This window comes from Nesoenas mayeri, assembly GCF_963082525.1.
Source record: "Nesoenas mayeri genome assembly, chromosome: 13".
NCBI classification, from domain to species: Eukaryota; Metazoa; Chordata; class Aves; order Columbiformes; family Columbidae; genus Nesoenas; species Nesoenas mayeri.
In genome coordinates, this window is record NC_137550.1 from 18,752,973 (window position 1) to 18,813,920 (window position 60,948).

The 60,948-nt window shown below is 46.4% G+C and overlaps 1 protein-coding gene across 2 annotated transcripts; it reads left to right on the forward strand.

The window, feature by feature from the left end:
• Positions 1–30,692: 30,692 nt before the first annotated feature.
• PAK3 (p21 (RAC1) activated kinase 3) lies at positions 30,693–60,605 on the forward strand (the record flags this gene model as incomplete). 2 transcript variants are annotated; one of them, XM_080352699.1, is made up of 15 exons in its annotated part: positions 30,693–30,867; positions 32,095–32,195; positions 35,646–35,690; positions 36,806–36,959; positions 38,638–38,675; positions 40,570–40,701; positions 41,542–41,704; positions 46,753–46,816; positions 50,495–50,543; positions 52,284–52,396; positions 53,203–53,320; positions 54,100–54,199; positions 54,476–54,672; positions 58,298–58,435; positions 60,516–60,605. In XM_080352699.1, 15 exons carry the CDS (start codon positions 30,693–30,695, stop codon positions 60,603–60,605), a joined length of 1,677 nt encoding a protein of 558 aa, XP_080208825.1. The 2 variants fall into 2 exon arrangements, with proteins under 2 accessions (XP_080208825.1, XP_080208826.1); XM_080352700.1 differs by lacking the exon at positions 35,646–35,690.
• Between the last annotated feature and the right edge of the window lie 343 nt (positions 60,606–60,948).

The window sequence follows — 60,948 nt, forward strand, 5'->3', positions numbered from 1 at the left end:
CCACTGCGATCTTCCTTTTCCATTGCCTGCCCTAGCTCCTGCAAATGGTGCTTGACTCTTTTCTCCCAGGAACCTAATGGGCAGGGGGAGCAGAGTGAGCGGATGGGAAGAGCAGTGAGAGAGAAACATGAATTAACTTTCACCCGCAGAAACAAACCTTTCTATTTGCCGATACCGTTTTGTGTTTAGCTGGCGTTTTCTCCCTGCAGCTCTGTTTTGCCTTTTACCTTTCAGACAAATGGTCTAGCTTAGGTGTGTTCTGTTTCTTCTATGATTACTTTGATTGCCTGATATTGAAGAACGGCGTTAGGCTGAGTGGCAGCTGCTGTGTCTCGTTGGGCCGGGGCCAGCACAGGTGGAGATGCTGATGTGAATGTGTTGTCTCAGACCTGCTGTTGCTGATGTCTCCTGCTCCTGGCAGTAATTCTGGAATGGAAAAATACAACAAAAGTATCTGTGGTTTGCCTTGGTGCTTTGAGTTTTGGAGAACTTTTCCAGGTGAACGTCGGCAGATGTGGGTTGTGTGCAGCTGACAGCAGATGTAGGGTGTGCTCTGTTGGGGATAGCAAAGGGATTTTTCATTTTGCATGTTTAATTGAACAGGTGCAGCTTATTAAAGCTCTGGCAGTGCCCTGTTGATGAGCTGGCCAGCTGGCTTCCCTGAGACTGGAGGGCTGCAAGGTGGCCCTCAGCTCCTCAGCCACGCGGTGTAGGACACAGACTCCTTGTTCTGGGCAAGCAGCATGGCATCCACACAGTCCATCCCACAGAAACCTGCGATCTTGTTGATGCGGTCTCGTGTCCAGTTACTGGAGCTCTTGACCCCAGGAAGCTCTGGTCAGGCCTACAGGTACTCCAGGTCTTCTGGCTCCTGGGTTGGGAGGATCTTGTCTGCATGTGTCACCAGCCCTGCCGGCAATCAGCCCTGGGCGAGGTGCACCGCGGGGGATTCCCGTGTCCAGTCCCGTATCTTCCCTTCCAGAGCCAGGTCTAGAAATCACATCTCTCAAAACAAGGGCACGTCCAGCTCAGTTGAGAGAGCTCAACCACGGGTGTCCCTTAGCGTGAGCAGATGTTGTCTGTTGGTTTGTCTTGCTCTAAAGACTTATCGTGACTATGTGTGTTAAGTGTTCAATGGTGAAATAGTGTTGTTATAGATTCAATAGGCTTATTTTTTTATTGTCAATTTGTTATCTGGTGGTGTGTTGACAGATGCAACTGGCTCTTGAGTGATGTCGGCAAAGCTCCTCTGCCCTGGAGGCTTTGCTGTCAGCTACACACTGAGCAGTTTGCGCTGCTTCCACGCGGCAGCGCTGGATTGGGGGCTCTGTTAGTGCAGGACACCCCAGTACAGCGCCGTGTAAGGCTTGCAAGGCTGGGAAATGGCCCAGTTAAGGTTGGATACACCTTTATTTCATCCGCTTTCATCGTGTGTGCTTTTTTATTGCCATCAGCAGCAGATAAAAGCAATTGGGATCCCAAAGCATGTGTGCAAGGAGTCTCTGGGGAAGTTTTACGTTCTTCTTCGTAATCCTAAGAGCACAGGTATGTCTTCTCAAAGATTTTGATGTGACCCGTTGACTTGTGGCAGTGATACCCTGCACAGGGAGCAGCGATAGCTGTGCTTTGATCCGCCTTGCTGCACACGCGTGTGCTTGGCTTTCCACAAGACAATGTACTGCTATGTCGTTTTTGTCCAGCCTTGGATCCCAAATAACCCCCAAACAAACTGCCGTTTCAGCACTGCCGTACAACGCAGACTCCGGAGTCATCCCGCTCTCATCTTCTTCCTAATCCTGAAGTGCTGAAAATGCTCTGGCCCCTGAGCAGACTCACCATTGCTGTGCAGGGTGTGCGCACGGCTGCTTGCAGGTGCTTATGGAAGCACTAAAGCGTTTTCTTGCCGTGTCACCTCAGCACACTCGCTCCTCCAGATGATGCTGTTGAAGGGGCAGCAGCTCTGTGGCCCCCCGGTCCCTGTCCCTTTGGCGGCACGGATAAATTGGTGTGTGCTTTCTTTGGGAAGGGCACTGGAAAGTACTTCTGTGTGTCTCTCAAGGGGAGCGAAAGGCCTAATGTTTTCCATTTTCTGTCTCCGCCTTCTCTGTTCCCTGTTGTGAAGGAGAAAATCCTCCAGATCGGAAATTTTCCAGGCTCTTCCCTGCAGAGGATTTTGATTCAACCTGCAGTGACCAGATGCCAGCTCGTATTTATCAGGTGCACGCAGCCTCTCCCCAGCTGAACCATGGGGCTGATGGTGCCTGGAAACCTGAGAGGGAAGGATGGAAGTCACGCAATTAAAATCCTGGGCATTTGCTAAAACTGTTTTTAATGTCTCCTGCCCTCACAGGCAGAAGATTGTGGACTTAAATTTGGAATGCTCTTGAAGTGTCACCAGAAAAGCTGTGAAATGTGTGCATGCAGAAACAGAGGCTTGGAATATGCCTTTAATTGTGATTCCGCTCTGCACGACACAGATTGTCATGCTTTGAGCTCAGGTTTGTTTGTATCAGGGACAGACATTGATACCGCAGCTCCTATCGGGGCATAAATATTTCAGCAACTGAAACGGTGCCTGCCTGCTCCAGAAAAGAGCTGCCTGCATCCTCGTTTGATGTTGTTAGTGAGCCTAGCCAGCTCAGGTTGGCATCCTGGTTAGTTATTTCCTACAGATATGGTCTGTTAGCTGTGCTGTGCCATGACTCTCCTCTCTTCATTCCAGAGGCTCTGGGAGCTCAAGTTGGGAAGAGGTCAGATTTATAGCAAGAAAAAAGACTCAAGCAGCCAGAAGTCGCTCTCTGTTTTGTTTCTTTTTGAGGAGGTGCCTTGCACTTCATAGGATGCATAGACCAGAAAGAGATGGGGTAATATAGTATTTGGAAGTATGGGGACAGTCTTCTCTGCCCCACATCCCACTCTGCACCTTCTCTCCATGCTCTTGTTCTCTCTCCATGCCTTACACTAGGGGAATGCAGAATCCTCCCCTCTACTGGCATTAATGAATAATATTAAGCACTTCAGAAGGAATAAGCTGAGTGAGAGTGGAGCTGCCTTCTTATCTGCAGTGTATTCACGGTTCACTCACAGAGATCTTGTCCTGGACCCTTCTTTTGGAAAGCTATAGTGATACGGAATTGCTGGAACTCCTGGTACCATTTTCTGAAGTAAAACGTCTCCAGAGCATCTAATGTGGGGGCTCTTCCTACAGCCACAATCCATAAGAGACAGTGAGAGCTTTTGAGCAGCTTGCTCTTCAGGGCGTGCTCTGTGGGGCTCTCAGGGTGACAGCTGGGCTGCTTCATGCTATAAGGACAGGTAACAGGAATCTGGGTATGAGGTAGTTTTCCAGGTCTAAGTCTTTGGTGAGGGAGGATCTCTCTCCTTTTACTTGGTGAGCAACAATGTGTGGATGCAGTTTCCAGGCCCACAGATGATGCAAGATGTCAGTTACCTGATTCTTGAGTATTTTCCTTTGAGCTGTGATTCTGTTGGAGGAATACATCTATTGGAGTGGTTATCCTGAGCGTAATTGCTCGTATACCAGAACGGAAATTATGCTTGGAGAGTTGTAACCGTGTAGGCAGCAGTCTGGTAACCGTAATCCCAAAATCAACCCACAGTAGGACTTACTTTTGGGCAAGAAGAGGTAGAAATTGTGCTCTTAAATATCTCAAACAGCTTCTAGAGTGTAAGTTCTCATTAGACTGGTGGCTTTTGTTGATGGGGTCATTAAACAGAAGGTGCCTGTCCTGGTGGTGGTGGGACGCTGCTCTGTGTTCTGTGGACCACTGGTCACTTCAGTTTTGAACGTTGGTGCCAAAGGGCAGCAAGCAGTAGGTGCTTCAAGCATCCTTCTACACCCTGAGGATCTCAAAGCATATTTTCCGTGAAAGCTGTCTGAAAGGGTTACAATAAATAGCTAAAAGTCAGGCCTGGAGAAGAAGCAGAGATGTGTTAGGGCAGGGGCTGAGTGCCAGGCTGGCTCGTGTCAGACACACGGGGGAACCACAGGTGGAGTTACGTGTCCAAGACCATCAGCCGGGTGCTGGCAGAGCCCAGAAGACACCGATCAGAAGCAAACACGACTGAGTCTTTGTGTCCCGACCTCCCTGTGGGGAATGGTGGTGGTGCTGTGGCCACGGACCTTGCAAACCCAGGTCAGTAGGTGGCTGAATGATAGAATTTGGGCCCATGGCAATTAGCGAGGACAATTGAGGGTGGAACATTACTTCACATGTCCTTCTTTAAAGGCAGACCTGTGGTGCATCCAGCCGGCAGCGGGGACTGGGGATTTAAAGGGTTTTTTAGACACTTTGCGTTGTATTTCGCTCGCACACGTTAGGGAGCGGTGTCCTTGTATGCGTATAGATCATATGCAGACATATTTTGAGTTGCTGTGTGTTTTGTCTGAATTTAGAAAAGGAGCGACTTGGAGAGAGAATCCTCCAGGAAATGTTGTTTTTGCAAGTACGGGCCTCTGGATGTGATTTGGGGGGAGAGAGGGGTGGGAATGAGGGGGAGGTTCGCTGAGGTTTTCTTCTTTTCTCGTAGCGTTTTGGGAAAGCTCCAGCCAAGGCCCACATACAGTCAAATGAATCAGCCTCCCTTTTTGCTCCCGGTAATTGGCAGCTCTAGCTGCAATGCAGTTTTGATGTGTGGCTAATACACTTTTTCTTGGTTAATTGAGAAGAAAAGCTGCGGTAGATGGATGATGTTGAGCTGGCCTTTGTACGGAGTCTTTGAGGTAATGGGGAGGTATCATAGGCTGCTTCTTGAGAGGCTGGAATTTGCTGCGGATGATGTTCCATACGCTAGTCTGAGGGCTGTTGTTGCTGTTCATCTGCTATAGAAAATACATTTCTTGTTGCATGTGAGTGCGGAGGGCACTGCAAGCTGGTGCACGGCACTGCCGCTCAGTGCAGGCTTTCCTTGGAAAAGCCTCATTTTATAACCACTGTAAAAGAATATTCATGTTCTTAGATGAGTGACTGTTGCTGTGCTGACAAATAAAGCATTTTGGCCTTCTCGTATTCCTGTGACAAAATGAAATTCACTTGTTTTCTAAAGCATCTGGTGCCAGTTCGGACTCTGGGCTTTCTGTGTCTGCTGTAGGATTTCCAGTGGGCTCGGAAAGCTCGCCAGACAGGCCCCACATTCACCGCTGGACGTGTCTGGGGTGACCGGAGGGCTTTCTTGTCCTGGGAACAGGACGTGGAGCCGTTGCCCTTGGCAGGCCAAGGCTTGCCAAACGCCTCTTCTTTCCTGTTGGAAGCCTGGTTGTACATGGAAGGGCTGTATTACTTACGCAGCTCTAGTACCTGTTGGTAAATATTGGCTTTAGTAGCATACGCTTCACCTGAGCAGAATAACAACAGTGAGAGATGAATGTGAAATAAGCGTGCTGTACTGGGGCGGTAACATCAGTGTTCTTTTACAATGTTTTAAATGGTAAATATCACGCCTGTTATTTTCATAGCATTTGAAAGTTCCTCAGGAACAAGTCCCTTTGAGGAACCTGTAAATAAATGTCATTAAGTCAGCCTCAGAGTTTTAGTCATGGCCAAGGCTTCAGTGAATGCTGTCTAAACAGAGAAACAAGCCTGGCCTGGAGTTATTCTTTCATGGCATTGCTTCACAGCCAGGCAGCACATCCCTCCCTCCCCACAGTTGTTCTGTGTGGGAAGAAGACATTCAAAGAAAGTGTAAATGCAAAATCTGCACCAAAAGAAAGGTTTGCTCTGTGGCATTTTGCACCTGAAATGAAACACAAAAGTGGCTGGTTTTGCCCTGTACCTTTGCACGCGGCGAAGGGGACTCCTGGCTGTTTGAAGATGCAGAACAGCGTCTCCTTTCCGTAGCTGAGCAGCACTCCTGCTTGTTTGGTTCAACGTGTTGTGTGTATCTGGAGAGAGATTATACCCGTGGCAGTTGGGCTGAAGTTTGCTCTTTCTCCCTCCAGTTCACTGGACAAGTGTTTTGCATTTTCTTCAGCATAACTTTAAATGGATGTTGTTTTACCCTGTTCTGGAAAGGAGCTGGTATTTCTGCAACTCACGCTGTCATGTAAGTAACCTTTTTCTTTTCTGAACAAGGTCATTACACCATGATGCTGTAATCCTCTGCCTGTGGGATAAGCCTCTGTCTGTATCTCTGTCTGCTGCTCTTATCTGTGTTTTTTCTTTAAGTGTGCGTGGGGAAGGAGAAATGAGGGGAGAGCAGAAGTTTTGATTCTGGCCTGTTGACCTGTGTTTAGAGAGAATGGTGCATGGGTTGGGAGATGCAAAGGGCTGTTGTCTCACAGAGCTATTGCTTTGATACTTTACCCACAAAGAGAAGCTCCAGAGGCTCAAGTCAGAAGAGCCTGGGGATGAAATTACACCTTTGCCAGGCTCTGACAGGTTAAACTTTACAGAGATGCAGGTAGCAAATTATCCACAGACTGAATTGCAAAGGAGGGCTTTAAAAACCTGCTGGGGAGATTGAGGGGATAAAAATAGCTTTTGTATCCCTCTTTTTGTCTGTAGAGCTAGGAGCAATCTACAAAGGAAGGACAATGTCATTATCTTGGTCTCGGCGCAGAGGAACCTGAGGGATGGAGCGATGCCACCGTGGGTGACACGGGTCAGCGTGGGGCCGGCAGCAGGACCAGCCGTCGCGCTGCCCGTCCCTTTGCTGGCCATTAGACTAAGCTGCCACTCTGCTTCTTGCAGTTTCTAATTAGTCTTGGATGCGCCTGTGTGCTTCTTCCCGAGTCAGTTTACATCACAATATATCATTCATGGCCAGCCTGGGGTGTGCCCAGTGAAGTATGGTTCATAGCTATTTTTGATTCATTTATAAAGGGATTAGGTGACGTGGTTGCCTGGACAGCCGGGACTGTGCTTGGTGACCCGGCGGGTCTCTCCCAGCCCTGTGCTCCTATGTAACCTGAGGTGATGCCATCTCGGCTGCAGCAAGATGCCCGTGATGTAATTTCAAACTGTCTGGCTTGAGCGCCAGTGAAGTCAGGGAGGCTGCGCATGTGGGAGGTAGGACTGCCTTTGATCCTGTCTGTTTTGCCCAAATTATAAGTGGAAAACAGGCAGGGTTTGATTCGAAACAAAACCAGGTAACTGAGCAGAGAAAGTAGAGCAGATACATTAGTGGCTGATTCCATCTTTCACCTGCTCCAAGAGGAAATAGCCTGTCGTATTTTCCTGTGCCGTTCCAAGGTCTGTTGCAAATTAAGACAAATAACTAAATTGAGTCATCAGGTTCTGGTGTCTCAACAAACTACTTAAAAAGATGTCAGACCCTGACTGTGGGTAGATGTCAGGGTGGCAGAGCTATCAAAGACACACATCTAGAATCCCATGAAGGCTTGTCTGTTACCGCCATGCCGTACTTGATAGCTGTTGGGAGCGCTGCAGTGAGAGCGCACGTGTCCTCCGCGCTGGAGGCGATCGGGTCCCGTGGCCGTCAGCAGGACAGGACGGTGATGGACTCTGTGCTCGCGTTCCTTCACAGCTCTTGGAACAGACACGAGTGTCCAGTTGCTTGAAGCACAAGCGGAGGAGCTCAGATTGGGCTGGGCCCCTCTGTGGAGACGTAGCCCTGCCCAAGCAGTCCCTCTTCCACCCAAAAGGGACACCAGTGACAGCCACTATGTCCTCGTGACAATCTGTGCTTTGTACTTGTCCCTAATGTATTATATGCCAAAATCCAAGAGCCTTCTCATAGAGATTGCGTTGCCAACAGCATCTTCATCTGTGTTTCGGCTTTGCTGCCTCTGCGGATGAGAGTCGGCTCTGTGTGGTTTGGTCCAATGTCAGAGTGTTTTAATGAGGGAGGGGAGATTTCTAAATTAGATTAACTCATTATGCCCTTTTATCATTGCCCGTTAATAGAAAAATTGTAGCAAATGAGTTTGTACTACTTAATTTGCATTACTGGTTTGCTTCAGTTTAATTCCAGCAGAATCTTTGGACCCAGATTCCAAGGGGATGATGATGTTGTGGGAAAAACATGGTCACAGCAGAACTTCGCAGCCAGTAGCTATGATAGCTTTGGCTGCTCTACCAGGCTGAATTTCAGAGCAGCATTGATTTTTATTTCTTCATGTAACTTGTGATTTGCTGAGTTACAGCTGACAGCAGCTTTTCCCCGTCCTTAAGAGGTCATTCTGCAAACATGCATGTTTGAAAACTGCAGAATCGCATCTCACAAAGAAAGTCCTCTAAACATGCTTAGCCGAGTGTAATACCTTCCCGTTGCACTTAGTTTTAAAGCCAAACGTCACGAAAACAACTTCCAGCGCTTTGACGTGGGCTCATAATTTTCTCATTGATGCTATTAATATTGCATGCCCACTTGCTCCGTGGTGGGTGTCAGCGCTTGCTAACAGCAGCCATCTGCAAGAAAGGAGCTGCTTCCTGGCATGGAGTAAAATTTAGGCCAGCTGTGGATGCTGGAACCACATGTTAGAGACGGTCCCTCTGCTTTGCCTGAGCCTGCACTGGGCAGAACTTCTGGTACCCGGATCCCACGGGCTGTGGAGCTGCGTTTGTGTTATTGTCTGTGCCTCATGCTCTGAAGGCACAAGGCGAGGCCGGAGTTATTATCTCTTTGAGCTCATTCCAGAAAGCCAATAGCCCTCAACACGAGGGACTCATCCATTTAACTGTGAAGTGGTCACTGATAAGTGATGCTCTTGTTCAGTTTGGACAACGCTTGAAATGTGATGTCTCCCCTTGCACCCATTCAGCACAGGTGGTGTCTTATGGATTTAGTGAAACAAATGAAAATGCAATTGCAACTCTGGCCTCATAGTTTGGGGGAAGGTAGTTTTCCTGTGTTTTGTCATGCGATGTTGGAAAATCTTACCACTCTTGCCCTTCAGCTTTAATTCCTGGAAATAAAAACAGGTTAGAATTCAGAGAGCAGGGGAAACCAACCAACTGAACTCCAAGCAGCATCCCAAGTTAGTCCTGCATATAGGGGATGTATGTTTTGCCACATGCTGAATTGTTTTGCAGTCAAGCTTCTGGCATCTGAATGGGTTTTGAGAGCTGTGTCAGAGCTCAGTGGTGAGATAACTTTCAGCAAAAAATAATCTGTCGGTACTGTTCTCTTAGTCAGCGTTAACTATGTCACCAGGGGTTTCGTGATAGGCTTGCTTTCCCAAAGGCCAGTCCTATGAAAAATAATGGCTTCGGCCAAATCCTGCTCCAGTTACGTGGGCTGACCTCAAGTTTCATTTAATTTACAGAATTGAGGTTTATGAAATAGCTCTGTTTAATAACTGCATCAGTTCTCATGTTGATGTGACACCTCAAAAGCATTTGCAATAGGAACATGGTCTCCAGATTCCTGCTGTTTCCCAGCACCCGTTCATCCTTTCTGTAGCTCCCTTTCCAAGTCCTTTCCCTCTCCCACACTTCCCTTTCTCAAACAGAGTTCTTGGGACAGGTGTTTTGGGGACGGTCACAGGCGTAGGCCAATCACTCAGAAAAGGGCTTCTGCCCTGGAGGTGCTTCCTTAGGGAGAAGAATGTGCGGTTCTGCTGTCCAGCCTTGAGAAGAATGGAAACTTGTTTCTTTGAGGGCAAACAGACCTTCTGAAAAGACTTAAAAGTGATTCATCTCCATTTAGCACAGTCTTCAGTATCAGCCTGTCAGACTGGGATCATGTGAGTCACCATCCCTGGAGATGTTTAAAGGACGGGTAGATGAGGCTCCTGGAGACATGCTTTAGTGCTAGAATTAGGTTATGGTTGGACTCGATGATCTTAAGGGTCTCTTGAAGTCTGAGTCCATGATTCTGTGTGTTGCACTTTATGATATAATGCCCCTGAATGTGAATCAGATCAGGGCACTCCTACAGTAGACAGCAACCAAAGTGATACTAGTGTTGATAATAATTGCTAAAAGAGTATAATCTACCCAGAGAATCATGATTGAGTGCTATCAGTAACACTGAATACTCACCTTCTGATAAAGGTCCCAGCTTGCAACTCCTGTGAAACTTTGCTGAGCTGGGAGTGGTATAAGCCCAGAAAACTGGTACAGAATCTGCCTTGGTGGCCACATGTAAGTGTGTGGGATCAGAACACAGGTTAGGTTAGAACTGGCTTTATGCTCCGCTCTGCTGAGACCCCCCTGCAGTGCTGGTCCGGCGTTGGGTCCTCGGCACAGGACACACATGGACCTGCTGGAGAGGGGCCAGAGGAGCCCCAGAAATGATCTGAGGCTGGAACAGCTCTGCTGGGAGCAGAGTTGGGTGTTCAGCTGGAGAACAGAAGCTCCGGGAAGACCTTATTGCGGCCTTTCTGTATTTCAAAGGGACCAAGAAGGAAGATGGGGGCAGACTTTTCAACAGGGCCTGTTGCAACAGGACAAGGGGTGATGGTTTTAAACTAAAGGAGGGGAGAATCAGGCTGGACATGAGGAAGGAATTGTTGCCCTGAGGGTGGTGAGAGCCTGGCCCAGGTTGGCCAGAGAGGTGGTGGATGAACCATCCCTGGAGACATCCCAGGCCAGGCTGGACGGGGCTCTGAGCACCCTGAGCTGGTGAAGATGTCCCTGCTCATGGCAGGGGGGGCACTGGGGAGCTGGGAAGGTCCCTGCAACCCAAACCATCCTGTGATTCTGTGATCTGAATGGGCCGTAGAAGCACCAGTGGGTATCTCAGATGCATAGATGAGTTCTTGATATTGAAGGTACTAACCTTGGCCAGGCCCTGAAGGTAATGTGCAAGGAGTATGTGCTCGATAAGCCTAAGTAACTTCTGCTTGTCAGATGAGTGGAATCGTTTGCTCTGCACATGGGTGGTGAGTCGCATGCAGCCAGAGCTGGGCTCTCCGGGGGGCTGAGCGCTGCCTCTGCGCAGCCCTGAACGGGCTGTGGTTGCTGTGCTGCATTACTGAGCCCCATCGTGTTCTCTGGAAGCAAGCGAGGGAAGTTTTGATCATGGTTGCAAAGAGGAATTTTGTTTCAGGGTAGTGCAGGGTGTAAATATAGGGGTGATCCAGATTCAGGTGGAGGCGTTGCACGAGGCGCAGGCGGGCTGTGCGGTGAGGTCTGCTGCTGTTTTCTGAGCAGGCTGGCTTTTCTTTCTGAATGAATATTGAGATGAGCTTTGTTTTGTTAAAGAGAACATGGAGGTTCTGTTTCGTTGGTAGGTGCTGTTGTCTCCTTCATAAAATCCTTAATGTAATAAAGAAATGTTTATGGCGAAAGGTGCTCATGCCAAGTAAAACAAGAGGTGCTGGCTTGAAATAGTGTTAAATATTTCTAGGAGAAGCACAAAATATATTTTCAATGCATGCCTTAATGCCATTTCTTAGATTTTCCTTGATAGCATTTCTAATCAGCAAGCCCTTATCCCTTCTTGGCCAGTATTGCAGCTTAATGACAAATAATTATGTTGGTTCTCTATCACTCAGCTTGCCAAGTCATTTACCTGTTGGAAGGATGGAGAGGAGAATTTATTGCCTCTGTGTCTCCTGATGTTCTGCAACGCAAATGCGTGCTTTCCCAAAGCCTTGGGGAAGGTGCATTATCAGAAATTGCAGGCGATGCGCACCCGCAGATGGAGGTGTTGCGTGCCGCCTGCACTGAGAATCTAGCCGAGTCCTTTTAATGCCGTGTTAGCCTGTATCCACAGGGTTTGGTAAACAGGAGATGGATGTTAAACAGTAATTTCTGATGTGCACATACAGCACTCACATGGACACAAGAAAGAAGAAAACTATCGGCTTGTCAAAAAAGTGGCAGCGGCTTAACTGATTTGGTTATAAATCACCCGCTTTGAGTGGTGTGGACACCAAGTGTGAACACGCTTGTGCAAATTCCAGCCTTTGCTTGGGTCCATTTTGCGCAGCTGGATTGTCAAATGAAGCAATAGTGGCTGCTGGGCGAGTTAGGCCCACTTTAAATGTGTTGATGTTCAAGTTCAGGTTGTAATCATCTCCTAAGTCTGGCCAGCGTGCTCCGTGTCGTCAGGCTGGGTGAAGAAGCCGAGGGGAAGGCTGATGGGTTGCAGTGGGTCCCAGTCCTGGTGGTTCTTGGAGCGTCTCAGCGTTTGTGGCTGTGCAGTTGAAGGTTAGCCTGGATCCCTTCAGTGGCACGTCAGGCTCAGTTACCAGATGCTACTTACAAATGGTTTAGTACAGACACATCTTCCCTCCCGCCAGCTTTTCTGGGTGAACAGTAGATCTTGGCAGAAGGACGTTTTCAAGCGGTCTGGTGGGGCAGAGCGGTGTCACACAGCCACATTTGCACGCTGAGACTGTCTGGCTCTGTGTCGTCCATCTCCAGAGCTCTCTCAAAAGGTTCTAGGCTAAGACGATCACTCATTTGTTATAACTCACATGCTGAGCTTGGAAGAACTGATTCATGTTGAGTCCAGCATCACAGATTCACAGGAAGGAGAGATCCAAGTTGCTTGTGGCATGTGTGTCAGAGAACCACAATAATAATGGGAAATGACAGCAATACCTGACATTCTACATTTTCCGAGCACTCTCCAGCCATTAACTAATGAATAATCTGCGCAGGATCGCTGGGAGGTGGCCAGCAGGCTGGATCTCTGTTGGAGGAAGGTCGAGCGGAGACTCCAACATCCTCAGACTCTTGGGAGCTCAGCTCACAGTGCCCTGGTCGCTGTGTATACACAGCATCACTGACGGGTACGTGCAACCTGAGCCCTTTCCCTGTGGTACAGCCAGGTACGTGGTTTCTATATCTCCCTAGCGCTAAGACCTTCTAAAACTGTTCAGAAAAGATTGGGACTGGAAGAAATGCTGTTTTCACAAAGGAATGGAAAAGCTATTCCTGGGGAATCTGGATCCCCTGCCGGGGGGTGCTGGTGTTGAACCTGGGTTTCCCACTCGTGTTAACAGCCCTGAGCCTGCACTTTCTTCGGCTGCTCTCCCAGGGAACAGAAGTGCTGTTCCCTCCCTGTTTCCTCCTTGTGATGAGGCCTTCCAGAACAGTGCCATATTCCTACGAAAAGATTCTCTTTCAGGCCACTGACATGCAACTTGCTGAAAAATCCATGACCGACTGCATTCAGAGACCCCGGCTCTCCCAGGAGCTCGGGCTGTGCCCATGGGGTCGCAACGCGCCTGCAGGGAGGCAGAATCCTCAATACCGGATCAGTCCCAAATGTCCGGGGATTTGTTACAGCATCATTGTAGACACTGAGAAATGAGGGAATTGAGGCACGTTGTAATTATGCGATTGTCCGGAGTCCTCCTGATACGTCAGTTACAGAGCAGAAGGGAAAATCGGGCTCCTGTCGCTTCCTCCTGTGCTCCCGCACAAGGAGACAGGACGGGAAAAGCCCTTCTGATTTTTGGATTTGATTCAGATATTGAAGCCTGTATTTTCGAAAGACCTTCGCTCCCCTTGAGAACAGCAGAAGTTATGGGGATGTCAATAGCAGAACGAATCAGTTTTTTGAAATAAATTGGCCACTAAGTGGTGTAGCTGAAGGGGATCGGAGGCTGCAAACATGGGGAGAGAATGTGGTCCGTGTGTGGAGCAGAAGAGCATTCAGTAAGTTATGTGACCAGCTACACTCACCCCTGTGGCTATTAGGCAAGTGTCCGAATGTCAAAATATCACGGTAAATGTAGCAGAGGGTGTGCACCTTTACAGAGATAGAACAGCTGTGTGGCAGGTGAGACTTCGTGCTGCAAACCCCCTGATGGCTCAGGGCAGAGCGATGATAAAACCGCCTTTCTGGAGCTCCCTGTCTGGACTGTGCTGGGCCCTGGGTAGCTAGCAAGTGCACCATACACTGGGGCAAAAGATGATTTTGCTGTTATTGTCTTCCACAGGCAGTGATTGCTGTTCTCTGAAGTGCCGGGGATGCTTTGTACAATTTAATTCAGTATACAGATTTTATCTAATAGATGCTGTGTGCACAACCTGGGAGCTCCTGTTGAGTTTCTTGGCTGGAGCGCTTGCAACTGCTAGTGGTGAATGCTGGATGGGAAGAGGAGGGGTTTGGGCTCCTGGCATGTATGTCAGAGACCATTGGTGGCGTGTTTGTTAATTTATCTCATTTTTACATCCATAGATTTATTAGGGCAATTTTGAGTGGCAATTTAATCTCTGTGCATTGATTTCCTAATCTGTAGCTCTTTGCAGACAGTGCCGGTGTTCTGGCTGGCTCAGGTGAGCTCTGTTCGGCTCCCGATGCCGAGCTTGGCCTGGCACAGGCCATGTTGTACAGTCTGCAGTGTCTGGCTTTAGTGCTTTTTCTCATTTAGACTGAAAGGCTGAGACTTTTGGCAGTGGGAAGCCCAGGACTCTGGCCCTGGCTCTGCAGACTAGTGTGTGATTTGTCTAATAAGTATTCGCTAATCACTCCAGACATGCTTTGAGATTATCAGAGTTAGGGATGGGTGTTACTCAAGTTTTACCTACATGGTGCCAAGGGGTTTAATGAGTTGTAGCTGGTGAACAGCTTTGTAAGCCTGAGATAAATGACTCTTCAGATGCACAAAATGTTTTCATTCTGTATAAATATTTTTCTAGATAGTGGAAGAAAAATATTTTAAACCACAAAGTAATACAGGAACAAGGTCTGTGAAGTGTTGCATTTATTTAGGAGCTGTTGCTTCTATGAAGACTGGCTGAGAGGGTTGGGCTTGTTCAGCCTGGAGAAGAGAAGGCTCCAGGGAGACCTTACAGAGCCTTCCTGTACCTAAAGGGGATCCACAGGGAAGCTGGAGAGGGACTTTTTACAAGGGTGTATAGTGATAGGACAAGGGGTAATGGCTTTAAACTGAGAGAGGGGAGATTTAGATGAGATATAAGGAGGAAACTCTTCCCCATGAGGGTGCTGAGGCCCTGGCACAGCCTGCCCGGAGCAGCTGTGGATGCCCCATCCCTGGAGGTGTTCACAGACAGGTTGGACGGGGCTTTGAGCAACCTGGTCTGGTGAGAGGTGTCCCTGCCCATGGCAGGGGGTTGGGACTAGGTGATCTTTTAGGTCCCTTCCAACCCAAACCATCCTATCATTCTATGAAGGTAATGAAATAGTAATAAACCACGACCTGATGGGCCACATTTTCCAGTGGAGGCTCATTGTGTGCACTATTCTGTGCAGAAAACGATACAGGGCTGTCTGTTCTGAGCCGTGGGCTTTGCCATCACACTTTTCTTCCCTGGGTTTGTGCTGTTTTCTAGCCGGCATCCTGGCGCTTGGCCCCCATGTGCAGGGAGCCTGGTTTGGGCCATGCTGAGCCTGGTTTGGGCCATGCTGAGCCTGGTTTGGGCCATGCTGAGCCTTACGGGTGCCGTTGACTTCAGCGAGAGCAGAGGGAACTTCATCCTTGGCAAGACGGGGCTGAGTGTGTCTGAGTCAGAGAAAGGGCGAGCGGCCAGGGCATCGTCCTCACAATGGCGAGGAAGCTGAATTCATTTGGTTCTTAAAGGAGCATTTAGCTCCTCAGATTGGAAGGGCCCATAGAAACCCGATACAGCATTACTGGAGTCTGTCCGGCGACTTCAGTGGGAATTGAGTAAGACTCTAAATGTGTTAGTCTTTGCACTTTTAGCTGTAATGATGATGCTGATAAGCAGAATTGAATTAAAGATAATAAAGAGTGTCGTCCCTGTACTGTTATCTAGTTTCTCTGGGTAGAAATGTTTGCATCTAGATTATTTTAGGTTTTGTTTTGTTTCCCCATGGTATCATACTCTCTTTAATAAATAATTTGTGATTCTTTGTGACAATTTTCTTTACTCCTGAAGACGGGAGATCCAGTTTCGTATCTCTTCTGGCTTTGAGGTGCATAGTTGCAAACAGCTTCTACCATCCCTTTTCTTGATAATATTTCCTCCTCTTTACAGTTGCGTCTGCACCTTGGGAAAAGTTTCCGTAATGCAAGGTAAATATTTTATCTGCTAAACAAAGTTTTTATTGTCTTTTTTTTTCTGATGGCAAGTAAGAGCCATTTGAGCTGCGAGAAATGATTAATTTTGCAAAAGAACCTTCATTACTTAGAAGTGGGAGGATGCTTTCATTCAGATATAGGGTGGTCACTGCCTTTTCGTAGAGGCTGCTTTTAGGTTTCCCTCTGATATTTAGCACAAAGAGTGAAAAAATACTTGAACATTTACACTAGTAGATCTTCTGGTTTTCCCTTGTGGCTTTCCCCTGGCCCAGGTCTGTGTGTGGCACTTGGTGGGGCCAAGCAGTGCTAGTGAAGATGAAGGTATAAGCAGATACTTCTTATTGCTGTGACTCTAATGAGCGCGGCTGGCAATGGTGCATGTTATCAGAAGTTCTGCGGATATTGCTGGCTGGTATATCATGATGTGTAGTCTTGCAAAGAGAAGGTAGTATTTTTTTCTTGTGATCTGACCCCTCAAGGAGCCAGTATTGCATTACTGTCTGGAGCACTGGACTCGCTTGGAGTCTCCCCTTAGGGTCAGGTAATAATTTGGTGTGTTAATCTGCTGTCTGCATGTCACTGAGACATGCTCATTGCATTCTGTAGAGTTTGCCTTTCTGTGTGTGTTTGTTGCCAGAAGTGACCAAGAGGGAAGTGCAGTATGTGGATGCTCTCTGAAGGACATGTGCCATCATCCCTCGGGTGTGCTCCTCGGGGTTGTTTTCATGGTCCTTTCTCCTGGCTTGTGACCCAGACAGTGCTGGAGACGAGAAAGGTGTGGATGGAAATGTCACATTCCAGGGAGCGGAGCTGGTGGCTGCTTTTCTGTCTGAGCCAGTGTACTTTGTGACCTGTTAGGCATCAGCGGCTAAGTAGGACGGGTCACTGGCTTTCCACTGTTCCCAGCTTTACTTCTGAGGCAGCTTGGTGTTGCTCCCAGCTGGTGTGTAGGACTTCAGCACCTCAGGACCGGGCAGGGAGAGGCAGCTGCCTGCCTGAGGCTGTACATTGGGGAGGAGCTGACAAAACCACGCTAGCAGCATGGCAGCTTCTTGAATCCCAGGTTGTTTGAGTGTCTCAAGAGGTGAGGACGGATGTAGGTGTCTGGCTCAGCTGGGGCTGTGCTACCTGTGTTCCCGGCTTGCTGGAGCAGCCCCTGGTGCAGAGGTGGGACCCGTCTGGCCGCGCTCCCCGAGGTCACCCTGAGCTCAGCCTCTGCTGCCGGGCTCTTCAGCCCTAGGGTGGAAGTTCTTGGTCCCATAGCTGCCTGTGGTGTGCGCTGGTGGCCTCGGGCGTTCCCGGACTCCGGAGCGGTGTGCAGGGTCTGCAGAGCGGCTCCATGTGCTGCGAGGTGCTCGTCGTGTCGTTTGCTCTTAAGAATTTCTTGAAAGGCTTCAAGGGTAAATGCAGGGCCAGGAATTAACCTCACTAGGAACAGGCTAAGCGACGATTCTTACGTCGTGGTTCATCTTTGTGACCAGTTAGTTAGTGTCGCTTTTAATTGGTTTCGTTTATTTTATGTCTTTTTTTCTTCCTGTTCTACTTTCTCAATCAAAGCTTCTTGTCTTCTAAGGCCTTCTAGGGACATAAATTTCTACAAAAGTGCTAATATTTCTTTATGAAATATGTTTATCTTTTCACGTTTGCATGGCCCTGCTGCCAAGCGGTGGATAGTTCTGTCTGTCACCTTCTGTCAAGCTAAAGTGATAACGCTTCTGGTTTTGTGAGAAGAGCTTTTGTTTTTAATCAACAGCTTGTATTTGCCAGCAGTCCAGGATCACCTCTTACCACTGCAGCTGGCTCTGCGGTCCAGCTGGAACCAAAATGTTCCTTGATGTAACGCACAGCAGCAAACATATCTGTAGACTGGCCGGCATCTTCTGCAGCGCCTGGCTGTGGAGAGTCTGCTTGTGTGCTGGGGGTGTATGCAGAGCATCCTCAGTCACTGCATTCGCTCTTGTTATTTACTTTTTGAAGAAACTGCATCAGGAAGGTATATTCTGTTTCCTCTATGTGTTTAGCCCATTGCTCTGACCTGAGCGTTTTTCTTCTTGCGTATCTTTCTGTCCTGTGCTCTGGACCGCAAGGCGTGTGTTTTCAGGCAGTCTGTCTGTCCGTGCTCCCTGGGTTGCTTTATCTGCGTTCTCACTCGGTGCAGATGCTCTGAGTCTCTGGCCTGTGACTCTTCCTGGCTGATTCCGATGGCCATGCAGTGTGGGGACATTTCTCTGGATCCCGGAGCTTTGCTGGCTCCCCTGTCACCAGAGCTCTGCGTGTCTCAGGATGTCACCTGTGTCACCAGGGGACCTCTAGTGTCTCTAGAGTTACACATCGACACGGTGACGCGCAGCTCTGTAACCAGAGCACTTATTCTGTTCTCTGCTTCGTGATTCTGCCTAGACAACAGTGCCTTTAGACAGGTTCATTTTGTCTGAGATAAGACAATAAATCAGCTGTTCTAGTTCTGGGTTTTTTTAGACTCTGTCCCTGGCAACAGTGTCTTGCTCATTTCTCGTAGTTTTCTGCCACTAGCAAAATAATTTCACCTCCATTTTTCTTTCCTTTCCTCTCCAAACCCTTCACCAACTTTGTGGTCCTTCTCTGGACACCCTTCAGTACCTTTATATCCCTTTTCTGCTCTGTTCCTCCTGGGATGGGGCCTGGGAAGGAACATGCTCACTGCGAATGTGGGCATCTTGGGGCCAGGGTCTGAGCTGAGGAGCAGCAGTGTGCTGCTGTCTGTGCACACCTGGAAACGCTCCTGTAGTTTGAGAAGTCACCTGTCATCCTGCGCCTCATAACATTCTCAGCTAATGTGCTTCAGTTTTCTTTTAAGGCCTGAAGTTGTTGGAAATAGAAAGTAGAGGGTGTCAAACAGTAGTAGGCTTCAGCCAGCAGTGGGGTAAATGTTGATGAGCTGTTTTAAGAACAAGTCTCTTTGCGAAGCTTTTATGCCATAAATCTGATGTGTGCCTGGCACAAGGAGTCTATTTTGGATCCTGTTGTCGTCCTCTTTCCTCTTCCCTTGCTTTTTGTTTATTTGTTTCTGTGCTTTTTGATGGTGCCTTATTTTTGGTGCTTTCTTTGACCTGATACAAGACTGCGTTAGTGTCACCTGCTGCTCTGGGAGTTTGTACTTTTGTACGGATTTGCATCAGGAGCTCAGGTTGCTCTAGAAACACCTACTAAGCAATGGAGGTGGTTCCCTTTTAAAGGAGCAAGTGCAGACAGCTCCGCTCATTCTGGACAGGCCTTCAGAGATGGGTGTACCCTGATATGTTTGGAACACATGTGGCTTGGCTCTTTTCTGCTTATATCGAAATACTTGTGTCCTTTTGCACCAGTGACTTGCAAATGTGCTCCCAGGGTCTTCAGAAAAGTGATCTATGGTTGTACAAAGAAGCTGAGTGGTTTGGTTTGTCCTAGTAACAAGTTGCAGGAAAGAGGAATGAAACCTTGAAGTGTGAGATACCTACTAGTTGCTCTAACTAGGATTTGTAGCATGGACACAGTGCCATTTCCCAAACTGGAATGGTTCTGCTGGCTCAAGCACTCCTCCTCACCGTGGCTTAGGCTGGGATGTCCTTACTTCTGATTCTACCACCTTTTTGGGGGGTTGTATCATCCTCCACTGGGCTCAGTGTTCCTGGTTGCAGGCTCTATGGAGGACACAATGGACAACTGCAGACAAATGGTCAGTAGTTCCCCAAATCCTTTATTTTTTAGGTGGTAAGAGGATGGTGAATTGTTTTCCTTTTGTAATGTGGAGTCGGGCAAGAAGCAGTAGTAGAGCACTACTCTGGAGGAGATGATCATCCTTATTTTTTTGAGCAGTGAGGTGTTAATTGCTCAATCAATGCCAGACCATTGTGGTAGCTGAGAAAACAGCAGATTTAGCGTGTGGATCTTGTTTTGCTTTCTGCATAGAGGTGCCATTTGTCCCCTGACCTGTTTAAGAATAGCGTGTGGATATTTGCTCTCCTGCTCTGCCCATCGTGCTGCTCTAAAGCCAGGGTCTAGCTGGCAACTGGAAATAAGTGCACACAGCAAGTGCTCCATTTCCCCCTCCGACTGCTCCAGATCCATAATACCCCCAAGGTAGATATGCCATTACGCACGATAAGATCACTAACGTAGCAGGTGAATATTAGATATATGAAGCTAGCCAACTGTAAATAAAAGGCCTGGCAAAGAATAAAAGGCAAAACGTTGTCCCTGAGGAAGTAAATGGGGATATGAATGCCTTCCTGCCCTAGTGCCCTCCAGAGATTATGCAGAATCTGGAACGCATCCAGCCCTGGGATGGAGGGTGTGTGGCAGCCCGGGCTTCGCTCTCTCCTTACCTGGGGGCAGGAGCTGTGTCCTTCCAAACGTACCGTGATGTCTCGGGAAGATCAGCACAGCAAGTCTTGTGTGGTGTTGGTCTCTGCTTGTGGCATTTGGAGGCCTGAGAGTCCATCCCACGCTGTGCTGATTAGAGGTTCTTGTCTTCGGCCCCAGTAGCAGAGCTGGAGGCATCAGGAGCACTCCCTGTCCTTTAGACTGGGATTCACCTCCCAGCTCTGCCTGGCAATCCTGGGGAGTCCTGAAGTCTTTTCAATGTCAGATTCATCCTCCTCCTCTGTCACAGGCCTTTAGTGTTGTTCACTACAGGAAGTTTCTCACAGACTAAAGATTGCAAAGGCAAAATGAGCTAAAAGGTGACCGGAATGTGCTAGAAAATGGTGAAAGTCTATAGTTTTCAATTACTGGCATTGTATTGCTGCATGTTCATCTGTTCCACGGCAGTGTGGTGGTTGTTGGCTTGGCCCGCGTGTGTCTGGTGCTTTAGCAGAGGGGGTGTCAGCAGTGGGTGCACGTGTGTTTTGGGGTAAAACCAGCGCTTGGGCTGCCCATGGCAACAGGGGAAAGGGCTGTGGCCATTTCTTTGGTGAACGTTGTTAGTTGGAGTGGTGCTGGGCTGGGGCTTCAGCTGGTGGTGTTTATCGTGGCACGTCTTCTGGATGTCAAGCAGAGAATAAACTCTGGAAGAGCCAAGAAAGCACCAACACCTGCAGAGAGTGTGAGGAGCAGAGACACTAGGCATCTTTTCTTTGTCCCCTCTCTACTTCCAAGTTTTGTTTGATCCTTTTTTTCTATGTAAACAAAATGAAAACCGTAACAGGCAAGATGCCGAGTAGTTTATTAAAAGCAGTCTTCATGCACCAGCTGGAGTTCAGTAGGAGTTTAGGGTGCACAAAACATATGAACTCAAGGACTTTTTTATATATAGAATTTTTATTACCGAAGAGCCTGCCTTGATATTGTTTTAAGAGAGAGAGCAGTGCGAGCAAGCTTGTATCTGCCAAACCCAGTGACTGGGTTTTAGCCTGGGCGTAGCTGGGGATCAAAACTCCGCTTGAGAGTGACCAAATTCAACAAGAGGATAAAAGGCAGGAGAGCACGGTAAAGAGTCTCACAAGCTGTCCAAGGCCAGTGGAAGAACTGGCAGTTCAACCTGCATGTTCTGAAGCTGTGTCAACAGGAGAAAGCAGCGTCCTCCTGCCAATGGTGACATGGCCCATGTGTTCTTCCAGATATATTGGTGTAAGGGAGCTTTGTATCTCCTTCTGCAGAAAGGGATATGCATGATGTGTAAAACAAGAGACATTTGCATTGATGCGGTACCACAGCATGATGTTTCCAGGGGTGTTTCTCAGCTATAGGTGGAGTATGTGTGACAACCTGTTACTGGGCCAGAGCATCTTCACCAGAGAAGATGAGAGGAGTGGAATTCTTGTGCTGAGTTGCAGCAGTTCTGGTCTTTGAACACGAGGATAGTGTGTTCCCCACCATATAAATGTGGGTATTGCTCAAACCCTGTCAGATTAATGTTTCGAGTGTCCAGGTACAGTCGCACTTCAACTATTGCTGTAAGGAGCGAGCCCAGGTTTGGCTTCTCCAGGTTGCTTTGGGGCCTTGCCTTTCTCCAGCTGGCATAGATAATCAGCCCTTTGGTTATTCCACTGCAGAGACGCTGCTATAAGGCATGAATGCTCTTTTGTACCAGAAAAGGATGATGTCTGAAGAGCATAGATCCTTTTACTCTGTACTTGAGTTGACTGACGAACTAAGTGAACCTCAAAGTGTTCAGCTTGAACCAGCAACATATCCAGCAAGGTGAGTTACAGATCCTCAGTGTGGCTGAAGGATTGCTGTCCGTCAGGTGGGCTGGGGTCAGTCACCGGTCCATTTTAGTTGTCAGGAAGCATTTAAATCACTTGTAGGGTGCAAAAAGGGAAGAGCATGGGCAGGCGTTGTGGGGACACTCAAAGGATTCATTAAGTCACGGCAGATGGGTCGTGTGTGACCATCTCCCCGTATGTAGCTTGTGGTAGGGGCTGGCTTCTCATTCCTGATCTTGGATACTGCTTCAGGATTGATTTCAGATTGCTAACTCAAATTAGAACTCAATTTGTCTTGGCTATTTTAATCCAAATTAAGGTCATAAAATGTTTTATTGCTACAGTTGTGATAATGGTGTCTCAAATAAGTAGCTTTCCTTGGTTTACATTTGACTCCTCCTAGAGAAGAAAAATGAACCTGAGGCTTAAGCTCTGAACTAGGACTAATGAAGTCCATATGGAGAACTACTTCAGTCTATCTACAACGGTTTAAATCCACACTTCATTTCACACGGACAGTTTTCATGTGTAGACAAGGCCAATGGATGCAATCCTGTGGAATGCAGGATATTTAATAGACATAGTTAACTTTAAGATGTCCTTTTCTGCTTTTTGGAGCCCTTCAGCTGTGTAAATAAAAAGCAAAAGAGGGAGCGGTAAGATTTTGGGCTTTTCCTCTTGCATACGAATGCCTTTTCTAAGTACTTTTTCATTATTTATCGATCCCAGAGAAGTGTTTCCCAGTACCTTAAAAGGAGCGGGGGGAAGAAAAGACAAGACCACTGTAGCCCCATGGAGATAGTTTTGTGAGCTTCCACCTCATTTTGGTGCCCTTTTTCCTCTTTTAGCCCCTTCCCGCCTTTTGCGTGGTTGTTTCACTCCCCCTTTGCAGGCCAGCTTGTGACGCCGCGAGGTGCTCGCTGAATGCGACCCGCAGGAATACGCTTCCTTCCCGTGCTGTGCTGTTGTGAGGTTTAATTACCGAATGCCTGGACGAGGTTTCATGTGGAAAGCTGTTTTTCTGCCCAGCACCCTGTACACAGGTTCCTTCCCCTCCCAGGTCGTATAACCATCCCAGAGCTCGAGTGGGTTTGCGAGCGGCCGGGATCCCGGCGTGAGCACAGTTTGAACAGATCGCCTGTGTTTTGATGTGGTTCAAAAACACCCACAAGGACAATATGTTGGGCTGGGGGTGTTCTGTGGGGCTCGGCCCCGTCCCGGCGGGTGGAAAGGGCCTTGTACTCTCTGTGGTTTTTCTTTCACGGTGTCTCGCAGCTACGTTGAAGCCTCAGAGTCCTTCTTCATGTTATCTCGTACACTAAGCACTGGTTAAGCACAGCCCTTAAATAATACACCCAGCTTTAAACTCTGCTGGCTTTAGTGATGAAAAACAATCCAATCTTTGCTCTTGGGGACCGCAGCCATGGCTTTGTACACAGAGGGAAGGTGAGAGTGCTCTGTAAAACCTGCGCAAGCCCCAATACTTGTTGCACTTGGAGAAGTGAAGCTGCATGAGGAGCCGTGAACCTTTGCAGTGGGAGCAGGTGCCGGGTGCTGGAGTCGGCACCGTTTCCACTGTGTGGGAACAGGTGCTTAAATTGGGTGGACAGGTGCTTAAATTGAGTGGGCCAAAGGTGTCGGGAGGGGGAAGATGCGTTTTGTTGTGTGTTGTCTGTGGTTACATTGACGGTTTGTAGAGAACCAGCTTAAAGAAGGAAATACAATTAGGTAGAGTGAGTGTTGGGAGAGATCCTTGAAGGCCGTTTACTGAAAAACACCATCAAATATGAATTAAGAAAGCAGAACGGGGTGGGGGAAGTATTTGCAGGTTACCTTCATCAGTCCTGACAAGCTCCACTGCTTCAGTCCCTTCCCAGCTCTTGGGTGACTTTTGAGATCCAGACAAAGGACAAAATAATTTAAATTTGAAGAATTATTTAGTCAAAACCATTAAATTCACAGCCACTGCATTCACATCCCTTCTGTATTCCTGTTTTTTTTGACACTATGGCTGCAAGTGTGCTGTCAAGAGTGAATTTTAAACCGGTATTGGTAAGTCACTTAGTAAAACTCTTAATGCTGCAATTCCTGACAGAAATGTGTTTATCTCATTTCAGGAAACAGTTTCAAGTCCTTGTACCCTGTCTGGTTTTGCTTGGATCCAACCTGAATTCACAGTATCCCCTCCACACAGGGAGCTGTTTACGAGCCGCTGGTGCAGGGGCCAGAAGTTACGTGTAGCCAGTTTCAGGGCTAACTTCGGAATACATGAATATAGGGGAGGAAGTCACAAGCTGCTTACGAGGTGTTTGCAAACAGAAAGTACATTCATCGAAGAAGTTACTCAGTTTGAATAATTTCTTCAGCTCAGAGCGTGTTTACCTGCCTGTGAGAGGAATACGGAGGCCTAATTGGTGACTGTTTGCGTTCCGCTTTGAGGCGGTTGTGTGGAAGCGGAGCGTTATTGTTATGGTTTCCAGGGTTGTAACTCCTGCTGTAGTTTGTGTGAGCGCTGCCTTTTTCAGGGCTGTGTGGTGGACGAGCACGGTGGTTGTTTTGTGACACGTGCATGTGAGGAGGTCCCAGAAAAGCCATCTTTACCCCCAAAGGCACTCAGGGCTGCCCGGGGTCATTACAGGCCCTGAGGGCCTGGGCAGCGTTGTGTCTGCTTTAGCTGATGCTGAATATGGCCTATTTTAGTCAAAAAGTCATCAATATTGTAGTTTAGCGTAACCAAGTTTTGCAGAGAGGACGGTAAACATCTTCCATGTAAGCAGTGAAACCGTGACTTGAGCCCCTTCCGTGCAACGAACCAGCTGCTCTTTAAATGGGCTTTAACGCAACTGCAGGTTAACACGTGTAGGAAAGGTGTAGGAAAGCAGAGGTGTAGTTGGAAACCCAAAAGGTGGGTTCCCAAAGGGGATAGTTTCCAACGTGACCAAAAGGTGTAGGAAAGCAGAGACAGTTCTTCTGCAATTGGGCTGGGAAGTACTATATAAATACCTTCAGACAGTGCTTGAGCTGAGTGTCTCAGTACTCAATATTTAGAGAGAATCCTTCTCAGTTACATCACCATTGATTTCTGGGCAAAGGATGAGTATCACTGCGAGCAGAATTTGGCCCGTATAAGTAAGTAATGAAATATCTTGTTGCAGGAAGTATATTTATAAACAAAGAGCGAGCGTTGCATGTTCAAGTTACATTTGCAAAGCTACTGCCTGAAAATTGGCGTGGCTCCTTCCAGCCGAGGGATCTTAGAAACAGCTTTTTCTGCATCACAAGCTGCAATAGTATCTCTGAGGCTTTGAAAATGAACACCAGTGTCTCTGCAAACAGGATACTCTTTGTGAGTTTTAATTGGAACCAGTCATGTCTGAATGCTGCAGACTTTGAAATAACGTGACTAACCTAAGGAAGCTATTCAAGATCTATCTATGGACAGTGTTCCCCAGATACACAGGGGTGAAGAGCTTACTGGGATAAAGGCCCAGCGTGAGATTTTGCTCTGAACTTGAACTGAATTGAACTAATTTTTTGTGTGTGTGTCTTGTTTTGAAGACATTTGGGTGCATCAAATATCTTCCTTCCTCTCCTCTCCCTAGCTTGGCAAGAGCTAGAGGCAAAAATATTATAAGACAGGCTTTTGCAAAAGGAGAACTGAGTCACAGAGAAGCTGAATGCCACTTATTTAAAGGCAATGTTTGTCTTTACACTGAAGAGAACTGATGACTGGAAGAGGCGGGGGGGAAGGGACATTGGATCGTCTTCTCTAACCCTGTAGTAGTTGTGTAGAAGCAAATGGCCTGGCTGATAACTGAATTGCAGCTTTTGCCACTTGGCTGTGAAGCCCTAGCTGATGTACTCAAATATACTTTAGTGTTTTGGTACCACAGTCTGTTTCTTTAAATGCTTCCTTAAACCCAATAGGCATTGAAAGGAATTTTCCCTGGCAGTGATTTGGTATCTGCCCTCTTTGTGTCTTTGTCCTTTTGTCTTCAGTGGGTTATATGCTGCTTGAAATACCCCATAGAAACAGTCAGCGTGAAGCCAGAGGCTTGGGAATTCATCCTGCGCCTAAGAAATGATGGTTCTGTGACCATTTCTCTCCAGGGAAGAATGCAGCCATCAGCATCTTGATGTCAAGTTGAGAGCGCGTTGCAGGGAGTGAGGTTGTGTTGTGTGGGTCCCGCCAGGAGACGGAGAAAAACTGGTGAAACCACCAGGAACTGGTGCTGCTGCCACATTCAAGGGTTGTTAGTGAGGCGGTAGTTATCGTTTCTGGGGGCCAGAAGAGAGGTGTGAGCCCCACCTCAGAATCAGGAGGCTGAATGCAGTTTTGCTAGGAGGTTCTAGGAGTGCTCCATTGCATGCCTGCTGCTGTGTTAGGTGATGTGTTTTGTTTTGAAAGGTAATCTGCAAAGAATGAAATTCTCAGTGAGCCTCACATTTGTGAGAAATCAAGGTAATTATAGGAATAGGAATGGAATAGGAATAGGAATGGAATAGAAATAGAATAGGATTAGGAATAGGAATAGGAATGGAATAGGGATAGGATGGGGATAGGAATAGAATAGGATAGGAATAGGAATAGAATAGGAATAGGATATTTCAGTTGGAAGGGGCCTGTGGGGATCATCCAGTCCGGCTGCCTGAGCAGTTCAGGGCTGACCCACAGCATGTTACCGAGGGCATTGTCCACATGCCCCTTAAACACTGACACACATGGGGCATCAAGCACCTCTCTGGGAAACATGTTCTGGTGTTTGACCACCCTTGGTAAAGAAATGCTTCCTAATGTCCAGTCTTTTGACCTAGAAAAAAAAAAGAGAACACCAGAATTTGGCTGTTTGACTGAATATGCGGTTATGGCACGGTCGTTTCCAAAGACAGAAGGTGGTTTTGGATGGGGTCGTCCTGTGCAGAACAAGACTAGCAGGACCAGGGGCTTGTTATTACAACAGGAAAAACTGGCGCAGGATGGAGTTTACCTTGAGCTGTCATGCTGTTGACACTTCCTGCAAGGTAAACCTGACAAGTTCCTGAGCTGACTACGTCTTGTTGGCCATCCATTCTCTACAGGTTTTCTCTAAGTTAGCCTGGGAGTGAATCAGTAAAAAAAAAAGACTTCAGATTTGAAGTATATGTGATAGTTAATGTTCTTTTGTCGTGATGCAGCGATACGTGGAAATTCTCAAAATTAGAATGAATGGAAGAGCAGGAAAACCATAAACTGTAAGTCTCTCGGTGCGTATTGCCTTGTGGTTTGCTTTAGTTTTCATTTAGACCAGCTTTAGAAAGTTAATATCAACCGTTAAACCTTTTAGGCTATCTTCTCTCCCCCCCCTTTTTTTTTTCTGGTTTAGAAGTGAATAAAAGAGCTTTGTACAGTTCTTGAAACTGAGCCTGAAACAGCTCTGAACAAAATATAGTGTTCCTTTCAAAATCTTGGAAACAATTACATCATAGGCAAATTGGGCCAGAAACCGTTAATAGTATTCTTTGTGGCATGAAATCCCATGGGAGGACCTATTTCAGCCAACCGGCATTGTTTACAAATAGACACAGGGACAGATACAGTTGTCCCGTTCTGAGGGACAGCAGAGACTTTGTGCCCTATAATGGACTTCACAGAATAACCGTCTTGCTTTGGATAGGAAGCTGAAAATGTGCCGCAGTGCTCCTGTGGGCAGCCGCACGCCAGCCATCTCGGGGAGCGAACGCTGTCTTTGGCGCTGCAAAATTATTTGTAGGTGGGTTAAAGAGAAACTAAAAGCTTCTGTTGGCACAAGTTTCTAGTCTGAGAATTGCTGGAGGGACAGGGAGCCCTGGCTGGGTGTCTCTGGGCTTCCTAAGCTGGGAGCTCCCTTGTGCAGAGATACCTGGGCGTGCTGCGCTTTCCCTTCACCAGCATCACACACGGCACGGGTGCTTCTCTCTCTTACCTTACACGAGGCTTTTGTGCTGGAAAACCTTCTGCGTTTCGGGATAGAAATCACAAAGATTAGTAACATTAACTGTTTGACCTAAATCTACAAAAGCATTTAGTTCTCTAGGTAAATAGGCTAGTCTGTACTCGAGAGTTAGGTCAGCACAGACCCAAGCCTGGGCACAAGTTTAGTGGTTCCTGGGTGATACGAAGCACATTATTGCCTACGTATGTGCTCCTGTTGGAGGGTGGGCCGTGTTGCTCCATCACGGAGCGGGTGTTCCAGCAGATCTCAGCCTGGACAGCTGGGCCCTCTGCTGGGGACCGGGCACTTGCTGGGGACACGGTTTTCTGCTGTCCCAAGCATTGGTTCCAGGTGACAAAACCATCATTCTGTCTGACAGCTGCCTGCCATACATTACTTCATTCCTTAAGGGTGTGGGATCTTTTCCACGCTTCCGGGCCTGCAGGCAAAGCTACAGGGAACAGGAGCTGGTGCAGCGTTACCCATGCGGTGTGCAGGTGGAGAGCGACGCCGTGGTGTAGGGAAGCTCTCCCGCTTCTCCCAGGGCTTTAACCCATGAGCAGAGCATCCTCTTTGGCTGCTGAGCACCAGTGGAGCTATTGTTTGAGCTCTCCCTAATTTGCTATAGGCAAAATATGCCAGAAGAGCTCAGATGGCTAATGTAGCACAAGTCAGCTGGGAAGGATGCTCGGACAGCCTGCTCCCCTGATGGAGCTGAGCACCTGGGGTCAGCAACATGTGTGTTTGTGAATGAAGATCTCCAGGACCCCAGCGTCATGCTGTATGTACCAGGGAGAGGGCTGGGACCAGCCCTGGGCACGATTTCCAACTGTGTGACCCCAGGATGCATCCCTGGGATCCCTTGGGGATCCAGGCGTTCAGGAACCCCATGTGGATCCAGGGACTAGTGCAGAACAGTGATGTGATGGTATATTTAATTTATCATTCTTGTCACTAGGCAGAGGCTTTGAATCTCAGATCTGTCATTTTGGGTTCTCGTTTAGATGAAATTAAAAATGTAAGTAATAAAAAAGTGGTGGTTTTATGTGTGCTAATTTGAAAATTGTACCAAAGGCTAAAATGCCCATGTAATGACAAACGGTCCAGAGTGAACTTCTCTAAACGTTTCAGTTGATCATTTAGTTTTTATGTGGAAGGTATTGTCAGTTAAGACAATATGGATTTGGTTATGTCCTATTAATATATCAGCTGGAAATCCTGGCAGAATCCCAGCTCTATCAAAATAAATGCAGTTGTTGAAAATACTAACTTTGGTTCTTGAAAAAAAACACAAACCAACCAACCAAAACCCAAACAAACACAAAAAAAACCCAAACCCCCACACACATAAAAGCCAAAACAAACACAGAAATCCCCACCACACAACCCTGGAAACCCTCAACCGTGGCAGCTTTACCTGCCCACAGTGAGAGCAGCGGTGCTGGGACCAGTTGAGCTTCAAGAGCTCTTTGTGTGACAGTCACCACGTTTGGCTGATTTGTCTGGATAAAAACCACTACTCCATAGCTGCAAAACGTAAGTTGCTTCGTTTCACATTTAAGAGAGTAGCTGATGAGTGCAGTAACTTGTGTTACCTGTGGATTGGCACAAGGAGAGCTCCATCACCCATCCGCAGTGTCTGCATGAGCCTTCTGTCAGAGGAGACACGTTGATGTTAGAGGAGTCGGAAGGCAAGGTACCTGTGGAATCGTAACCTTTAAAAACATGTAGTGTAGCCCACGTCACATATGATCTGTCTGAAATCATACTCTATTTTCATTTTCTCAAGCATTGCTTGTTTGTTAAACCAGCCACTTACTCCAGATTTGAATTTAGTATTTAAGATACACTGGAAAGGTCAGGAATTTGAAGAGTCCTCCCTGCTCTGTCTTTTCCCAACTTACCAAAGTTTTGTAACGGTTTCTGGGTGTTTGTTTTCCTCTTGTTAGCAGTCACCAAAAGACTGTCCGTGTCCATTCCTTGCTGCTGTACTGTACTTAGGGCTTTATGGTGCTGTTAGTTAAAGCTGTGCCACAAACATCCCTGTGCTAACAGTCCTGCGTGGTAGCGGAACAGAAAGAGGAAGATTTGAATTGTTTGCAGGTTACGATAGTTTTCCTCCTTAGGTTTTGGCACATTTTAAAGCAAATATATTTCTCATTTTTATGTGCAGGAAAGTTTTTAATTGATACTTCTGAATGAATGTCCTTTGGAAAGATCATTCCCGCAGTCCCTGCACTAAACCCTCTCCAAACACAGAGCGGGGAACGAGCAGAGATCTTAGTGCTTGTTCTCCGTATCCCAACAACACACACCCTGCTCCTTGCATCGTTTGCTACCTTACCAGGTAGCTTCGGTAAATCGTTTAAATTTTGCTTTGGAAGTCTCGTTATAGAGGGAAATTTGAGTTGCAAGCTACTACAGTGAAAATAAAAAGTTGTCAGTAACGATTTTAAAAGCCTTTAACAGGAGTACGAAAGATTTAAATGGTAAAACGGTAAGGCCATTGCATTTATTTATAGCAAGCAGCAGTAACCTTATTCAGTGCAAACGTCTAAAAGAGAAGCTTCCTTATTCCAGCAGAAGCTTTTCTTGCCCGTTTTCCTCGCCGGGCCACCGGCCTTGTCCCCCTTACCTGACCCACGCTTTCCGTTGTGCCGCTGCAGGAGGCTGTGAGGGCTGCTGAAGATGTCCGATAGTCTGGATATTGAAGAGAAACCTCCAGCCCCACCATTGAGAATGAACAGCAACAATCGCGATTCTTCAGCGCTCAACCACAGTTCCAAACCGCTCCCCATGGCCCCCGAGGAGAAGAACAAGAAAGCCAGGCTGCGCTCCATCTTCCCGGGAGGAGGGGATAAAAGTAAAGTATCAGCAGCGCCGCGGGGCGCCTGCATCTCTGCTTGCGTTCTGGTCGTTGTTGGTTGCTGCGTTTACTTTCTGCCACTGTTTTCTTCTCTGTTTCACTTGCAGAACATGGTAAAGTCCCTCCAAAGCCTTCTGTTCCCATTACTCTAGTAACATGTTTCAGAAGAGAGGAGGAGGTGTTCAGTCAGTTACTCTCTTGTCTTTGAAAAGGCAGCAAGATGTGCACACATTGTGCGACTTGCCTTTTAAAAATAACTTCAGAGTTAAGCTGGGGAATCCTTTCCTTTGGATTTTGCTTTGCATTTGCAGTAAAAACAAGGCTGGGGTTGTGTACTTTGGAAAATACGTTTGCAGAAGTGAGATGGCAATATGCCTGACGCTTTTTTTTCACTGCACTTACATTCCAGGAACAGGAGCAAGGCTCTTGTTGCTTTTGCAGTGAGAGTGAAGGCGGAATGGCTTGGTTTGAAACCTGCTAGATGTGCTTACAGCAAGAGAGGAAACAGCGTTTCAGTTGCATTCTTTGCAGAAAGTAGAGTGTTTGAGTTAGTGTACTTACAGAACTAAGGGAAGGAACCTTCTTGTTCTGCAGTGCTATGGGAACTGAAGGGCTGCCCCCACGAGTGCTGAGGGAGCTCTTGATAATCTTTGAAAGCTTATGGCGACTTGGGGGTGTTCCTGACGAATGGGAAAAAGCAAATGTCACTTCTGTCTTTAAGAAGGAGGATCTGGGGATCTCCAAGCCGGTCAACCTCACCTGAGTTTGACAACAAGTTCAAAGCATGTGGGAGGACAGACACAGGGGCAGACAGGCACACACAAGCGTGTCCTGGGTACTGCACTTCTGCAGGAACCCACAGAGCAAAGGCAAATGGGAGTTAGTTGCTAGATATGAAAACTTTGTGGAAAAAAAGAATAATTAATAATAATAATAGCAATTTTAATGGTTAGAGGTAGCCTGAGAGGGCTGCTTCATGAACAGCTTGCTTTGGCAGCTGAGACTCTGCCTGGAAGAAAACCAAAATGAAATAAGACCTCGACCTTCCCAAACAGTTTGAGAGTTAGGCTGGTGTTGTATTAGCTTGGGTCTATTTGTCAAGTAAAATGGACGTTAATTGATTTGTTTTTTACTTTTAAAACACTAGTTTGAGCACACTTGATTGTGAAAGTTTTTGAATGAAAAGCAGTGTAGAAAGTAAGCGTGTTAACGTTTTGCCTCTAGCCAACAAGAAGAAAGAGAAAGAACGTCCCGAGATCTCTCTTCCTTCAGACTTCGAACACACCATTCATGTGGGATTTGATGCCGTCACTGGAGAATTCACAGTAAGTAACTGCTACTGTATTGCGTGCTTACCGGAGCCTCTTGTTTCTTGATGGTGAAATAACCTCCTGTTGCCAGAAACGTCAGATGACAGCAGCCAGGCTGCGAAGAAAGAGACTTTTATCTGTTGGGCTCACAATTTGAAGTGGTTTGCGTCTGATCCAGGCTGCTGTTTTTTTCTCCGAGGATTGTCAGCAGAGCACCTGTGGAAGGTGGAAACTAGGAGGGTTTATCAGTCCCACAAGCTCTTACAGGGGTTGGTTATTCAGTGTCTTTGGAAAAGCGTGAAGAACCCACACTCATGATAATCAGCCCCAAAGTCCGGCTGCTCTGCAGACAACCCCTGGAGACATCCAGAAAGCAGCAGCATTGTGGCAGTCCGTTCATTTTAATTGAATATGTCCGTAGGCCAGGTGATCAGACACAGACAACCTTCACATATTAATAAAAGACAGTCAACTTTTCCTACTTCTATCACAAAGCGTTGGGAAAATGAGTCTGATGGCAGCCCCTTGGGGTGTGCAGAGGGCTTCAAAGCATTTTCTCTCAGGCTCCTCGTTAGGTGCTGAAACCATTAATGCGTAGGTGGCAGCAAGTTCAGCTGGTGGAGCTGTGGAGAGGAGACAGGAGCGACTCTCCGCTCCACGAGCGGTGCCGTGTGAGCTGGGCGCTCGGGCTGCGTCACCACCTGCGTCACATCCTGAGCTGTGCTGGTGCTGCATACGCCAAACGGGATGGGACGAGTCATTTGCCTGGACAAGGGGTGGTTGCTTTGCAGTATCTGAGCCCTAAAGGTGATTTCTTCATGCTTTTTTTCCCCCCTTTGATTGCTACTTTTGTTTCTCAAAAACATTTCAGAAAACTGGGAGCTTTCTGTGTGCTACGGTAGCAATAGTAATAATAACAATAGGAGAAAAACCCACACATTTGATGACAGCATGTCTTCAAAGAAATATTGAAATTGAATTATCCTTAGTAATTGGGAAATACAGCTGCATTTAAAACATGTAGACTAGTTAATTATCCTTTCAAAAATAGATGCCACTTATAAAATCTTACTTCAAAATTGCCAAACTCTAGGGCTTGATTAAATGCTCATTTTAAAAGCCCAGATTTGGTCATTTTTTTAAATCAGAAACTTAGCATAAAGCTTTTAAAGTTGTATTTTCCCTGCTGTCTATCCTGGTTTTCCTCCTTTTTTCCCTTTCTGTCTCTCCCTCTAGGCACTTTTTTGTTCAGGTTACTCTTCAGTTCCATTCTCTGTATCTTCTTACCATATTCTGTTACTTTTTGGTTTTGTTTCTCCTTTTTCTGCTTGCATCTCTCCTTCCTGTCTGTCTTTTCTTCCCTTCCTTTCTTGTTCATTCACTGCTCTCCCCGCTGAATGTCCAGCTGTTTTTACTCTATATTTGTTGATCCTTTCAGCCCTCTGCCTTTATTTCTGCTTTGTGCTTCAGTCTTTTTCCTTCTGGCTCTGTGCAAACACGATGGGTCACAAACATGTTCTCTCACAGACTTACCTGGGGGTGAGGACCCACGGAACACAAAGTGGGGACACGGAGGCTCACACACTTCAGTGCTAAGCACAAACACTCTATCAGTACTTCAGGGCTCGTGATTTGGATCAGTTTGATTGTTGTTATGATCATCCAGTGTGTCAAAACACTCTCTAGCATCAGAGATTTGTAGTGTTGTGGGTTTTTTTTACCAGATGCCACCAGCACAGGTCCTGGCCTTTCATAGAGTAAAGCAGTGACTAAACACATCCACCTTTATTGCCATAGCACAGTTTCTTCTTAATATCTTTTTCCCTTTCGAAACAGTGGACATTAGATGGTTGCTGCTTCACAATTACACGGTATTTCTACAATACACAAGTGCAGCACTGGGGTTTGCAGCGACTCTAACCAATTCCACATGAGCCAAAGGGAGAGGTGACGTCCCCTGTGCAGCTTCCCAGCACAGGACTTAGTGCTGCAGTCCTTACTGCAGTAAAATGTCAGTCCTTAACTGGAATAAAATGTCAGAGTAAGGGAATTTCTACACTATTAAAAACTACCTATCACCTCCTAACTAATCCCAGATGCAAGCCTTACTATAAACGTTACGTTAGGCATGTTTGATTTGTCCCAACCTGGGTACAACGCGTGTATCAGCTGGGTAGTCGTGTGGTAAGTACATCCTCTTGAAGGGACTGCCACCATGTAAGAATATTCCTCCTGTCTAGTGATCACACTGCCTGTCTCTTTCAAAAGTTTGGAAGTGCCACGGGAACATCCACTAAATGTGCCAGTATCTGGGGTTTTTGTTTGGAATCATCGCGGTTGTCATGCCCAGAGCGTCTGCTCTGCTGGTGATGTGCGATGCGTCGGGCTGTTTGCTGACACCCGCCAGCCATGTCACCTGGTTGCTGTTGCATCTCCAATCCGAGCTGCATGGGCTCCCGCCGAGTTTCGGCTTTCAGGCTCGAGCACCAAGCTGTGTTCTTGCTCGTGAATGTGTGTTATCTCTCCATTTCACTGTGCTTGGAGCAACCACATTGGTGAAGACATAGGGCTTTTGAAGCTCAGAATGAAGCAGTTTGGAAAGGGGTGGGCAGGAGCATGCTGCTAGAGCTTTATGGTGCTTCATTTTGAAGAAACAGTCGCATTTTCGAAATGGAACAAGAAGTGTGGTTTGCAGGGCTTTGGGGAGTGTGTTTTGTAAGGCGTGCATTTTTGAAACAGTTTCCCGATCCCCAATCTAGAGTAAAATGTGGTCACTCACCAAACTTTTAAAGTTCCAAGATTAAGACGTTAGCAAGTGGGAGAAAGTTGTGGCTGTAGAGCCAAAGAAGGTGCACGTTATTAATCTAATCAAGCATTGCTTTAAAATTGTCCCAGTTTTCAGTCTGACACGCATAGTGTGTTTGTGTTATAACAATACACAACCTCCCAACGTGAAATCTGATTTGACCAGCTGCTTTGTCCCCTGCACTTTGGTGACTCATGCACTGGCCAGTTGTGATTTTGGGACTGGAGAACCATTGGAAAAACCTTGTGGTAGAGCCATTCAAAACTGCTAACCTGGCTTTCAAAGCTGGACTAACAGCAAAAGCCTTAATCTTTCTTTATTGTTTTTATTTTTTAACTAAAAAAAGAAAGACCGTGGATAATTTTTTCCAGTTGACCTGCCATTAATCCTCAGTAATGCATTTTTACGAGGGAGAGAAAAACTGGTTTAAAAAACAGGAGGGGAAATGATGCTTCCAAACTTTGGAACAGGGGTGATTTTTCTACTTCCCTAAGCCTGCCTTCCCGTAGCCTGTCCACCGCCTCATCTATTTGGTACCTACCTCGTTAAACTCCCGTTTTAGACGGGCCTTCCCCGCTCTGGTTTCCTCCTCCCACCTTCTCAGTTGTCCCACATTCTGTTTTAACTTTGTTTTCTTTCTTTATTTGCGCCCACCACAGCCAGATCTCTATGGCTCACAGATGTGCCCAGGGAAGCTCCCAGAGGTGCGTCACAGGCCCAAAAGAATCTTGCATCCCAATGCTTCTTTGAGATGTCATAGCACTGCAGCAGCAGGTCCATGTGTGTGCAGTAGATTTGTTGCTTGGCTTATCCCACTTTTTCTTTATTTCTTTTTTTTTCATTAATCCTAAACTTCGGAGGCCCACGTCACACATTGTTTTACGGAGATCTTCTTAGGGAGAAGGTATATTAAAGCATTTACCTCGATTGGAGTGGCACCAAGGCTAAGTTTAAATGTACCTCAGGTGTAGTTTTTCATGCAGTTTGCTGGGAGATGTTGGCTGTGCAGTGAATGGGGAAAATTACAGGCTTTCAAATTTAGGAAATTATACTGGATATTTAAAGCATTTTTCTTCAGTATGGTTTCAATGCAGAGCTGTGGCTTTCAGCAATTGGATGACTTTTCAAACGCCACCCTGGCTCGTGAGATGTCCGAGGATTTGTGCAAGGCTTTGGCACTCTCAGCATGTTTTCTGAGCCCCTGGTTTCTGTGTATTTCCAGCAGAGGATGTACAGAGCCACAGGGGCTCGACAAAGAGCCATCCTTTGCAGCAGTGGTACAACTCAGTGGGACGCTTTTGAGAATTTCAATGCCGATTCTGAACCTCATACTGTTCCCTGATATGCTGAAAATTAATTGTACCAGGATGGGCTTTACCTTTTAATCAGACAGCAAAATGCATTTGTGTTATTCAGCATTAAAAATCCAGTGTAAAGCTCCTAAAATACACTGCGTTGTCCACAGATATAGCATAGTCATGTTACGTCTGCACTGAATCACCAGGAAAACGAGCTAAGCCTTAAATCATCATTCCATGGAATAGCAGAGTTGATTTAAAGATGAGTTTCATGCACTTTTTTTCCTATCACAGTCATAACGTTCTTTTCTTTTGAAAGTCGGATCCTGGTTTTAACTCTATATTGTGATAGGGAAGAGAATGACTGCATCTAACGTATACGCTGCTCATTTTAATTGTAAGGCGTCAAATCAAAATTTCTGAAAGTAATCTCCCAGGTAGCATGGGATCTTGGTAAAGATCCGTGAGGCTGTGGCTGTTGGGTGTTGTAAATGTGCGTTCTTTCCGCTTGGCATCCGCAGGGCATTCCAGAGCAGTGGGCCAGGCTACTACAGACCTCCAACATAACGAAACTGGAGCAGAAGAAGAACCCACAGGCTGTACTAGATGTTCTCAAATTCTATGATTCCAAAGAAACAGTTAACAACCAGAAATATATGAGCTTTACGTCAGGAGGTAAGTCAACAACTTGCTTTGAAAAAGGAAGCATCAGGCCCCAAAATGAGTCAGACCAGCGTTTCGACGTTCAAATGCTCAAGAAGCAGCCTTAAAAAATTCCACTTGGTGGAATACTCCTGAAATGAATCTTTCTCCTTTTGTCCCCTGAATGTCATTGAAACTGTGACTGTTCTTTGTCACTTGTTTTTATAACTAAGGAAGATACTCAATGGAACAGTCATTACTGGTTTTAGTCAGAAGCATTAGTGGCCAGTGATTTTGTTTCCTTGCCTCCCCATTCCTTAGCAGTGTTCAGGTTGGGGTACGGGCTATCACAGGAGTTACTCTTGGGTCCTTTGAGCAATAGCTTATGGACCATGAGGATTTTTTATGATAGAGGAGGATCGTTTTGCATTAACTGCGGAGAAGCCTAAGTTGTTATGCATAAATTCACAAATAAACCTGAAGCGGCTGTTATTGTGATGTCAAAGGAGCGTTGCTGCAGGATGAGGAGGAAGGTCTCTTATTCTGGGAAGATCCTCCTGAGTTCAGCATTACTATTGCAAAGCTCGCAAACGCAATGGGGGTGTCATTTTTTTCTCTTGGTTGCATACAGTCAGCAAAATCATAGTGTCGCGTCGCAAAAATGATAGAGCAAGCCTTGCTGCAGCTAGCAGCTCTCATTTTTTTGGCCCATTCTTTCTGTCTTACGCTAGAAAAACTCTGGCTGATGATACGTCGTGCAAGTAAGCGGAGGTTTTTACTGAGTGCTGCATAGCTGGCTTGTGTATCGATGTGTCCTTTTGCTAGTCCTTAATAACTGAATTGATTTTTAAACAAAAATACTGTTACAATACCATTAGTTTGGTAGAGCTCATGTCAACAGCTTCACCTAATAAGGGGGTGTCAGTATCCAACAGGGTGTGGACAACGTTTGTAATACAACCTGCAGTGATTCAGTTCCCTGCACGTGGTAGTTGGTGGCAGTGGAGTCTGTAATTTCCTCAATTTGCTGGTTCAACCAAGACAACTTCCAAAATGAAGACGGGGAGAGCTTCTCAGAAGTCCTCCTAAAAACTGCTGTTCTCTCCAGAATTTGCTAACATTTCTCTTCTTTTGAGGGAAAGCAATTTTCTTTTTCTAAATTCCGTAAATAACAGATTTGACTGTCTAACATGGCACTTGGTGTTTGCTAAAATAGCAGTTACTTTTGTGAGGAAATGCAAAATTGAAACCACTCTGTGTTCCTGACCTCGGGAGCTGCTGCTGTGCGGTGTCAGAACAGAACTGCCACGGCCGAGGGGCGTTCGGGAGGGTTTGATGGGGAAACATTTTTAGCAAGCTAAAGAGAATCAATGCATGCAAGATATATTTTAAAAAGAAAACAAATCAAAAAGCCGCTTTAGCTCTTGGGCAGAACAGCAGCGTTGGCTGTTGAAGAACAATCTTCATTTTTTTGACCAAGTTTCTATTTGCTTTATTTACTGGCGAAACAAAAAATGGGCACAAGAAACCATAGAAAAATAATAACTTGGTGTATTGTCCTGTTATCTTGCTTGCTGTGTAGAATAACTTGCTACTGGAGGGATGTTGTGAAAGAAAGATGCTATCTATTTATGTTTACTTGTTCTGCGGGATTCCCCACAACAGGCAGTTTTCTAACAGCCTCTGGTTGATTTTCCCTTGCACGTTGCAGATAAAAGCGCCCACGGATACATCGAGGCCCATCCTTCGGTGAGTGTCACGGCAACCTTGTGCTTTCAGTGTTTGAGAATGGTGGAGCTGTGAGCTTTGCCTTTCGAGACAGCGCCAGCCTTGTGGGCTGCGAGAAAGTACATTTTAGTGTCTCTGCAGCAGCAGCAAAGGGATCGCTGCCTGTTTTCTGATCTTCTGTTTAAGAACTTTTAAACAGATGTCAGCCCGGTTTTGCAGACAGAAGATGGATTGCTGTTCCTAGCCATAGTGGAATATATAATTCACAACAATATGCAATGCCGTCTAATTAGCCCATTCTAATTTAGTTTTAACAACTTAGAATCGAGTTCTATTAAATTGTATTATTTATCCTTAGTACAGCTGGATATGTGGCTGAATATAAATAAGGTTATAATTGATATGTAACTCACTGGAACCATTGGAAGAAAGTTCTAAATAATCATCCACTCTAACACTAGATTGCCATAGCAATCCCAGAGATACAGTCATGACATCCACATTAATATTGACCAGATTTACTAGTGTTAATGTTAGTGCATTAAATAGCAAATGACTGAATGGGGATTTGACCTTTATTTTCAAGAGTTAAGCAACTTAATTTTAGGTTTGTGATTGCACAGCAGAGAGCGTGTGTAATGAAATGGAAATGATGTTTGAATATTCAGTTCAGATTTTCAGTTGATGCTGCTTTATCTTTAATCAAACACACTTTTAAAAGGAGGTTTGGAGTTCACCAGAGCAGGGTGAGGCTTCCCAGGGGCTTCTCCACCGGGCACGGACACTTGGGCAGAAGCTGCGGTATTTTATCTGGTGGACACGGTGTTGAGACAGCCAAGGTGTCACTGTCCCAAGTTACCGACTCCCAGGATGCCGGTTCAATATTATAGTACAGGGAAAACAACTCTCTGGCAGGATCGAGCAGTCATTGGCATGACTTTAATTTCATTTCATTCCTTAATGGGAGCCTGGCATTAAATAATATGACATTGTATATGTTCTAGCTGCATGGTTTAGTGCTGTCAAGCCAAGCATGGAGCTCAGTGGGAAAAATAGTTATAAGAATCTGACGTAACAGAAATGTGATTATTCTCTTCTTTATTTTTCCCTTAATCATCTTCTGTCCCCATATAAGCAAAGTGCTAGTGATGTATCGAAAGCTATACGCTGATCTAATTAATGTATGACCGAGTAACATTCATCTGCCCATTAGGGCACCCCTGGCTTGACAGAGCTGGCTCTTACATGGGCCTTTAGAATGTCTGACGTATCGTTCCCTACTGTGTCCAGATCAGTGGCCTGTTTCACCATGTGCCTTTAAAAGCTGGATGATGGATGAAGTCTCCCAGAAAGTACAATATTCTGTGTGTGTGTATGGATGGTGCTGAAAAAGGAGGTACTGAACAGGGGAATTCAGAGCTGTGGAGGCAGGCAATGTGATTAACTCACAGGTAAAACAGTAAAGAAACAAACAGGCTTTCTCCCCAAACCCAAATTCTCAGCAAGACGACAAAGGAGGCCTTGCGCTTGGAAGTGTGTTAATTAACCTAGCCAGCAGACACCTGTTAGCTTAATTAACTGTTACCATTTCTGTAGACGCAATGCCAAAGCAATTAGCCAGCAACAAGATGTGATTTCTAGTGATATATTCAGGCATTACATTTTGTGACTTTGACTAAGCATGGGAATGATTTAGTTGTTTTTGGCAAAAATGAAGAAAACAGAGATGAATTAAGAAAACAGCACGGTAATTTGTAACCTTTAAATTGTATTGTGCCATGTGTAGCTTAGAAGTGAGGCATGTAGGACTGTGGGCATGGCTGGACTCGTGTCTGGAGTCTAAGCAGACGAAAGTTGTAATTATCAAACCTCCCATGTGCCAAATTGGTGACTGTCACTGTGCCACTGTCCACAGAGCACAAAAACGGCATCAGAACCCCCACTAGCTCCCTCTGTTTCTGAAGAAGAGGATGAAGAAGATGAAGAGGAGGAAGATGACAATGAACCTCCGCCTGTTATCGCACCACGGCCTGAACATACAAAATCAGTAAGTCCCAGCTGTGCTTAGCGCTGTGTGTTCCTGATCAGATGGCACTTTTCTTGGGTGAGGAGCCCAAGGGCTACAGTGCTACCGTGACATAGTGCTTCACCCAGGCTGCTAACACCAGCAAAACCTGCTCTGAATGTTCACATTTAGTCACGAGTTTCCTGTGATTCTGATAGGGACTGTGAATTTATCTTAATATCAGGTAAGAGATAGCATCGTGTCTTTTAATGCTACCAGTGTAGCAGGATAATGCTCCAGGATACACAGGGGAAACTATGCCCTGCAGGTACCTGTTCCTCTCCACAGGCTATCTGAGTAGCTAAATGAACAGCTTAGACAACACCCTTAACTTTTACATGACTGAAGTTTGGTGAGAAGAATCCTACATGGTTGTGTCCGCTCCTTAAACCCTGAAATACTGATGAGAAGCCAATTGAACAACTCTGATCAGAAAAGGGAAATGCTCCCTGCCCCTATTCAAGCAACTGCGTACCAACCAAAGAGTCATTTTGTTACCCATGAGAACACGCAGGCATCGGGGAACAAGCCTTGGGGGCCCTGGATGGATCTATTTTTGTATCCTTGCAACATAGTAAATTCATTGTTTCGGTCATCTTTCAGAAAATCAATGAAAATTGGAAATTAAACGGGCCGTGAACTTGTGTAAACCTAGCCTTTTATTTTTGCCTGTTCAGTTTTGAGAAGTGGATGGCAAACCCAAACATTTTAAGAGCCGTAGGTGTGGCAGACAGCATCTTCCTAAGGGTTTGCATTTGAAATATGATCTCAGGGACATCTCTGCAAGCCACCTTTCTCACACAAAACCATTTCTCGCCACAGATCTACACACGCTCCGTCATTGAACCCGCCGCTGCACCAGCACCAGCTAAAGAAGCCACCACTCCCCAGCCTGAAAACTCAAACACAAACACTTTGTACAGAAACACAGACCGGCAGCGAAAAAAGTCCAAGATGACAGATGAGGAGATCCTAGAGAAACTGCGTACGTATCCTGCGTTTGTTGTCTGATAAAGCCGTGTACTCTGTGCGCGTCTCGGGGTTATAGGTACCAAATGTTCATCCTCAGTTTGGTGTCACAGAGTCACTTACAACTCCCTACACAAACTGTTATTGTGCTTGGAGGACGCGTGAGCACTCTGGGTGTTCCTCCTGCCTCCGAGGCAGCCGGGACTGGCTGATTTGCCTGAGCTTCCTCCGGCGCCGCAGGCAAAGCAGAGCTTGTTTCTGCTTGAGCAGAAGACTGTGAGCTAGTGAATGACCTAGTGGCCAAATGGAACAGAATATTTGGGTTCCTAAATTCTCTTTGGACTCCTGATTGCTCAGCAGTCATCGGAGCCAAAATACTCTGCAGAAATCTGTTGACTTTTTGGTTTTATGTTTGGTGTTGGTTGGTTGTTTTTCACCAGCAGGTAACTAGAGCACTGAACAGGGCAACAGGGCAACAAAGATGCTGAAGGGAGTGGAGCATCTCCCTTATGAGGAAAGGCTGGGGGAGCTGGGGCTCTTTAGCTTGGAGGAGACTGAGGGGTGACCGCATTAATGTTTACAGATACATAAAGGGTGAGTGTCGTGAGGATGGAGCCAGGCTCTTCTCAGTGACAACCAATGGTATGACAAGGGGCAGTGGGTGCAAACTGGAATACAGGAGGTTCCACTTAAATATAAGAAGAAACATCTTCCCAGTGAGGGTGGCAGAGCCTGGCCCAGGCTGCCCAGGGGGTTGTGGAGTCTCCTTCTGTGCAGACGTTCCAACCCGCCTGGACACCTTCCTGTGTAACCTCATCTGGGTGTTCCTGCTCCATGGGGGGATTGCACTGGATGAGCTTTCCAGGTCCCTTCCAACCCCTGACAGTCTGGGATTCTGTAAACTCTCCTCCCTGAGATATTCTGCTGGTGTCATTTTAATGATGGTTGTTACTACATCTACCACTGTATCAGAGTTTGTTTTTATAAGAATTTTATATTTTTGTCAGAGAGAACTCCTTTGAAAAAAGCATCAGTTGAAACCTTGGATAGTGAAGGAGACATGTTTGCAATGTTCACTGAAAGAAAAACAAAACTTTAAAAACAATCCTTATTTTCTGCTGGTAAAAGTGTATCAAAGAGACACATTGTGTGGCCTGATCAGGTAAAACGGCACTGCAAGCATTTCTTGGGAGCCAGGCTCCAGCACACGCACTGTGCGTTCCTTTGATACACGGCACTTTGTCATAGCTAATTCCCAGCCAGTTAATACTATTAGAATCCAAACCCTTGTCCCCAAACCCCTGCGCAGATCATACTCTAGGAAAACGCATCAAGCCCTTCATGACTCTGCAGTACAACCAATTCAATCTGCCTCTTGCACGTAATAGCTGCCAGCGCTATGTTCTCAGATAATAAATTGTTGGGTTTGTAACATGGCCCAGTTTGTCTCTACTATTAACCCTGAGAACAAAAAATGGATTAGTCTACATCTCCTTGTGTTTGATCTCAAAGCCAATAAGGTTCTGCCGTTAATGGGGGCAACTGCTTGTAAAGGGACGTAGTCTGGTTGTGGCTTCTTCACAGTGGTCGATGCTCGTTCTCATTCTGGACCAGCGTTTTTGTCGTACCTGCCCCTCCACTGGTGGCTGCTGTGGCCGCAGAGGCTGGCGCCTTCCCCGGCTCTGAGATTCAGCTGCTCCTGGAGTTTCCTGCACCCTTAGCAAGCTGACAGCACTATGAATTGCTGAAGCTCGGTGCCGCTGGGGTGTATCCAAGGGATAACTTCGGTACATTTAGCTGAGGGCACAAGGAAGGAAATTCCAGAGCAGATAAGTTACCTGTAGGTATGTCGGCTTATAAAGGGAGGAATTACAGCTTCTTCAGCTGTGGCTGAGTGTTTGAGGCAGGCTGGGATCCATAGCTACCCTGCAAACACCAGCCTGAGTATGTGGATCGTTTAGTCAGCCCTCTGTGTGTGCCAGATTAGGAGCCCTTGATTTATTGTGGATTATATCTTTGAAATGTTACATGCTTCCGTGCTTTTCCTTTCTTAAGGATTTGGTACTAAGTGAGCAAGGTCTGAAGATCTGCCTTGGGCAAATTGTGGTGTGTGCAATGAAAATCTCTTTGTGCTTTCACAAAGCTATCTGAAAATGGGGGTGATGCTTTTTTGTTATAGTCCGGGGCTAATTATATTTAAGCATGTTGTGGTGGTCAGGTTGGTTTTGGTTTAGCTCATACGACTTCTCCACCTTGCCTAATTCCCCCACAATTGATTTTATACTTTTAGGAAGATGGCCTCTGCCATCTTTTATCTTAAATTGCTTTCATAATCCTTCTCTGCTTGAAATAACTTGGTCCTTTTAGAGCCACTTTCATTACAAGTTTTGCTGGGGAGTAAAGCCTTTAATACCGAGATAAGATCAAATCAATTCTGTCTGTAATGAAGTCATGAATATGTTCCACTGTAATTATAAAACAGAAGTGGCCCAATTCTGCTTCCTTATCCACTTAATTTAGGACTCGATAAAGGAAAGTGCGTAAAGACATCAAAATAGCTGCTCTGTTTATCTTCTGTCCAGAGAAGGCGGTGCTGCTCTGAACCGGAGCCATGTGCTCGTCACTTAGTTGATTTTAGTGCCGTCATATTTGATGTGCATTGGCTTAAGCACAAGAGACCAGCCACAAACAATTAACTTGTGAAAGCAGCTACTCAAGTTTTGAGGAAAAACTCCAGAAATCTGAACTGCAAAACCAGTGGCAAGTTTGGAAAATTCTTTTCCAAAACATTAGTTCTACAGCCTTTTTCTTTATTCTTTTCTAAATTGAAGTTCCGTGAACTTTAGGTCTCTGTCCTGATGGATACGCAGTTCCATCAGCTCCCTTCAGGTAGCAGCGGGCCAGACACCAGCACCACGGGCTTTGTCCCGTTGTCCAGCCTGCGTTTGGTTTTGTCTCGTGGGGATCCCTGTCCAGAGAAATGGCCTGGACGGAGTGGGGGGTGTTCGATACGGCTCACGGTGATGGCACATCAACTGGTTTTGTGAACAAATAAATATGTGCGTGTAGTTGTGATCCAGCAATATTGACAGATCATTCAAACAAAATATGCTGGGAAACATTTGAAGTCTTCCCTCCTGAACTAATCAAAGAATAACAATAATAAGACTTCTAATACTTTTTTCTCTGTTTTGGCTGCCCAGGGCAGTGCTGGAGTCACCATCCCTGGAGGGGTTTAAAGGCTTTTAGTTGAGGTTCTCAGGGACATGGTTTGGTGCTGGAGATGGTCAGGTTGTGGTTGGACTCGATGATCCTGAGGGTCTCTTCCAACTGAAATGATTCTGTCATTCTCTGATTCTGTTCTATGATTCTAAAGTATTTCAGTGATATATGTTCCAAGTTAAATCATTAGAAGTCATTTGCATTGAGACACCACTTTAGGCTTCATTGTTTGTATTTTATGTAGGAAACTACCAGACCAGAAAAAATAGATTTATTTTTTTTTATAATTAATTATTCCTTCAGATTTTTTAAGTATCTCAGATTTTAGCTCTTTGATTCAACACAAACACAGTATCCTAATTACTGCTTCCATTCCTTGCCGTTCAGACTGCCCACACCTCCGAGTGGGCGAGAAGCATTGAACAGCACGTGTTTTCATTTTAGATTTCAGTGGCACACAAACTGCCCGGTGCCGCAGGACCCGGCGTGTCCTGGTGCTGGTGCCGCAGGACCCAACATGTCCTGTGCCCGGTGCTGCAGGACCTGGCGTGTCCTGTGCCTGGTGCTGGTGCCACAGGACCCGGCGTGTCCCGGTCCCGGTGCCACAGGACCCAGCGTGTCCCGTGCCCAGTGCCGCAGGACCTGGCGTGTCCTGTGCCTGGTGCCGCAGGACCCAGCGTGTCCCATGCCCGGTGCTGCAGGACCTGGCATGTCCTGTGCCTGGTGCCGGTGCCGCAGGACCCAGCGTGTCCCGGTGCCGCAGGACCTGGAGTGTCCCAGTGCCGGTGCCGCAGTACCCAGTGTGTCCCGTGCACGGTGCTGCAGGACCTGGCGTGTCCTGTGCCTGGTGCCGGTGCCGCAGGACCCGGCGTGTCCCATTCCTGGTGCTGCAGGACCCATCATGTCCCGGTGCCAGTGCTGCAGGACCCAGCGTGTCCCGTTCCTGGTGCCGCAGGACCCCGCGTGTCCTGGTGCCGGTGCTGCCTCCCGCTGCCGCGGTGCGGAGCTGCCGGAAGGCGGCAGCACCCGGCTGGCCTGGATCCCGAATTGCCCACGGAATCATCAGCGTCTGGTTTGTGCCGCTGTCTGTGCAGCCAGTGGCTCAGGAACGTTGCTGTGCTGCTTGGCCGCCACGGCGACGCTTTATTGTGAAAACCAGCACGTGTTGAGAGCGCAAGGCAAATGGTCGTTGCTGTTCCAAGCCGGGTTAAAGACAAGCAGCGTGTTTCTTAAAAAGGGAATAAGCAAGGTCATCTTCAGAACTTAGCCTGGTAATAAATTATGTTCATGGTTCTCAAAGCACCTTAATTATTGATTATAACATGAGATGCTATTCTTTACAAACATACAGACATTCTTTTGTCAAACTGCTAAAAGGTCGAGAAGATCCCCTCCTGGGAACACTTTGCAATACTCTTCCTGTTCTGAAAATGGGACTTGCTCATAAAAATTAATTCCAGAACCCAAGGTGTACTTAATCTTCATAAGTATTAAAACATCTGTTGAATCACACGGAGTATTTAGTCCTAAGAAAATAAAGGCTCTGTTGTTCCAGCTCTCATTAATGTTTATAGACAACAGACTCTTGCACTGGTTCTTGTTCTTTTCTGATGTTGTCTCCTGTGCACGTTTCTCTGTGCTCTTCGTTTCCTCTCGAGGTAACTCTGCAAAGCACTGTGTAGAAAATCAAGTCTTCTGGAGGCCACCTGTGCTCTGGCGCTGCGCTGTAGTCGTTGTTGCCCTGACTGCACGCAGCTCACAGCCTCAGCGGGGCTGTTTCTGACCCGCTGGAACCTGGTGTCTCTGGTTTTAACTGAACAGCTTTAATCTTCTTGATTTCAGGGAGCATTGTGAGCGTGGGAGATCCAAAGAAGAAATACACTCGATTTGAAAAAATTGGCCAAGGGTAAGTCCAGTCACAATTGCTTATACAAAAACATGGGCCGGGTATTTTGCTGGTGTAATATCAAGTGTGAGATTGGGCAAGTTACAAACACGTTCAGACGCCGCAGTTAGATTCCCCTGTGTCTCAGTACTGATCAGAATTTGTCACTGAGGTCAGAAGCATCGTCAAAGACCCCTTGGTGCTGGCAATGGCTTGTCTGCCGCAGGGAGCGGGACCTGGGAGATCTGCCTGTTTGCTTATTTTCTTAGGAGAAATCATGTTTGCATGTTTCAAAATAACACGGCCACGCTAAAGAAAAGAGCAAAAACTTAATTGCCTAGAAGAGCAGCTTACCACCTGACAGTTGTCAGATAAACAACAGTTCTCAATAACAGTTTTTTCAAATATTTTCCTTAATAACTAATTCAGTGATCAGGATTATATCCACGTAGTTTAGAAACTGAATCCAGAATTTAAATAGTAAGCTCCCTTTTCTAGCAGAGGAAGTAAAAAACAAAAGAAAATTCTGTAATAAACACAGTGTCAATGCACAAACTACATGATGAGAAGATGCATCATCTCCCTGATGGCAGACGACCGCTTGTGGGTCCTGCAGGTTTTAGGAGTTTACTGAAAGTTACCAACCAAGCTATTATATTCTGAAACCCAATTTTGCTTGCTTAAATAGGATTGATTTCAAATACTTCCAATGTGAGAGGCAAGGACAAAAGAAATCACATCAAAATTACAAATCTGACTCCCATGTTAAGTACGGACAGGCTCCCTGCTTGGCGAAGGCTTCCTTGGCTGGGCGGTCACTCCAGTGCCATTTGTGCAACACCAGGATCACGCTGCTGTCAGTGTGTGACACAAGCTGCTTACTGACATCAGTTTTCTGCCTTAACTCGTTAGGAGGTTTGATTTCAGGGCAGCATGTTGGTGAGCTAGAACTGATCATCCCACAGAAAACCAGGCTCGCTCAGGCTCTTTCTCTGGCTGGCGCTATCACAGATATGTCTTGTTTGGTAGAGCATTTGTGGGAAAGTGTTTCTGCCCCGTTCGTTGTGTAAAAACTGCTTTCTCAGATTCCAGCTTGCTTTCTACCCCGAGGTTTGGTTCTTACGGCCATTTATAAAGTGCCAGTGGACACTTAGAGCTGTGCCAGTCTCTCAAGAGATGTCAGCTAAGAAGTGAATGTCAGAATAAACACGCTTGTGAAGCAGATTCTTGCTGTCACCTGGAGAATCTGACCATCACCCTCAGTCTTTTATTTTGACAGTCCTAGTAGCGAGCTTGTGCAAAGGTGCCTCAACAACTGGTGGAAAGACAAAGTGGCTAGTATCTGGACTATAAGGGTATCTAAATTGATTTTCTCCAGCTTTTAGCCCAGACTGCAGGCTCTTCTCACAGAGGAGTGCGTGTCCTGCCGTGACCATGACTGTTGTGCCACAGGTTAATTTATAGTGATGAGGAAACATCCTAAAGAAGAAAAATCATCAGAGAGGCTATTGAACAGGATGATCAGGAGGAAGCGGAGTGCTGCGTGTCTGTGTGCACACGTGCTTCGCTGCTGCTGGTCCCTGAGCTGCCCTTTTTGCAGCGAGCTGGGTACAGTTGTGCCAAAGCACTAGTAGTGTTGAAGTGAGTGGTTTTTCAGTAGCTGCTGCAATGACCAGGGTGATGGTTTTGCAGCCGCTTTGCAGGGAATGGTGGTCAGGAGACCTGTGCTGAGGAGCCTTCAGTGCTGAGTCTCTGCTTTGTCATCTGGTGCCAGTTGGGGACTGAAAATGCTGCTGGCACTGGAGGAAACTTAGTTAACTTGTGCTTAAAAGGGCGCTGTGTTTGCTCAAGCAGTGTTAGCTCTTGCTAGAAAGGTAAATTAATACAGAGCCATGAGCAGCCTGGGTTCAGGCTGGTTTTTACACTTGTCCTGCACTGCATCACAGTGACACAGATGTCATTGTGGGCCCTGGTACCTGCCTCGCTGCATTAAAACCGAGGTATTACAGAAGTGTGTAAAAGCTCGATACAGATCAGAAATTATAGTTGCTTAGAAGTAAAAGTTCATAATGCGGAGTCGCTGAGCCCTCGCAATTAATTCACAGCTTTACTTAAATTACTCACCTTTATCTAAACTCCTCACAGATGGCCTGGAGCATATCACAAGCATCTTAATTTAAATAGCTGCTTTTAAATAAACGCTGACAGGACTTTGCTCAGGAGGTGCAGCCCCGTATTAGTGAGTCTGAATAACTGGTGTTGGCTTTTTCTGAAAACAAATTGGATTAATCTCGACAATTAGTCATAGGAAAGTGCATTTGCATTTATATTAAAAGAATACATAGCGTGCCCAATGAGAACATTGTTCTCAACACAGACATACAGTCTCTGGTGCCTGTTGAATTAAAATGCTTCAGAAATATTTCAGCCTGCAGGTAAACAAACAAGCCGGGGAATCATGTAAAAATGGGCAAACTGATTTGGGGCATTTTCAGCCAGTGGGACACTTGCCTGATGTGTGTTCCTGCTTCTCAGCACCCCCGCCCTGCTCTCCTTGCCTCACTGCCCATGCAGACATCGATGGCAATATCAACCTGTGCCTTAGCTCTGAAACAAGCCCCAGTAGGGTTTACAAGCTCGCAGTTGCTTTTAACCCCAAAGGGATTTCCTCTGCTCGTGGCCTTTGCATCCCTTCACATCGTGATGAGAAGAACCTCTTGCAAGCAGAGGCAGATGGCAAACAGAGCCCCGCGCTGTCGCTCTGCGGGTGGCTCCACAACGCGACCCGTGTCTGCCACAGAAGCGAAACCTGGACGCCACGAGGAGTCCTTCACGTGTCCACTGCACCTGACAGCAGCACCTGCTGACAGCTCTTGACACACACAGAGCGGCTGTCTGAGGAGCTTCTGTTTGGAGTAGTTCTTCATTTTTGTGTGAAACTCGATATGCCGTAAGGTGCTCCAGCTGCGGCCCCGCAGGAGGGCTGGGTAACAGCTTCTGTGCCTGCTGGAGGAACCTGTGTCTGGATCTTGCCTCAAATGGCTGTTACGTGTGCTCAGGGTTCTCAGGATGACTGCGGAGTGTTGCCCAAATTTTGCAGATCGATTCAAATAAGACGTCTGAGAAGGCACAACTAGACCATGTGTTACATTCCCTGGGAAAAAAACACCGCAAACATGCCACCCACCAGCAAAGCAAGACTGGAGAAAATGGAAAAAGAATTAAATATCATGTTTTCTAGGTTTTGTAGATACCTCTCCCTCAAGTTTTGAATGACAATAATTAAGTATGTGCGTTTGAGACTTGCACCAGCCCTTTTTCTTCATGTTGGACATAAGTTATATCTGGGATACCCTACGTGGCGGAGGGCTGGTGGGTCCGCACTTTCGGTTATGCGGTCAAGTCAAGATGATGAGTCCCAGTTTATCTCAGTCATAGGTAATACTGTTTAGTGTTTTTTCCATCATGTGTTTCATCTTCAAAGTTTGATGCAAGAGCACATTAAGGAGAGATCATGTTTAGGCTGCAGGGGTTTTTCAGTCGCATTGAAGCTGTTTGCCGCACCGCGCTGTGCACTGCTGGCCATGGGTGAGCAGAGGTGTGCTACAAACACTGCAGGCAGCAGAGATCCATCCAGGCTTGCTTTCACTCACATAGACCAAACCCCTTCTCATTTCTTCACTGCTGTTTCATTTCTAGGGCATCGGGAACTGTTTATACAGCGATCGACATCGCCACGGGACAAGAGGTAAGTGTCAGCAGCCCAGGTGTTCAGTGCTGTCCCCTCCCGTGCACACTGGATGGGGCTTGTGGGGTCTTCACAGCAAAGGCTGCTCCTCCGAAGCACAGATGAGTGTGACCCTGTGAAATACATCTCCTAAGGCTGTTCCTCCTCAGCGCAGACTAGTGTCAGCTGGCAGAATACATCGTGTGCTGTGTTCAGCTTTGCAGTGCAGGCTCTGTGCTCTTTCCAGCACCCATTACACTGAGGTGCTGATTAATGTCTGAAAAGGTGCCTTTGAATTCCTGGGACCAGGTCCTGGTCCCCTCGGACTCAGTAAGAGCCTCGGTCTCTGTGCTTGGGCTGATGCTTCACCTGTAGCTTTTAAGGCCAATTTGAAGATAATTGCTTTTATACTTTGTCTTTGGAGCAGGTCAGCGCTTTCCACAGTATTGTTGGCCCCAGCCTGGTACTGTGTTACATTGTCCCTGAATGGGCATTTTAATGGACAGAAATCTGTAAAGAAATCCCAGAAAGCTTTTGGGCCTGATACAAACTGAACTTTTTATTGCCAGTGTAAATGTGTTACTTCAGAATCAGTTGTTTTATCTCTATTGCCCAGTGTGCATGAAGTTGTGCTATTACAGAGAATGTTGGTCTATATATACAATTTAACTCTGCACATTTACAGCATAAAATGTGCCTGTGGACCTGGCCATAGATCAATTAGTAATACCAATATAAATTGTAAAAACCAAAGATCTGTCCTCACGAAGGCCTTGGAAGAAGCCTGGGGTGGTCGCAGATTCCCCTACTGCTGTGAGAAGTAAATAGCTTCGTTAAGTTGCTTAATTTTGGGCAGGGTTTTCCTTATTAACTTCTAGAAAGAGCGCAAGGAGGAAGCGGTATCTTTCAGACAAGGGCACACTTAGCTCAGTCTTAATCACTCAATATATTGATGCATCCACTCACAGATGAGTCCCAGTTTATCTCGATCACAGGTAATACTGTTTAGTGTTTTTCCATCATGTGTTTCATCTTCAAAGTTTGATGCGAGAGCACATTAAGGAGAGACCATGTTTAGGATGCAGGGGTTTTTCACTCACATTGAAGCTGTTTGCCACACACGCTGCAAACGAGCAGACGTGGATCAGGAGCAATGTTTTTTTTAACCCAGAAAATACTTGCTAACCTATGTTAAAAATGCTATTTCAAATGGCAAATAAAAAATCAAGAATTTAGGAATTGCTAGGATTGTATTTTTTTGTTTAGCCTTAATGATCTTTTTAATACAGCATTTTATATGTAACATACGTATGTGTTTTCTTTCCATTATGCAGTCAAGAATAACAGCAGTTGCTGACATAATGATCAAAACTATAATTGCTTAAGCATTACCAGCTGTTTTTATATATTTTCACAGCAAAAAAATCACTTTCCGCTTTCAAAATATGCGTTAATAATAATAGTGGTGATAACCTGCGGCCTTTTGAGAAGAATGTGGGTCCAGAGAGTGGTGTTAGGAATTCGTGGCTGATAGTTTAAAACCATTGTCACAGATTTTACAAGGCAAAATATATATGGCCGTGTGTCCTGTAACTGGCACCTAAGCCAGCAGAGAATTGGGGTGTTGGAATGTCAGTTAATGAGCTCTTATGTCCAGTAACGATAAGTCTGGCACAGCTCTGCTGCATCAGCCCAGAAACACCCTCCGTGTCCATTTGTGCGACAGACCGCTCGAGCTGATGCTTTTCTGTGTCATTTTAGGTGGCCATAAAGCAAATGAATCTCCAACAACAGCCCAAAAAAGAACTAATTATTAATGAAATCCTGGTCATGAGGGAAAATAAGAACCCAAATATTGTGAACTACTTAGACAGGTAAGTAGTTCTGGTATTCTCACATGAGTGTTCATTTACGCACTGCATTTATGCTTTGGTCATTGGCAGAAAATTGACCTTTTTATTATTTATCTTCTCATATAATGGGAGGAGAATGCCTTTTGTCTGCACTAATCTCTTCTGGCATATCCAGTTTGAGGACTGTTCTCAAAAACCTCGATCCGCTGTATCTTACTAAAAAACCAGCCTGTAACTTCACTACCTTCATGTTGTTTTGTTGTGGTTTTTTAAGTTGATCGTATTTTCTGTGTCTTATGATAAATACTGATAAATCATCATAGAAACTATTTCCCTTTGGCTGTTCCTGTTATTTTCCATTGCTGTGGATGCCAGGAAGACTGGGCTCTTATAGCCAGAAACTTGTCATTTGCCAGTTTTAAGTTGTTTTTCCTGTTTCTGAGTGTATTTTGTGTAAGGTTTTCAGACTGTTGACCAGTGTGTGTCCCCGCTGGTGCACACCCTCCTACCACAGACAACCATGAAAACTCTGTTGCCTTATTCCTGGAGTTAATAATGGAATGTATGCGTTAAGATGATGAAGCAGATGACGTGATATGTTCTGCTTCAAGATTTATCCTTGCCATGACTAAACTGTATTTTTCACTTGCCTGACATGTAAGACATCTCATTTAGACCGCAGATTCCAAGTTCTATATGGCTTGGAAGGAATGTCTACTAATGTTATTCTGTCTGTTTAAAAACGGCTTGGAGACAAAAATCAGCTGCAGCGTTTTCCATAAGGCAGTTTGGCTCTGCAGGCTCATCTCAGTGCCGCTGTTTTCCAGCTACCTGGTCGGCGACGAGCTCTGGGTGGTCATGGAATACCTGGCTGGAGGCTCCTTGACCGACGTGGTTACTGAGACGTGTATGGACGAAGGGCAGATTGCAGCTGTGTGTCGGGAGGTGAGGAATCCCGCCCGGGCTGCCCTTTGCTCGGGCAGGTCGGGACTTCCCAACGAGTGGAAAGAATAGGAGTGATTTCATGTTGCTTTTATAACCTGGGAAAGAAAGAGCATCTGAAGTGAACAGCCTGCAAGTATCACTGCAATTAGTATACTCTGTTATGATATATTGTTATTGTACTATCTCTTTTTCTTTTTTAGTTTTACTATTCTAAACTTTGCCTCTTTAAACACTTGCCCAGAGCACAGCTGTACTGCATTCCTGCCTGTAAAAGCAAACACGCTGGTGGCAGAATTCTAAAATGATAGCAAGGAAAAATAGAGACTCATTTATCAGAGTCTGCAGCTTAAAAGGATGGCGTTCCACCCAAAATGGTGTTTGCTTCTGGAAAATGACTAACATGCTATTTCCAAAACCTTTGTCACGCAACCTCCCACGCGAGGGTGACCCACTCCATACCCAAGGAAGGCCCTGCTGAGTTTTTAGCCAACAGTGGTTTGCAGTGCAGTGTTCGGGGCAGCAGGAGCCGCTCTGCCTGTGCTTGCAGGGCATGGTCTGTACAATAATTGACATTTTCCTTTCAAAAGCTAATATGCCTTCGTTTAGAAAGTTATTACTCTCATAGTGTTGAAGCAGCAAGCTATTCCTCTTGACAGCACAATATTCTGCTATTACTCACAATTCATCTAGAAATTAAATCTTTTTAGAGCCATTTCCTTTCTTGTGTGATGAAATCGGGTCATTAATTTTTACCCTCGTGTTTCTCCTTTATCTGTCAGTGCCTGCAAGCACTGGATTTCCTTCATTCAAACCAAGTGATTCACAGAGACATTAAAAGCGACAACATTCTTCTCGGAATGGATGGATCTGTCAAATTGAGTAGGTATTCCTGGGCAGGGTGCGGCTTTGGTTTGTGTGTGTCCCTCCTAGACAGGGGGAGGCAAGTGAATAAAGTTAATAAAAGCCACTGCATGAAACTTGAGGGTTTTTTAAAGGTCCAATTCAGTGTTTTCTTGGCTACAGCACTGAGTAAACACAGCATGGATGCCTGTCCACATAGATTCAACAATGCATCCTCAGGCATATATAGTGGGGATTTCTTTTGCTTGGCTCCATAATCCAACTGGAATTAACGATACTTATTTTTCTCCTCAGCTGATTTTGGCTTCTGTGCTCAGATCACCCCCGAGCAGAGTAAACGCAGCACAATGGTCGGGACTCCTTACTGGATGGCACCAGAAGTGGTGACGAGAAAAGCATACGGCCCCAAAGTGGACATCTGGTCCCTTGGGATCATGGCAATAGAAATGGTGGAAGGAGAACCTCCGTACCTTAATGAAAATCCTCTCAGGGTAAGGGGCGAATGAAATCGGGTACTACTGTCTTTCTGCTCTGTCCTGTGTGTTCTCTCCTGTGAAACAAAATCCCGGTCACATCAGGTTGAATGAGTTCCACCAAGGCCCACTTCTAAAAATGCTACTGGTGCCAACTGGTGTATTCTGTAGCTTTGGTTCTATCAGTGAGAGAACTTCGAAAGAGAAGAGACACGGAGTCAGGTCAGAAATGTGCCAGTTTTTCCTCCCACCGTGTTTGAAATGTTCTGCCTGTTTTCTTGAACTCTTTGACCTGGATCTCTGGATGACAAGAGTTGTTCAGTGGCGAGTTTCGCCAGTTGGGAATTTTTATGAGAAGTATTTCAACTGTATCTGCAGGCAGAGGAACTGATTGCTTACCTGAGCCTTTCCCTATGTGTCACTAGTAATGCCATAGTCATTTATTATGAAATACATTTCTAAAAGTATGTTTTAGCACAGGTACTTGTAGTAAACAAATGTATTTTTGATGTTCTGAAGTTTTCAGTTTTATCCTAATTCCTTCAAGTGAAATTACTAGTTCTTGTATCATATGAGCGTATAATAGTGAGGGAGTGTATACCAAGACAAAACCTCATGCCTCATAGCTGAAACCAACAGTTAATTCCTGATAGGATGCAGGAATTAGTGAGGAAATTAATTTTGACCCGTGTGTATACATACGTAATTTTTTTTAAGGCTAGAATTAAAATAGAGCACGACCTTTAGCTTTTCTCGTAGCAGCAAGGCTGCACTCGTGTCTGCACAACCAACAGAACCGTCAGGAAGTACCCCCAGCCATGAGCATTACTGGTCTGGATGCTGAAAACTCCCTGCTTTATTAACCTCAAATGTTGATTAGGGCTCCTGTCAAAAGACAGCTGGATTTCTTATCTCTGACCAAATGCACGTTGCCTTTCCTGCGCTTACCCAGGTAGTCTGAGATGCTCTTTTTCTCCATGCGTGCCTCATCTCTTGTTGGAGTTGAGATCAACATGAACACTTAGAGCTTCAAGGCATCTTGAGGTGTCTGAGTACAATTGCAATAGATGAAAATCAGGCCTCTGGAGTTGGTACCAGCTGGATCAGCTTCCTGGACTCTTTTGCTGTGGTCGTTGTCCCTGAGCTTGGAACACTGAGCAGCTCGTGGTGTGTTCATGAGCCTCAAGTGCCGTTATCAGCTGGGTTTTAAGGTAGATCTACCCCAACCAGGACAGGGTCCATCTGCTGTTGTAGGTGGAATCACAGAGGTCTCAGCTGCACCCAAACAGGAGAGTTTATAATACAGACCTGTTTGCACAGCTTAGTTTTTCGGCTGATGCCAAACAGTAGCTGTTGGGTTTAATAGTCACGCTTAGAACGTTTGGGGAACTCTGCAAAGCCTGGAAACAAAAGGATGTTGTTTCGTTTTTATGAATGATTGTTTTAATGATGGAAGGCACGCAGGAACTTCAGTTACTGACACTAATATATAAATTAATTCTAAGGGCATTAAAGGATCATTAATCGTAGAGTTAACAGCATTTGTTGCTTTCCACATGTAGTGCAAATGCATCCCATGTTGTCCAGGTTCTTTCTGCCCTGTGCAGGACTCACAGGAATGAACCGTTTTCCAGCCACGAGTGTCCCGGATATTTCTGTGCCCGTATTTGTTTTCTCTCACGGTGATTTCCCTCCATGAGGCACGAGCCGAGGGCCTGAGGGACAAACACCGGTGTGATAAATATCCTTTGAAATACAGGCTGGACCTCCTCAGTTTCCACTTAAAACCTTAAGCATTTCTGTTTGCTTTTTCATTTATTAAGCACAGCACCTCAATTTTCCTCAAAACCGTAGCATATTTTCCAAATGCTGTGGATCTTCTACTGTTTCAGGCTTGTAAATCATCTGTATGTTGTTCTGTCATGTGGCTGGGTGGCCTGGATAACTTTAGGATATCGTTTTCACAGACTGCAGCTATACTTGTATGCTGGATCCATTCTTGTTTCTTGTCATGTTAAGCAAATTAACAAGCTTATTGCCCCTTTGCAGCTACTGCAAACACCCATTTCCTTTGTACAGCGGTTGTTTTGCTTTGCCGGCTGTGTCATAGGAAACCAAAAGATAAATAATGGGTACTTGAGCTTCCCATAGACCTTTTTCTGTTGTAGAAATATTGAAGAGGTGCAGTACTGAGCTCAAGATGACTCTTCCTCATGATTCATCCTCTGTGAAGAGATAAACAACTCAAAGAGCCCTGTTTGTCCTGGCACTCGTGTGCCACAGTCAGGTGAATGCAGCCGGGATAAAACCTCCCAGGAGATGGGACATCCCTTGGGTGGCGCCATTGTCACAGGTGCCTCTGGTCAGCTGCCGATGGGCAGGAGAAGCTGATTTCATGACCTTCACGCTGTGCAAAAGTGAAGAAACCTTATTGTTTTTAATCTGGAATAGTTCATTTACCTTTTTAGGCTTGGAAATTTTTCTCTGCGTATAAGAGGATAATCCTGAAGTCAGTTTGGTCATGGTCAGTTTAAGTGCCAGTAGCACAGAGATGTTGTTATCATGGCAGACACTTATGGAAGACTCCTAGGCCGATTTATATTATTATTACTGTATATATTGGACATATTCTGCAGATTTAAGTTTGAATTGTTCAAAACGTTCACCTTATGTTTCTAAAGAACATCTTGCAGAAGCAGAATAAACTCATTTCTCTAGCTTCTCAGCGCGTTAGACCTGGGTTACAAGCGAACCACGTTGGATAATGCTCACCCTGTGTTTCGCAAAATGACACGGTAATTCCTTGGCCTGAGGAATATCGGGAAGACTTGCTAAGGTACCTGAACTGCTACAGTTGTTCCAGCTCTTCCATCTGTGAAGATGACCCTGAAAAGGCCATTTCTTAGGAGGGGGCATCATTCATGTATCTGAGTATCAACATTAGCGTGGGGTTACCATAGGGATGGAATTACTCATTTTTCTAATTAGACCATTAAAAGTTTGTCCTTTACCACATGAGTGAAGCTGATCTGGAATTTGGAGGCTGCTGAAAGTCATAGTTGCAGGTGGCTCCTGTCTGCCCAGTTACACATTTTCTTCACAATATGCTTGTTCCTGCAGTTTATGTGTCTGTTGAAAATGAGCTTCCAAATGTTTCTGTTTCTTTATCCAAGGAATAAGCTGATAATATCCTTTATTTTCACCTGGTTACCATTTTTATCAAGAACAGAGCAAAAACTATGTCAGCCTTTGCAGTATGGAGGCTGTACTTGAGGGACCAGTGAGCACTGCAGAGATTCATTTTATGTAATAATCCTTTGAAATAATACAGTTAGACCAAATTCATTCTTTAAAATAGCCTGTAAAGCTAGTGCCAATCCTTGGAGAGGCAAAATGTGCTTTTGCTGATGCTGTTCATCCTAACTAGGTCAGCCAATGAAATGAGCTGTCAAGGCAGGATCACTTTGGTGTTGGAATAGCTATGGCTGCATCAGGATTTTTGTTGTTGGTATAGAAAAACCATCTCTGACCCTCTGCCCGGTAGAAACTGCCACTGGAGCCTGGACCTGGGAAAATGGGGTCTGCATGAGCAGTTACGGGTGTGAAAGAAACAGGCAGAGTGTCGTGTTTGCTGTTGCTCTAGGCGCTGTATCTGATCGCTACCAACGGGACGCCAGAACTGCAGAACCCCGAGCGACTCTCCGCCGTGTTCCGCGACTTCCTCAACTGCTGCCTGGAGATGGACGTGGACAGGAGAGGCTCTGCCAAGGAGCTGCTGCAGGTACGATGCAGAGTGGCTGTGATGGTTTTCTCATCAGCCAGCTCCAAGGTGGAACCCTCTCATGTTAGTCTCTAGTCTTGGTGCTTTTCAAATGGAAAATAGTAGAATCACGGCATGGTTTGGGTTGAAGGGACCTTCCCAGCTCCCCAGTGCCACAAGCAGGGACATCTTCACCAGCTCAGGGTGCTCAGAGCCCCGTCCAGCCTGGCCTGGGGTGTCTCCAGGGATGGTTCATCTACCACCTCTCTGGCCAACCTGGGCCAGGCTCTCACCACCCTCAGGGACAACAATTCCTTCCTCATGTCCAGCCTGATTCTCCCCTCCTTAGTTTAAAACCATCACCCCTTGTCCTGTCACAACAGGCCCTGCTCAAAAGTCTGTCCCCATCTTTCTTATTGGCCCCTTTTAAGCACTGAAAGGCTGCAATAAGGTCTCCCTGGAGCTTCTCTTCTCCAGCTGAACACCCCAACTCTCAGCATGTCCTCCTGTGCTCCCAGTTCCCTCACCAACCATCCCAAGCCCTGAAGTCTCTTTTGATCCCCCTTGGATTACGGGTTCTAACTTAATGGTCACCCGCACGGGACAGCAGTCATAGGCAGCAGCCTGAGGGCTGTACCGGCTGGCAGGTTTCCTGGTGATGTCCTTATCCCAGGCCCCAGGGAGGCAGCAGCCATCCCTAAGAGGAGGGTCTGTCTGGCATACTGGACTCTCAGAAGGGAGTCATTTACAACAATAATCATTCTTTTCTTCCCTGTGGAGGTGGTTGTGATACAGGTGGTAGGCCTTTCTGATCCTGTCAACACCTATGGTGTTGATGGACCTTCACCTTTCTCATCCATTGACCGGCTTTCCACATCCAGAGCCTCATACCTGTTGTACAGAGGCACCTGGGCAAGCGGGGGGTTTCACCTGCTGCCCCGAGTGTGGACTTGCCTGCATCCCCCCTTTCCCCGAGCTGCTGTCTTCATTCTGGCGGGAAGAGGATACAAGATCCCCTTGATCTTGCCTTTTTCACTGGTGGCTGTTGGTGTCCCAGGCAGGTGGTGTCTCCCACCAGTCCGCCTCCTCGGACTCCCTCGTGCTTCTTGACCTTTCTACCTTTCTCTCAGCTCCACCGCCAGGCTGAGAGATCGTGCCCCTGGTCACACCGCACGCAGCTGGTACCTTGTAGGAGCGAGATAAGGACTCAGCAAAACAAGTCGATTCAATGTGAATCACGCTAAAGCCATTTATTACAGAAACAAGCCTCCTTAATATATGTAACTATATTCTAATCATGCGTCCACGCTCCAAGCATGGATTCGTTAAATGAGTATCGTGGGCTGTCCGTGCTCTGGAGTCTCACTGATGATTCGTCCGATGATTCACACCACACCAGGACCCCGCTGATTGTGGAACGCCCCTCTTTCTCACAGCAGACTCCGCTCTCAGCTCCCCGAAGCGGCCCTGAGGTTCCTTTGAGCCTGACTAATTCAGCAACAGATCTTTATCTATCAAAACCCCTCCACACTACCTCCTGCCATCCCGCACCAGGGACGACTCTGGCACCAAGGGCTGGGTGGCCACGGGATTCCGTGGGTGCTGGGTGGCCGCAGGATTCTATGGGTGCTGGGTGGCCACAGGATTCCATGGATGCTGGGTGGCCGCAGGATTCGATGGGTGCTGGGTGGCCACGGGATTCCATGGATGCTGGGTGGCCGCAGGATTCGATGGGTGCTGGGTGGCCACGGGATTCCATGGATGCTGGGTGGCCGCAGGATTCAATGGGTGCTGGGTGGCCGCAGGATTCCGTGGCAGCTCTGTCTAGGTTGCCATGTCCTTCCTGGCGAGTGCAGAGGACAAACCTTTGCAGCGGGTGGAGCGCGATGCCCACCAGCCGAGCTCATCTCTAGGGCTGGCGGAGCCACTTGCCCTCCCTGCGTGAGCCGCTGTGCTGGCTGCCCTGTCCCGCTCTGTTCGCAGCGCTCGGCTCATCCTGTTTCTGAACATTGCTGGTAACCAGAGGAATATACTGCTTGAACCCGTAAGTAACTGACTTTGGAAAATAATGGTTCATGTCTTTTTTTTTTCCTTTGGGCAGCATCCATTTTTAAAATTAGCCAAGCCGCTCTCCAGCCTGACTCCTCTGATCATTGCAGCAAAGGAAGCGATTAAGAACAGCAGCCGCTAGCGCTTCAGGCCGCGTTCTCCCACGCCAGCTCGGAGCGGGACTGAGAACAAAAACTCTATAAAACCTCAGCTCTTGTGCTGCAGGACAGATGGATGGATGGATGGATGGACACACCAACGGTCGCAGTCATGGCGGTAAGAGGGAGAAAACCCAGTCCCTCAAGGAGTAAAAAACTATCATTTGTCTTCTTCCTGCTTTCTGGCTCCTTAATTTATTTTTAAGATGAAACAGGGCTTAAGACAGGTAATGACTGAAAATGCCTTGCTGCCTCAGCCATTTCCAAGGTAAAGCAAATTCAATTGGAAGATTCCCTTCCTTCTCACCTTGTGAATAAGCTGTACAT